Below are 72,089 nucleotides of genomic sequence, written 5' to 3' on the forward strand. Positions count from 1 at the left end.
AGAAGCTTAGCCAATTGTTTAAGTCAATCATTTTGTCCTTCTACTGCGGTATCATTCTGGGCAATGGCAGAATGCTGCTCAGGGCTAGGGCTACAAGATCGGAGAGCTCTTCCATGTCTCTTTTCATGTAGTCCAGGGAGGTACATACCCACATGGACAATGACATAGTCATATTTGTACTTGTTGTGGAGTGACCTGAGTGTGTGGGTTATGTGGCAGATCCTGGCACCTGACAGGCAGCTGACAGTAACCTTCTCCTTGTTTAGCCTGGTGAGTGGGACGTCCGTGTGCCTGACTGTAGAGTCACCTATGACTAGTGTGTTGGATACGTTGTTTTGCTTTATTGGCTGTGGTTGAGTGGCACACTGAGTCTGTGGGCTATGTGTCATTTGGGTTGTGTTGAGGGCTGGAAGTTGCTTGCGTTTCTGCTTTGGAGGTCTCTATTGTTTGGGCAGATTATTATTGAGAGCCTCCGTGAATGTTGTTGTGTTTCTATGTGTGGATTTTGGTGGTGTAGATTTAGTGAGACTATGTGATAAGTGTGGGGTGGTGCAAGTGTTTACCTTCTCCTCTTGAATGTCAAGTTCAGTCTTGGTTGGTGAGAGCTTTAACTCCAGTTTGGCTAGATAAGAGCATCTCTCACAGGTTGTAGTGTTGGGTGGTAGGAGGAGAGGGTTGTCTGTGTACATGAGGCAATTTCTACATTGCCCCAAGAAGTACAGATTCATCAGACAGACAGGAGAAAACACTGGGAAATGACCCTTGGACATGCCTGAATAATAAACTATTTTCCTCTAGATAAGTGAGGAAAGTGAGTACAAGAGCTGTTTTTCTCTACGCAGGTGAGGAAAGTAAGTGCAAAAACTGTTTTCCTCTAGGTAATGAGGAAGGTTTAGTGCTATAGTAATTAGTAGCTTATTTAGTGCTTACAACAAGTTCTGAACAAGTGCTGAGCACGACTAAGCAAATTCAAGTGCTAAAACTAAGAATCTGTATCTGCACTAGAATAGTTACAGGAAAGAAACAAGTGCAAATGCGGGCTTTCAAATCAGGAAGTTGAGAGAGATGGAAAATATTGCTCAGACGGCCAATAAATACAATTTCTGCGCCAGAACCACTCTTTATGTGGTAGACAGGTTACCTAGTGCTTACCACTCTCACTGACAAGCTAAAAGGTTTCCCTTCAACACAGAAAGGCTTGGGGGGGCTCAGAAGCTTACATACAGTCCTGGATACAACAAATCTGTATCTGGACTACACTAGTTACATGTACACTAGTTATCTATGCATAATCAATATTTGTTTCTTGGCCACATGCTGAATTGCCCCTGCTATCATGCATACACACTCACACACACACACACACACACACACACACACACACACACACACACACACACACACACACACACACACACACACACACACACAGTACAACTAGTGCTTAAAGGAATGATTAGTAAGCTTAAAGCTGAGCATGAGCTTAAAATAGCCAATAAAACCAAGATAACTGCAAATCTTTCTTTAACTATATCAGGATGTTATGAACTAACACACAACAATGTTTGGAGCTAATTCAAAATAATGCTGTTGTCAAACATATCAACTGTCACTGATTTTGCAGAACATCTCTGATTTTGCTTCATAGTTTTCTCCTATTCTTCATAACATTTTTGATTTTTTCTTGTAAATCACAGAGAATTACAGTCAGTAATGACAATCATTTAAGTTTCATACTTTGCATTGTTCAGAAATGCATTTTGATGCAAACATATTGTTCTATTAACATTTTAATTGATTTAGAGTAATATTTAAACATTGTCCCTAATTTTAGGCCATTGCCCACATATTATTTTTGGCGTTGTCCCAAATTCTTGAACAAAGATGTTGAAATACATGTTGCACAGTATTACTCAAAGGAAATAGTTAACATCCTGGCTGGCAAATTTAAGGCACGTTTTACTCCACCCACAGTTACAGCAATTCCACAGATTCCACAGTCCAAATCCTCACCTTTTAATTAATATGAAACAAGCCCTTTCAGCTCTCCTAAAAACTAATAGTATTTCATCAATAGCCTAACCATTAGTAGTAAACATGGCCTATTGAACACCTACTTAAACTCTTTAATATAAGTTTTTCCACTGGCTACATTCCTGAAATCTGGAAAACAGCTACCATAATGCCATTACAGAACGGTGGTTCAGCCATGGACCTTGCTAACAACAGATCCCCATTAGTCTCACTAGCCTCATATGTAAAGCTTTGAAACATATTATATCTGACTTCATTATCCTGGATATTTAAAAAGAAATCTCTTAACCCTGGACCCTTAGCAACTTGACGTTGTAAAAGGAAGGTCCTGCCTTTTTAACCTCTTTAATTTCTTTGGAAAAGTCACTGACGCAGTGTATAGTAGTTACAGAGCTCATACAGCATGTCTGGACCTGGCTTGCAAGGCCTTTGACACTATTCCCCATGCAGCCATTATTGACAGACTTATAAATCCATATATAAATCCTTATATTGTGAAGTGGATAGCTAATTGGTTGTCTAACAGAACCCATGTGATCAGAGTTACAGCTGCCACTTTTAAAAGCAAACATTTTTCCAGTATTGTACCACAGGGCTCAGTGTCCTCGTATTTGGAAAGTATTTCTTGGATCTTCAGGCCAACATTCCTGGCCTATGGTTAGTCTAGGTTTGCAGATGACTGTAAATTGGGTCACAATTACTCCAACATGGGTTAGACAATGTTAACAACTGGTGTAAGGGTAATGGTCTCAGATGAAATGTGAAAAAAATTAGTATAGTTCATTTTCATCCTTTTGATGAGATATTAAACCAAAGTCCCATCGGCTTGAACTTGTGGTAGCTCAGGTTGATGTAAAAGATCCTATGGCACCTCTCAAAAGGAGTAGGGGGTTCTTTATTTAAAACATTTACAATACTATTTACAAACTTAAATATTTACATGTTTACAATTTATACAGTGCAGAATTTTCTATTCATTTTATTTACTGTCGTAAAATCATAATTATCTTATTTTTCATAATTATGTAAAACTTGTATTTTCATTGTCTTTATTTGACCCTCATTCCTTTTTTCACAGCCACTATTTAATTTTTCTTAAAATTACTACTTGTTTCCATTTACAATTAATCGTGATTTAATTTATCCTTTCATTCTAAATGGTCCACGCAACATAAAATAATATTCTATGTTTACTAACATGTTCCTTATTTTTATGGCTATAAATATCCATACATAATTATATCCATATTAATTTCAGTTACATTCTTTATATTTTCAAAGAACTTTTCTTCACATAGTTTTTCCCACAATTTTGCAACCCTTATACATTGTAACAACATATATTTTGTAGTTTCTTCTTTACAACAGTATATACAAACTCTTTCATTATTTTTATATGGCATATTTCCTTTTACTGGTAATTTATTAATCACTAATGTCCATAAAAAATCTTGACATTCTACTTGCTTATTACACCATGCTTTTCATATTTTTATACATTTAAGTTTTTCATTTGCTAGTTCAGCCCAAAGATTAACATAATAATATTGGATCATGATATTTTATACCATATATTCCTCTCATTTGATATTTCATTAATTTTTATTTTCCATAAAATATTTTTTTTCTTTATAACATCTCATTTCATTTAAACATTCTTTTCCTCTTTTGCATTTTTTAACATAGCCCAGTGCCTCTCATATTTGTACTTTAGTAATTTTACTACTAACTTTTCATTTTTATCATGTATCCAAAACCAAAGTTTACATATATTAAAGAAGCAGCATAAACTATTGAGTTTATTAATCCTAAACCTCCCTCTTTGTTATCTCTCTCTCTCTCTCTCTCTCTCTATATATATATATATATATATAACTCCTTTCTTCACTGGATTGAATCTTGAGCACCATTTAAAATAAAAAAAAAAATTGTAGCATTTTTTTTATAAATTAATGGTAAAAAATAGACACAAGCTAAATATGAAATTTTCCCAGTATAACTGAATTAATCAAATAAACTTCCGCTCTCTCTTGTTCCTCACATACAGGTTTACCCCAAATCGTATTCCTAACATAGAGATTTCTTTCATCAAAAAAGATACTCCTCCTATCTTTACTATATCATCCAGACCTTTTTTTTTTGTTTATTTAAAGTCATGCTTATATTTAAACATTGCTGTACATAATATATAACTTTTTTCATCCAGACTTTGTTTCTTATAATCGGTATAATGTCATCTGCATAAAGTACAGGTGTGTAAAATCTTACCATAACAGTAGATGTCCTTCTTTTCACTGTTGCAGCATTCATTACATTACGGATCCCTTGCCTAGGGCAGCCTGATATCTGAACAGTATACCAAATAATTATGTTGCTTTAAGGTACACTGTACATCACACATATGCTCCTCATGTAGTAGATGGCATAAAGGTGACGTCTGAACATACCATCCTCAGAATTGAAAGCCCCAGTAGGAACACTAGTCCAAGTAAAAACAAGAGGTAACCAGTACATCCAGAACAGACATGAACCGGGGGAGGAGGGAGGGAGTGAATACTGCAACAGTGAAGAGAAGGACATCTACCATTATGGTAAGATTTTACACAACTGTACTATGTCCTTCCATATCACTGTTACAGTATTCATTACATTAGAGAGCGTGCCAAAGCTCAGGAACATGCAACAGAAGAGGAAGGATCAGCAAAACAAGCTCAGGAGGAAACATGGGAGGAGGAAGGACCAACAGAGCTCTCTTGGAAGCCATGAAAGATGGCCCTAGCAAAACCAGCTCCAGCTCTGGAGATTCCATCCAACTTGTAGTGCTTGGTAAATGTATGCACAAAAGTCCAGGTAGCTGCCTCAAGAAAAGAGTTATTATCCAAACCCTTGAAAAACCACCAGAGAAAGCCACAGCATTAGTAGAATGAGCCTTAACATGAAAAGGAAGGCTCTTACCATGAAAAAAATAACAAAAGGAAATAGCTTTAGAGATCCAAGAAGAAATAGTTTGTTTGGATACAGCTAATACTAGGGACCTAGGATGAAACTAAACAAACAGATGATCAGATTTCCTAATATTCTTAGTCTTATCCATATAATCTGAGTTGTCTATGCACATCCAATGTGTGCAGCACCCTCTCACTGGCAGATTGCAGAGAAGGGAAAATGTAGGCAAATATATAGCCTGATTAAGTGACAACTCATTAACCATCTTGGGCATAAAAGAAGGATTAGTTTGCAAGGGCACCCTGTTCTTATGAAACACCAGAAATAAGGACAAGCCATAAGGCTTGAAGATCAGACAACCATCTGGCTGAGGTAAGGGCCAACAAAAGAACAGTCTTCCAGGAGCAATGCTGCAAGAAGCTTAAGCAACTGGGTCAGAAGGAGGCTGAGACAATTTTTTTCAAAGGAAAATTAAGATCCCAGGGAAGAGGAACAGTTTTCCTGGGAGGCCTAATATGATTGATGTCATTAAGGAATTGTTTAGCTTGAAATCTAGAAGCTAAAGGAGAAGATAAAGGCAGACAAGCAGAAACAGCTGATAAGTGGACCTTAACAGAAAAATAGACCAAACCAGCATTGAACAATTCATACAAATAAGAAAGAACCAAAGGAGCATCCATAGAAAGTGGATCCAGGTTACAAGAGAGACATGAAACAGAAAACCTCTTCCATTTGGATAAATAGTATTTCCTAGTTCTGGGTTTCCTGGCTTTCTTCAAGACCCTAAGCACATCCTCAAAAAAAAGGTGTTTGTGTGGCATCAAAATCATATCATCCACAGAGTCAGTTGAAGAGAGGACAGGTGGGGATGGATGAGAGACCCTTGTTTTGTGTCAGTAGGTCCATCCTGTTAGGAAACTTGTGATGATTGTCCTTGGCTAAATGAAGAAGAACAGAGAACCAATGCTGTCTTGGCCAAAAGGGAGTCACCAGCAAGATTTTGGGAGTGTTCTGTTGAATTTTGAACAGAACTTTCCGATTGAGGGAAAGAGGAGGGAAAGCATAAAGAAACATCCCCTTCCAAGAAAAAGAGAGGGCATCCACCTTCCACACCAGAGATCCTGGGACACCAGCACAAAATACAGGAAGTTGTCTGTTCAGAGGGGAGGCAAATGGATCTATTTGAGGAGTATCCCAGTGGTGGACAATGTCAGAAACACATCCTTCTAAAGCATCCATTTGTGGGCTTGAGTTAAGGACCTGCTCAGAGTGTCTGCCACAATGTTTTGACCTGAGGAAATGTAAACTGCCTGAAGAGTCACTTGACACTGGACAGCAAGATCCCATACCAGCAATGCCAACTAGCAAAGAAGATAAGCTCTTGTTTCCCCCATTTGTTCCAGCAATGCCAACTAGCAAAGAAGATAAGCTCTTGTTTCCCCCATTTGTTTACATACCACATCACTGTGATGTTGTCTGTAAATACCTTGAAAAGTCTGGAGAGAAAAGAGGATTAAAAGCCTGAAGAGCCACCAGAAGGACTCTCATCTCTTTGACACAGATGTGATCCTTCTGTTGAAGAGGAGACCAGAACCCTGCACCTTGAGAGAGTTAAAAGCTGCTCCCCATCCCACATCTGAAACATCTGTGAAAAGCTCCTCAGAGGGAAGAAGGTGATGAAAAGGGAACCCTGGATTTAAGGACAACATCTGGATTCACCAGTGGAGTTCCTTCTTGAGACAAGGTAGAAGATGAACTAGAGATTCTAGGGGCTGTGCATGCATGTTGAAGTCAAACTGACTTCAGGAACCACTGCAACTTCCTCATGTCAAGTTTGGCCACAGGAAGCATAGGGATGGTGGATGCCATGAATCCCAGAGCTCTCAGCAACTCCATGGCTGTAATGGAGGCCAGAGGAAAAAGAGTTTGAAACAAGAAAATGAGAGTCAAAGCCTTGGAAGGAGGTAGGGATGCCAATGTAGGCACCATCTGAATCCTGCAACCCAGAAAAAGCATGGTCCTGAGAAGGAGTCAGAGAAAAATTTTTGAAGTTTATTGTAAACCCAGGCACTGAAGAAGAGAGTTGGCAAAATGGAGATTTTGCAACAGGATCTCTGGAGAGGATTTCTAAAACAGCAGGTCATCCAAGTAAGAAAATCCTTGAAGCCTGCAAAAAGCAATGACAGGAGCGAAGCATTTGGTGAATACCCTTGGGGCAGCAGAAATGCCAAAGGGCAAAGCAAAGAAGTGAAAATGCCAGGAAACAACAGATAATTGCAAAAACTTCCTGAAAAGGGGATGGATCAGAATATGGAGATGAGCATCCTTGAGATCTAGAGGTATCATATAAGCTTGAGGAAGCAAAAGAGGGAACAAAGTTTGAAGGGACAACATCCAGAAAGTGGGCACCTTCAGAAAAGCACAATAATCCTTGGTTTACACCTTCAGAAAAGCATTTAGATGAGAGAAGTCTAGAACTGGTCTCAAAGTAACCTCTTCTGGGTAGTAGAAATATTCTTGAGTAAAATTCCCTCCTGCTTTGGGACACAGACACCTCTTGAATAGTATCCTGAGTCAAAAGTTCCCGAAGCACCTCTGGGAAAAAGGGAAGATGTACCTGAGTAAGCTGAAGAATACCTATAAAAGGGGGAAGGGATTTCCACAATAGTGAATAAAGGACAGAACCCAGTCATCTTGAGTAATCTGTAGCCAAACAGGAGGATAAAATGAAAGGCAAAGAGAAAGAGGAAAGCGGCTGGGAAGAATTGTATAGTCAGGCAGCACCTGGCTTATATGGAAAGGAAGACTTCTGAGTCCCTAACGTCTGACTAGACTTAGCTGGAGGAACCCACTTGCCACCATTTCTGCCCTAAGGAGCAGGTTGAGATTGCCTGTGAACAAAGGCTGGTTTATTGGGGAAGTTTCTCTGAAATTTAGAAACTGGAGAAACAAACACATATTTGAGTTCCTGTAAAGCCTTCCCCTTATCCTGAAGGGACTTAAACAAATCAGCAGCAGCTTCCCTAAACAAATGTTTATTATCAAGAGAGGAATCCATCAACTTAGCCTTGATATCACCAGGCAATGACTGAAGCTGAAGCCAAGAATACCTCCTCATCATTGACCCAAAAGCAGCAGCCCTAGAAGAAGCATCTGCTGCATCATACCTATATTTGATGGAATGATGAGCCAGCTGTGAGGAAATCCCTAACAGGGAAAGGGCAGAAGTTTTACCCTCAGAGTCTGGAAGATCAGATATAACCTGACAAGTTTGAGATAGAAGAGCCAACACGTACCTGAACAAATGTGTCTGATAATTAACAGCCTTAAAAGCCACAGTAGCTGAGGTGTAATCCTTCTTACCTAGCCTTACCATGGTTCTGCTCTCTTTATCAGAGGGCAGGAATTTGGGCAAAGGAGCAATTGAGCAGGCTTGTCAGAGGCTACAGATACCACTGAGAGGTCAGCAGCAAGACACACAAAATTTTACAGTCCTCAAGCACATTATAAAACCTATCAGGTTTCTTTGGAGCAGGGGGCTGAGAAACAGGAGCTTTAAAATCACTGGAAAACGCATCCAACGAAGCAGCCAAAACTGGAGGAACAGCAGAAGGTTTAGGGGATTCCATCTGCAGCAAGTCATAGTACCTCTTATAGATCTTGGAGACCTGAGCACAATCCCTTTTAAAAGAACTCCACCATCCTGGAGACTGTGTCCCCAAAAGAAATCTCTTCAAAGGGAGTATCAGGACTGTTAGATCCCTCTTCCTCTGACCCACAAACCAAAGGAGAAGGTATCTGAGAAAAGTAAGCAAGGGATTCTTCATCCAAGTCCAACTCTTCCTCAGAGGAATCCTATTCCCTGTGTCTTTTAAGGGGAGTAGAGGACCAAGGGAGAGCAGGAACAGAAACACCCTGAGGAGGTTTCAATGTTATCAAAGCACTAAACAAACCCTGAGTGAAGGCCTGCCACTCACTCTGTGAATCCTTAGGGTCAGGTGACACATATTTAGCTTTTTGTTTTTTCTTTAATGGGATGTTTACCTTATAAAACTTGGAAGGCTCTGACCCATGACAACATTCAATAATACTAGTAGGGACTTCTTCTTTGACTAAAATCTGAGGAACACCCCTAGGATCCTCAGAAATAATCAGCCATGGTTCCCTCCAAAAGTCTGAAATTGACATCTGCAAAGCCTACTCAGACATGCTTAAATTCACATCTCTGCTGGCCTCCAACCCGGTCATGGCTGAGGAATCCAACAATAAAGTGGGGTGAACCTCTGGGAAATAATTCACCTCTTGAGAGATATCCACTGGAGGCTGAACAGCAGAAGATTCTGGCCTGGGCGTCTTGGCCTTCTTCTTCACTGACAGTTATCCCTTGGAGTGGGAAGTTCCCTCCATTGTATTGTTCGTGAGAAGCTTAAGACACTGATTTTCAAGATAAAGTGCTAAAGTAGGCAATCTACTAAGCAGGGTTTTAGGTACAAAAGCCTGACAGATGGAACAGGATGCATGGTTGTGCAAGGTGCCAAGGCAAAACAGACACCATTTGTGGTGATCATTATGGGGAATATGTCTCTCACACTGGCATTTACTCTTCTTGGATGACATGATACCCCAAAAGCAACAAAAAAAAAGATAAGTTAAAAGGAGCCCCAATGGGGCACTTATCTGCAACTGTTCATTGAAACTAGCAATGGAACTTAGGCATTCAGACCAACGATCAAGAGATGGTATTCAGACTGGCAGCAAAGAAGTTCTGAGGATGGCACATCCAGATGTTACCTTTATGCCTTGTGCTACACGAGGAGCAAATCTGTGATGTATGGAGTACCTTAAAGCAACCTAAGGCTTTGGTATACTGGCCGGACATTGGGCTGCCCTAGGCAGGGGATCCCTGATAAAATGAATACTGTGACAGTAATATGTAAGGAGAGACATGTAAACATAATTAGAATTTTGTATCCCTTCATTAGTAATATAAGTAGCTCCTTTCATATGCAACGTTACATCTCTAACTAACAAATTCATAACTAATGCAAATAATATGCTACTCATAGGGTATTCCTGATGTATGCTATTCTTTATATCAGTTTTTTTGCTTAATCATCCATTCACTAAAAGTGTTACTTTATTTTTATTATATGCAGAACAACATACATTTCTAATTGTATCACTAATATTATACTCTTCTATAACTGTCTAGAAAAGTTCATGTTTTACTATATCAATTGCTTTATTTAAATCTCCTATCATGATCTTGGTCTCATCAGTCCTGTTTATAATATCATCCATAATTTCTCTTACTAATAATAATAATTCCTGACATCCTTTTCCCTTTAAACTATATATACTATTTTCCATAATACATTTCGTCTTATTTTCCATTCTCTTCTGAATTACTTTCATAAAAATCTTACAATCTGTATTGTTCAACACTATAGGTCTCCAATTTTCAATTTTATTTTTATCTTCCTTTTTCCATACAAATTTAAGCATACCACTGCATACATCTTTTTACATAAAACCTTCATTTAATCAGTTATTCATAACTTTTATGGTGTTTTTTCTTTCTGCCAGTCCACAAAATTCATATAAAATTGGTATCCTATTCCATCTAGTCATGAAATCAACTGTAAATTAACGTATCTAAGTTCCTTATCTAATTCATATAACAACATCTCATTTTCCAATTCTTTATTTTCTTGTTCTGATAATTTTTAAGATGCAATTTGAGTACTTTCTATCTTGAAACATTTTCTTTACACAGCTTATTGTGATATTCATAATTTGTTCCTGAGATCTTCTTGCCTCTCCTCTATCATCTTTCATTTCTCTCATTATACTAGTATTCTGTGTAACTGTGCTACTCACAAAAGCTGATACCTCTTCTGTTTTGACTTGTAAGTAATATATTTGCTTAAATAATAGTTCTTTAATTTTCTTTGGAATCTTGTCATAAATTCTCCATTCTATCACATGATATTCTCTGTCATTCCTTTCCAAATCATTTCAATCACCTATAGATCTATGCACATTGTGTTATAACATGTTTTTTTTCTAATTTTCTTACATCTATTTGCCATTTTAAAAACATTTTTTATATTTTTCTTTAAATGCTAGCCGTGACTCAGACCAGTTTTAATAGCACCCTTTAATGGAGCTGTGATCTTTCCATAATTGCATACTTATTTTCTTTCCATTTTCATCCCATAATTTCTCATTTATTGTTTTTATTCCATTTCCCAATCTGATATACTTCTCATTTTCCTGTATCTCTATCCATATGGCTGAGTCATCCGAAAAATCTGTTAAAAGTGTCTATCCCTTACATATGTTTAAACTTTGTCATATAATAAAATAATCTTTTCCAGTTTTATATAAACTTCAAATATATATCCACAAATTATTATTCCAAATCTTTAAATTGCCACATCTTATAACTTCAAAAAAGTTCCTAACATAATTTCCTCTATTTTTCCTTTCAAATCATAATTAAAATCTCATGTTAAGATTATATTCATATTAATTACTACATAATCCAGAATTTTATAAAATAAATGTTCCCTTTCCTTACTTGTAACATAGGCATACAGTACTATTATATATACCTGATTATGTCATCTGAGGTCTACAATAGTTAATCTCCCCATCATTACCAATGTTGCATTTAATATTTTCACTGACTTCCTACAAAGTACAACTTTTTTCCTGGGTTCCATTTTATCTGTCTTCCCCAAAGTTTCTTTGTTTGTAGTCTCTCTTCTTGTGTTAAAAATCTTATATCTTTCGATATTATTATGTCGACATCACACTTAGTTTAGCATGCCTATTCATCTTCTTCTATTTTTAATACTATTTGCATGTACAGAAATAAATTGTCATTGGGTCTATGTTGTAGCTTCCAGAAATGATGCACATTTGAAGTATTTATTTCATTTGCGTTATCCATTTCCTTTCTCTTTTTTACACTTATCTCTTTAAACTTTCTTTTTCAGTCTCTTACTGTTTTGCCAATGGAATTATTTTTTATATTTCACTGTTTTCTTTCTTTTAACACCTTTATTGAATTATCACTTGTGACAGAGGCAAATTTACATTTATAAAAAAGTAATCTATCTTTATTAACAAGTTAATATTCACTAACATTATACTTCACATATATTGCTATATAGCATACGATCTAAGCAACATTACATAAATTATTCAATTCCTGCCCTTTTTTTTAAACAAGAAAAACCTTTATTAGACCATCACTTATGACATAAGCAATCATACATTTATATAAATTGAAACAAACCACACTGACACAATCCTGGTTGCAAGCATTTTACATCACAAACCATACTGACAAACTCCCAGTTGCAAACATTATACATCACTTATAATCTACCCAATCATTTTCAGTCAAACATGACATAGCTCATTTAAGTCCTGCCTTCTTTTAAACCTCATTCCATCCCTTCATGTATTGTTCCCGCAATTCCCATTTTTTCCTATATAGTTTGCTCCTACCCTTTTCTAAAACTCTCAGTTCCAGTTCTTTTATCTTTGTTGATATATTCACTACTTCTAGTATACTTGGCTTAGATTCTGATTTCCATTTTCTGGTAATTGCTTTTTTGGCAGCCACCATAATTAGTCATAGCAAGCCCTTACCATGTCTAGGCAATTCTGATTCTGTATCATAGCTTAGAAAAATTATCTCATTTATCACATCAATCTGGCCACCCAGCATTTTGAAATCAAATGTGCTTATCACAAGAGTCATGAAACCTTAGAAGGATAATATTTAATAGTCGTGTGTGGCATGGAGCCCCCATATAGAGATCCTGCAGAAGTTCTAAAAAGGCACAGTATGACACATGCTGAAAATGGTTTACTATTATATCACCGAAATTAACAACGGCAAAGCTCTATAATGCCGAACTGGAAACACGAAAATAAAAATGTAGACCACAAAATACTTCAAAAGGAAGGACTGTAAATGTCGAATTCAACATTTATGAACAGTCACCACACTTCCGGGATCAGCATCACTGTCCGTTGTACAGTAAAAACGTGTTCATCGAATTCGATATTTACGAACAGTCACCACACTTCCAAGAACAGCATCACTGTGTGTTGCACAGTAAAGAATGTGTTTGCAGGGGGGCAAGCCCCCCTGCACCCCCTGCTACTTATATATACAAACTCCGGGATTGCACTATAGTGAGGGAAAGGGTACATTTCCCGATCACCACTATAGTGCAATCTGCATCCCAATGTTGAAACTCACAACTGCGAATGCTGTTATGCATTCGCTGTTGTGGGTTTCGACATTGTAACATTCATCTTTTCGTAAATGAAAGTCGCATAATGTGGAATCTACTAAATAATAGCAAACCTCTGAAAACATTACATTTCCTGATCACTAATAACCTGGTTATGTCTGGTTCTCCATGAAATGTCAATCCCGTACAATAAATGTAATCTCATGATTATGCAGTGTTAGCAGTCGCGGTGATGCAGCGGTAGCATTGTCACCTCACAGCAGGAGGTTCTCCCATTCGATTCTCGGCTGGAGCGCCTTCTGTGTGGAGTCTGCATGTCCTCCCCGTGGTCGAGTGGCATTGGAAAGACATGCGTGAATGGGTGTGCCTTTGTTGAAGGTTGGGCATTGGGCTGGCACCTCGGCACCATAAAAATCTACTGCCAATCATTAGCGGACTGGAGTTCCACTGTGACGACCCCTAACCAGGAAAAGAAGAAGAAGAGTTCTCTTCACACTGCCAAATCATGCATCTGCTTACAGTTATGTTTCATAGGTTCATAGGTAGGTATTAGGTTATCGGCCCAAGGGCCTAAGTAAACCTAGCCAACAAGGTTCCCTGGCTTATGCCACCCAAGAAAGTTATTTTCCTGTGCCCCTGTCAAGCAGACCCAGTTTCGGTTTCAGTTCCTATATCCATTTCTTAGCACATTAGCAGGCTTCATATCCTCAGTACTGTCCCCTAGGTCAACTGCAAATATTCCCTTCCAAATATGTCACAGTCATAGTCAAAGCATGTTTTTTTTTTTTTTACAAGAAACATCTTTATTAAAGTATTATGTGTAACATAGACAATCTTACATTTATATGAATGAAAATAAATCATAGCAGCACAATCTCAGTTGCAAACATTATACCTTACAAACCATGCCAACACAACTGTAGCTGCAAACATTATACATCACTTTTAATATATCCAGTCATTGTCAGTCAACCATTACATCGTTCCTCCTCTCCATGTATTGGTCCCACATTTCCCATTCTTTCCTTTGTAATTTACTACTACCCTTTTCTAAAAATCCCAGTTCCAGTTATTTTATCTCTGTTACTATCTTTGTTAATTCTAGTAAAGTTGCTTTAGACTTTGATTTCCATTTTCTAGTTATTGTTTTTTGGCAGCCATCATAATTAGACTCAGCAAGGCCTTATATTGTCTAGGCAATTCCAACTCTGTATCATAGCTCAAACAAATCATTTTTCTAGTCACTCCAATTTGCTCACCCAGCATCTCCAACAGAGCAGTCTGCAGGGAAAAATTAAAGTTAGCCAACTCATTACACTCCCAGAAAATATGTTACCAGTTACCTCTTTCTTCCCCATCACATCTCCAACATTTGCTGTCTTCCTGAGGAAAGATTCTTTGGAACCTGCTTGGGGTATAAAAATATCTATGTAAACAGTTTCAGGCAAAGATCCTAAATCTTCTAGATTTTGTTACATATTTGGGAGACATACATATATCCCCCTATTGCTTCTTTGTGAATTGCTCTTCCAGTCTCTCTTCACAATTCTTCATAGTCTCTTCTGATAGATTCTTATACTTATTATGCAATATTTTATATGCTCTACCAATTATTCCTTTCTTAACAACAACTTCTGTTCTAGATTCTACCAAAATCTATGCCATTACTGGTCTTGTGTTTAGGACCCCCTATTTCTTTCTCTTTGCCTGTACTCTGATATCAATCCTCGATATGGAAAGCAATCTCTAACCTGCAGTTCAAATAAATTCTTGGCATCTTCCTATTTTCTTTCCCTCTCTAGTTATTTGCTCCCAATACCTTGGTTCCTTTGCCAGTTTTCTGCAATATACCCCCACCCTCTTTTGCCTATTGACTGTATCCCTAATTGCAGTCACCCTATCTGCAGAATCTTCTTTTCCATTCCCATATTGGCTTAGTTCTTAGGATATCGTCTGCTAATTTATGAATATAATATTCTGTATGATTATTGTGGTTGTCCAAAATCCCACTCTCTCTCTGTTAATTGAACTTTCCCCCTATTTCCTCATTATCTCTTTCCATTTTAAGTTATAGTTTTCTGATTGTGCTATGTATAGGAGTCTTAACTGTGTTGCTCTGAAATACCATTTCAAATTGGGTAATCCCAATCTGTCCTGTTCTATTGGAAGAATAAGCAATCCCACTTGACTCCTGCACTCTTCCCTTGCCAAATAAAAACCTTCAGCTCTTACCCTTCATTATTTTCATATTAATATATTCCTCTTCACTTATTTCAAAACCTTCTTCTATATTATCTTTGTGAAGACTGGTAGGGAAGGGTGAAGGCTGCCAGCCTAGTCAAATAGAATTTGATACATAATTCTGGCATTTGTAAATATAAATGTAAAATACAAGCTTGTGTCTTAAATGTAAAGAAATGTTGTTTCAACAATGTGGCAACATTGCCATCTGCTGTAAGGAAAACTAAGTCAAGCATTTCTTATTGGTCCTTTGAAATTAAAATTACTTTATGTCTGTTTCACTGAAGTTAGAATTTGGAGTTGCTGAGTCTGGAGTAAGCATCCAGCCTATTGTTTTAAGGCTAAAGTTAATGACCAAAATTCACATGTGGAATATCCTGTATTGCTCTAAGTGTAAAAGAATGTAAATGCAGTTTCTGTGTGGCCTTGGAACCAAGAAAGTGTAAACAAATGATGCAATGTTTTATCAGAACTGCAGTTTTAATTTAAACAGTGAGAACCAGAGATTATTAAGCATTTTAGTCTTGCTATCCAACTTATCAGCAGTCTGCCTGTGTCTTAAGTAAGTTATTTCAGAAGTATGTTTTCTTGTAGTAATAGCTAGAAAATTAGAAGAAAGATTAGACTAAGTGTTTTTCTGTTGTGTCAGAACTGTACTACAGAATTATTTTACATTTCTGTGTGATCTCTGAACTCTTGAATAGAACTGTGATGTAGTATTATTGTCTTGTGTTTTTAGTATTTATTATTAAATATTTTTAAAACCTTTTACATGTGGCTGGTTTGTGTAGAGGTAAGTTAAGCTCTAGAGTACATTGCATATGTATAGAATTTGTTGTACAAGACCACTCTAATAAGCCTTGACTGAATAGTCACACTTACCATTGGATAATAATATTGCACAGTAATAATTGGACACCCTTTTAAGGGCCTTTGGATAGCTGATAAATATTAGCTGATGGTGGCAGTAATTACTACCGTATAGTCTGGGAAAAGGGGCACAGCTGGAGAATCTGTGTCAGCCTTTCCCAGGAGTGTCTGTGAAGTTGTATAAATACTTATCTCAAAGTGTGTGTGTCATCTAATTGAGCAGGGACATGAAGCACTGGTTGGACAGAGACGGTACTGGAGGTTAGCTTGCCAGCTGGGCTGAGATCTGGACCCTATAGCTGTGCTAGTGGGGAGTCTTATTGGGGACCTGGGGAGCAACTAGCCCCAGACTAACTGTGATCTCTGTGTGCACTTAAGGGAAATTGTATTTTACTGTGTGTATTTGTTATCCTTTCCTCTTATATGAGATGCCCTCTCTGGTGGTAGTGGTGAGGATTGAGGCTCCTTGATTGCTGGGCCAGGGTGCAGGCATCACAATCTTCTGTTTTATTTTTCTCTTTATTCTTATCTTTATTTTTACCCTGATCTTGCTGCCCTACTTCCTCTTTATCTTTCAATGAGAATGTTTTGATTCTTCTTATATTGTCCTCACTTTTGTTTTCTTTCGCTTCATCCCTTTTTCTAGATTACAATCCATCCACAAATGTCCAGTTTTGTTACATTTATAACACTTCAATTCACACTTTTTTCATCATGACCTGTTATGCCTCAAATATAACATTCCCTCTTATCACAGTTACTTATCAATGATCATGGTTTCTGCAGGAAAAACAAAACATGTTTTATGCTGTCTGCAATACCTTACAACATTCCTGTTACCTTCTATATTTGTCATACTAGGGATATGCACATTTTTTTCTCTGTGTTCAGTATAATATGGCAGTCCCATCTACCCATCCATAATCCACTGTTATCATACACATTGCTAATGTCCATAACTTCTTTACAAAGTTTACTTAAATGTCTCTTCTTTTTTCAATAACATTTTATTAACTTGTGCATCAAGTACAGACACAAAAAGAGAAACATGAAATAAAATAGAATACTGGTTACACAAACATTGCAAATAGTAGCTGCTATACAACACTATTCTAGTTCCACAACTATATACAATATTTACAACAGTGCTACTAACCAAAGTATGAGGAAATAAAAGAACAGACGTGCATCTCTAACCTACTTTATACTTCTAAGGTGTAGAAATATTAACTTGTTAAGCCATAACAGTATTAGAGAAGGAGCATATTTAAATCAACAGTTTATAGTAATTAAAATACAACAAAACAAGCCTTTATCAGATGTCTAGGATATTTTCGAAGCATAGCTTGCAAAGTTTCTGGTAATAGGCAAATTTCCTAGCATTCATTATAATTAATCTTTGCAAGGATATATATGTTGTGGCCATGCTTCTAAAACCTTTCCATGTAGGTTTGGTGTGATCTAACCAAATTTTAGTTATATAAAGTTTAACAAGAGAACATAGAGTGATTAGAGTATGCAGTTCCAATTTGGGAAGTTTTAAATCCGTAATATGTAGTATTGCTAACTCCCAGCATAGGGTTGATTTATGATATCCCATCTTGTCTAGTTGTACCTTAAGAGAGCCCCACACATTTTGCGAGTATTTGCAGAACCAAAGAACATGTAGGAGATCTGCCTGGGGTAGGAACAACATGTACATGATAGAGAGGATTTAGAATCAAATTTATTTAGAATCATGGGAATGTAATATGTGTTACTGTTAATAATTAGTTGTGTGTAGATTAGTTTTTTGAATGGAGAAAAATTTACAGTGAGGTTGATAGCTTTAAGTTTCTGTTCTTCTGAGAATGTGTTTCTCCTGCTGTCCCAATACTTAGAATATAATAATGAGTTTTCATATAAAATGGAACTAATAAGTTTATAGGTATTGGAGATTGCTTTCTTTTTACTGGATAGGTTTTCCAGAATGTCTAAAAGTCTACTTAAATCATTCTCAATAACAGGTGTGACCTAAGTGTCTCCCTAATCTGTCTTAAGATCATGCTGTACTTTTTATCAACCTTTAAGACTTCACACAGTTCTTGTTAAATGTCTCTTTAAGGTCTCTTTTTCAACTTCAGTTTGAAATTGAGCATGTATTTTCTTTTTTGTTTCTCTGTGAAATGCTTTAACTACATAAGAATTCCATGAATTCCAGTTCTTGTTTTTCATGTTCCCCAAAATTTTTTTTCAGAACAGAAGCAGCCTCAAAAATAATGTCACAAAATGTCTCTTTATGAATAAGAATAAAAGCTCTTACTTCATGGGACCATTAAATTATTACACATGTCATACCAGCCCATTTCTTTTTCTTCTTTGTTATGAATTCTTACCATGAATTTCCTTTGATTGTTGAAATTTCCATTCCTCTGTTCATGTCTTATTGCTTTTCCTGCCGTTTCCTTAACAGTCTTGGCATATGATTTCTTTTTCTGGCAATCCTCTTTTAAAATGGCTTCTGATTCCTCCAGTTAAATTTTGTCCATAATTTTACCCCATGAAGCATTTTTCCACTCTCTGGCTCACTCTAAAATAACAATTCACCCAAAATATCATCCCACAACCCTCTGGACTGGAGAGTTATAATAAAATGTCCATCTCTGTTTTGAAATGTTACTTCTGATGAAACAAACAAATGTTGCTGAAACATTTCCTCAGAATCCTGTAGAGCCTCAAGCAATGTACAAGCATTTGCCACTGTGCCGTCTGCCATCTTCCATTGCCTTGGGTTCTGTTCTTCCACCTGGCACTGTATTAAGATCAGAACAAGCACTCTCCTAATGAGTAGGGTAAGTTCCCTGATGTCTTGGCCAGATTTCCCATAGAAGTATAAATATCACCTCTGGTCTTCCCTGAAAAGAGGCCACAAACCTAATAGGACTAACCTGGTCAACAAAGGATAAATAAATAAAAAGTTGACTATCATGTCTCCATGGTAGTTTGGAAAGCCTTCTGTTTGTCTCATATAATGTCCAAAGGTATCTCCCCAAGATCCAAATACATCTTAATTCCCTTTTATTGATGTTTTAACAAATCCTTTAATGACTATAATGCCCCTTTTGACATGTTTTTGTCTAAACATATCACTCGACTTGACAGATGTCAGATATTTAAAAATCTTAGTTGCCAGGACAGACTGGCAATCTTCTCTCTGTACTCAGTATCTAATAAACTCCTCCATGGGATCAGTGTCCAGCCATTCAAGACACAAAACTTACATCAACAGATAAATTAGACACAATGGAGTGATAGATTCATATCCCAACATAAACCTCCACCTTTGGAACAAATATCCACTACACTTTAAGTAAAGTAGCAGCTTTGTCACATTCAATGTAAACCTAGATAACTGAATAGGCAACCTTAACCCACATGTCTATCTTGTGTTGCTTTCCTTCTGGCAGGTTAATGGCTAAGCTTGTAATAGTCTGCAGAATGATTGCCTAGGGTTACCTATGAACACACACACACACACACACACACACACACACACACACACACACACACACACACACACACACACACACACACACACACACACTTTATTTATATATTGTGAATTATAATATTGGCTATCAGTGGCCTAATGGATGAGCTATTTTACTTCAGATCAGAAAACTACAAGTTTGAGTCCTACCATGGTTGTCAGAAATGACCAAGTGGTCCTCCCCAGTCACTGGAATAAATTTCTAATAAATGTAAAAAATGAATAATGCCCAGCCACTATTAAAATAAATCTTGACAACTGAATGAGTAACCACAAATTCTCCCCAGTCTGTCCTGCTTTATCATCCTGAAAGCAGGAAGAAACTATTTAGTATGTTTTATTGGCTAGGATCAAATGGTCTACAGAGTAATTGCCTAGTATTTTCCTATGACCCTATCTCTCTCTCTCTCACTGTCTCTCTTTATATGCAATTGCTCTACTGCTCCTAGAGTACAAGCTGGACAAGGTTCTAAGCTTTCAAGCACAGCTTGGTAAACTTCAGCTCCACAATCACTGGGTTCCATTGGAAATCAGTTCCGGTACTGTTTCTAAGTTTGTGCCGTTAGTGATTATTTCTTCTCATATAGTTTCTATACCTTCCACACCCACCTGACACTGCAAAGTCACAGCTGTAATGAGCATAATATATTACAAAATATCCAGTAGTGCAGCATAACACATTCCTAACCATAAACATGCTGCATATTCATTATACTACAAATATGTAGCTACACAATAGTTGTTAGTTTGCTGCAAAATTCCATGTTACATTCAGATACTTAAACTTCTATAACTTTGTCCAGCAAACATAAGATGCAAAATGCAGTCTTACAATCTAAAATTTTGTCATGGAAATTTACCTAATTAATTTGAAGAGTAAAGCTTTCAAATAAAGTAGCTGGTAGGAGCTGGAAACGAAGTGAAATAAAAGGGAACTGCTTTCAAACACAGCTAAAAAAACTATAATAATAATAGCACTGATTTATATAACATATTTTTACAATACGATGCATGGCAAGTCATTGACATCAATTATGGCATTCTTCACAGAATCAAAAAACTCAAAAACTGAAAAATGTTTATAAAAATTAGATGCATTTTCATGGGAAAGCCACTGTGCCCCTATCTTGGGGCTATGTTCCTCATAAGCCCTTCATTCGAAATGTATTAACTGCATAGTAGCTCAGCCTTTGTTCAGTCATCTCACACTGAGTAGTCATGAAGAAATTGCAGTCTGTCATCTAAGAATAGTACACATACAACATTGCCATCAATCAGTCACCAAACATTAAACCAATATGTAGCATAATGCATTACTCATAATATATACACTGATAATTAAGTAACAATGCATTGTTACAACCAGTATGTGTTAGCATCTATTCATAGGTTCATAGGTTCATACTAGGCTATCTGCCCTAGGGCATTTATAAGTCTAGCCTGAGTGTGTGTGGCTTTCGCCACCCCTTGGAATGAGAATACTATGCCCATTTAGGGCTTAGTTTACTGTGCCTCTGTCTAGTAGTGACACAGAGATGACCCCCGGGGTAAACCTACGATCTCCCATCCACTCGTCAAGATTTCTCTTGAAGAGAGTCAGTGAGGGGCTCTGCCTAACATGGACTGGGATTCTATTCCAGAGTATAGGGAGCCTCTGGGTTATGAATCTGTCCCTCCAGCACGTCCTATTTATTTCTGTGTTGAGGTTCAAATCTCTCGCTCTCGTGGCTCTGGTGGATTTGGATTTTCTGAGGTGGAGCATGTCCATTAATTCCAGATTGGACATGGCCTTGTACGTCAGGCATAGATCACCTCTGAGTAGGCGATATGCGACTGAATAGAGCTGGGAGTTTCTTCAGCTGGGCAGCATATGACATATGTTTGAGACCCTTGATCCTCTTGGTGAGGTACTTTTGGGGTCTTTCTAACTGCTGCAGGTGTCGGGTAAGGTACATCCCAAATGGGGCATTGTACTCAATTATGGGCCTGATGAGGGAAGAGTATAGGGGCACAATGACCTCTCTTGATCTAGATGTGAATCCTTTCATGATAAGGTGGGTAATATAGAAGGTCTTCCTAACCACCTTGGCAATGTGAGTGTCAAATGAGAGGTTACTGTCAACTTGGGTCCCTAGGTCCCTGATTACTTCTTCCGTACTTAATGGATTACCACCTATGTGGTAATTTGTGGGTACTTTGTTTTTCTCAAAGGGTATGACTATACATTTTTTGGCGTTCAGTTTAAGGCCATGGCTCTGGCACCAGTTATCCGTTTCTATGAGGCCTTTCTGAAGGATGCTTGCGTCTGCTGGAGTATCAATTATGGTGCGAACTTTGTCAGCCACAATCCTCCTATGTTTGCTTGCACCTCAGAAAAATAAATGCCGAACAAGAGGGGTCCCAGGACCGAGCCCTGTGGGACACCGCTTGTGACTGGCTTAGAGTCTGACATGGCTCCAGCAATTCTAACCTTGTGGGTCCTGTCCTTGAGCCAGTTTGCAACCCATATTATGACATATGGGTTTACATTTAAGCTGGTGAGCTTGTCTATGATGCCCGAGTGGGGTATTGTGTCGAAGGCTTTTGCAAGATCAAGGTAGGCTGTGTGAACTGCCTTACCCTCATCAATGGCCTTAGTGACTGTTTCAAAAAAGTCGACCAGGTTCAAAAGGCAGGATCTGCCCTTGACAAAGCCGAATTGGGTAGGATCCAGTGTCTGTAGGTCTCCAATGTCTTTGTTTATAAGTTCCATAATGATCCTCTCCATAGCTTTGCAGACCAGGCTCGTCAAGCTTATGGGGCGGTAATTTCCAGGGTCCATAGAAGCACCTCCTTTGTGGAGTGGGACCACTGTTGCTGTACGCCATTCTTTGGGTACGTATCCTGTAGTAAGGCTAAGATTAAACAGCAGCCTTATGTGCGGGTTTAGTTCCTCTTGGAGTTCATGTAGCACGCAACCCGGGACACTGTCTGGTCCCATTGATGCTGTGTTTTTAGCATTGGAGAGGGTGGCTCTCACCTGGGCATCTGAGATGTCAGGGAGGCTACACTCTGCTGGGATAGATATTTCTCCTTTTGGTGGGGGGGGGGGGATTTGCACTGAACCTGTCTGCCAGTATGTTGGCAATGTCTGTGGGTTCAGTGTATTATTTGTCATTTTGGACTAACTCTGAGCATATCTGGGCGTTTCCACCCAGGTGTCTAACATAACTAAAGAAGGTCTTGTGATTGTCTTTAGTGTCTTTTGTGATTTTTCTCTCAAAGTTGGCCTTGGATGATTTTATGAGTGATCGTAGCTTTTTGCTAGTACTGATCAGAGATGCCTTCCCTTTTGGGGATTTTGCTCTGTCATGTAGTAGCTTCCTCCTCCTGTTGTAAAGCTTGTTAATGGCTAGGGTCCACCAGACAGGACACCTGCCTTTGGGGAAATGGGTCTTGGTTTTATTTGGGATTGCATGATCCATGCATTCTTGAAGGTGTCTGTAGAAAGCGTTTATAAAGGATTCAGCGGTGTGGGCTGTGGTTTCCACTGGCCCAGGGGCCTTGAAGGATACCACTTCAGTCTTAAGAAGTGTGAAGTCAGCTTTTGAGAAATTCTTCACTGTGGTCTTTTGTGCTGGTGGTGGGGGCAGGATGTGGATTTCCAGTGAGATTAATTTATCGTCTGATCTCACCAATGAGGGGTATACTTCCGGTGTGGAGCATTGTGTCCCCATGTTTGTGATGATCAGGTCTAGTATATTATCTCCTCTTGTGGGAGTGTTGACTAGTTGTTCCATCGCATTTGAGTTTATGAATTCTAGGAACCTTTGGGCTAGGGTGTTGGGGCTTGAGTAATGCTCCCAGTCTATGTTTGGGTAGTTGAAGTCTCCCAAAATGATGGTATTTGGAGAGACATTCATACTCTCCAGTGTCTTCAGGAAGGCTGAGTGGGGTTCCTGAGTTTGAGAGGGTGGTCTGTAGCATGCTACAAACTGTAGGGCAGTTTTGCCTACGGTTAGTTGCACCTGGATGGTCTCCGATACTTCGTGCATTGCCACTAACCTGGAGGTGTGGGTATCTTTGATGAATATGGATACTCCCCCTCCTTTTGTGGTTCTGTCCAAGTTTTGAGGCCGAAAAACATGATATGAGGTATAACCTGGTAGTGCTGGGGTGCTCTCAGGAGCCTTGAACCAGGTTTCAGTCACTGCACAGACATCGATGTTCTCCATACTGAGGAGGGCTTCGAGAGTGTGCATCTTGAGGTTTAGACTTCTGGCGTTGAGCAGCATTACCCTTAGTTTTTTTCTACTTGTGTTTTCTAGGGAGGTGGGTTTGTCTTTTGAGCCTTGCCTAAAAAAGGCACTATGGGGGTGGCAAGAGCCTTGGCCAATATCCGGAAGCCCAGGGGTGACAGGTGCAAGCCGTCTCTTTTGAAGCAGCGTGGCTTGTCAAGCATGTCATCCCAAGCAGACAGACATTGGATCCCCTTAGAATGACACCAGTAATTGAGCCAATTGTTAAAGCTGATCATTTTGTGTTTGTACTGTGGCATCATTCTTGGTGAGGGTAAGATGCTGCTCAGGTTCAGGGTCATACCGGCCTGGGCTACATAATCAGAGAGCTCCTCTATGTCTCTTTTCATGTAGTCCAGGGAGGTACGTCTCAGGTTATTCACACCGGCATGGACAATGACTGAGTCATATTTGTACTTGCTTTGGAGTGACCTGAGTGCTTGTGTTATGTGGCGGATTCTAGAGCCCGACAGGCAGCTTACTGTAACCTTTTCCTTGTTCAGTCTGGTGAGCGGGACGTCAGTGTGTCTGACTATAGAGTCAGCTATTACAAGTGTATCAGGCATGTTGTTTGGCCTTAAGGGCTGTGACTGTTTGGCACACTGACTTTGTGAACTATGTGTTGCATGTGCTATGTTTTGAGGTAGTGGTTGCTTAGATGTCTGCTTTGGAGGCCTCTGTTGTTTTGTTAGATTTTTAATTAGAGCCTCCAAGTATGTTTTTGTGTGTTTATGCGTTTGGTTTGTAGTTGTGATAGGTCTATGTGAGACTGGGTTTGTGGTGTGTGTGGTTACCTTCTCCTCCTGACTGGTTTCGCCAGTACTGAGTCGAGGGAGCTCAGCCTCCAGTTTGGCTATATAGTTGCATCTCTCACATATATTTGTATTTGTTGGGAGGAGGAGAGGGTTGTCTGTGTACATGAGGCAGTTGTAACATTGCCTCAAGATTCCCAGATTCACCAGCTGAACTGGAGAGGACGTCAGTAATTGACCCTTCGACATGCTAGAATAGTGTAAGGGATTGCTGTGTAACTTTCACAACTTGAAAATTGTATACGCTGATTTTATAGCTAGAGAAATGTTGCCAAAGGTACTGGAAGATGAGATTTATTAGAGAGCTGAAGCTGGCTATAGTAAACAGCATATATTGAATGAGAGACAAAGGGTGTGCACTTGTCAACATCTGGGAAGAGAATTTTTGCAGCAGATATTCTGAAATATTTTTATTTATTTTTATTTTATTTATTTTACATTTGTTGACCGGGTTAGTCTAACTGGATATATGTCCGTTTTCAGTAGAGGCCCGGGGAGAAAAGCTCCACATAAGCAAAACTTACAACTTCAGATACAGATAAATATATATGTAACAACTTAAGGTACAGTATTATTTTAAGCTGAAGAATACACATGTTATATAGACAAATATTATTATTAAAGTAGCAGAAGATAAGAAGCAGAAAGAGCAACAAACAGTTTTAAAGTGGCACACAATAAGTAAGAGAGGTGAAGAAAAAAATACACAAATAAATGTAACAGCTCAAGGAGTAGTATTTGACAAACACTAGGCAGGATTTTTGACATATCAAAAATTTAACAGTTCACAGATAGCAGCATTTGCTGCATCTCTAATGGATGTTAATTCTAGGAGCATTAATAATAACGTTTTTTATTGGAAAATTTGCTACGGTCCCACAAGATTGTTGTTGTTTGTGAAATGTGGTTAAAGAACAATGACTGAAAACCAGTTCTGCCAGGGTATAAATGTTTTTACTGTAACAGACATTCTAATAAAAAATCAGGTGGAGGCGTTATGATAGTGATTAAAGATAGTTAAGAGACCTGTGATACTTACATGTTCAGTGATAACACTAATACTATAGATAATGTAATTGTGACAGTAAAGACAAACCTGGAGCATATAACAATTGCTGGAGTATATACATCACCAAAGTCAAGTGCTGATGACTTCGAGGAATTCATACATTTCTTGCATGAAACACATGAGGAAAAATAATAGTGGCTAGGGACTTATCAGAAACAGACTGGAATAATATTGATTCAGCATTAGTAAGAAAATTATTCAAAACTTATGTTCAGGAACAACAATTGTTTCAGATTGTAAAAAAACCCACCAGGGGATGGAACATTGTTTGTGTTCCCAAAGAAATTACTGTAACTTCAAGTCAAGTTTTACCACCATTGATGTGCAGTGATCATTGATGTTATAAAGGTTAATTTGTTGCTAGATAATTCTGACAAACTGAAATCTAAACCAATGCACAGAAGGTTAATTACAGATTATATGGAAGCTATGTAAAACTAATTGGAATGATGTGTTCTGTAAGAAATCTGCAAAAAGAATGTGAAAAGTTTTGAAAGAGAAATTGAATACAAAAAATAAAAGAAAATGTTTAACGTCTGGAACTAGGCACACAATGTCAGGAGGGTATATTTCCATATAAGAACAAGTTACTTGATTAAGGTGAATGACAGAAAATATAAGAAATGGAAAAGAGGTTGAACTACAACTTTGAAAACTGAAATAAGCAAACTGGACAAATGAATTAAGCATAGTGTGATACAAGATCAAGATAAATTTGAAGAAAAATGTATATAAAGATATTGAGCATAACAGGAAACCATTTTATAGATACATAAGTTGTGCAAGGAGTAAATACATACAAATTGATAAACTGTCCAAAGATTCTAAAATGTATTCTCAGACATAACAGGTTAGATATATTTACAAAATATTATGCAAAACTGTTTGGCTCCACAAAAGGGGTGATAAGTTGTCCTAGTGACATCCTAGTAACATTAGATACTGAAATCAAATTATATTGAAAAATAACTTTTCAAATTGGATCCAAACAAAACACAGGCAGGAGACAGAATTAATAATAATGACCTGAGAAGACTTCAGCAACAACTTACAGTACCATTATATTTATTATTTACTAGGTCATATAAATATGGGAAAATTCCTCAAGACTGGAGACATGCACTTATTAAATTTGTCTTTAAGGGAAAGGGGAATAGGACAAACCCAAAGTGATACAGACCCTTAAGTCAACTTTTATGTTGTGGAAAAATAATGGAGAAAGTAATACTGGATAAGTTATTGTCAGAATTGGAAAGGCAGGGACTTGAAACCATATATCAGCATGCATATGTTGAAAATAGATCTATTACCACCAGTAACATGATGTTCTATAACAATATAATAATAATAACAATGTAATAGCAGCTATGAATGAAAACTGTGCTGTGATTTAATTTATATAGATTTAACTTCAGAATTTGATAGGATCATACACAAAACACTGATTAATAAATTGGAAAAACTAGGTATTGATGTACTCTTGATAAGATGGATAGCTGCCTGGCTTACAAATAGGACATGGCAAGTATTATACAGCAACTCTCTGATTGGAGAGTCAATAAGTCAGCAAGCTAAGGAGAGTAGTATTGCTGGAACTGAATTAATCCTCAAGTCTTGGTGAGTACCTTCATGAGGTGGACCCTGTTTTGCACAAAATCTCACCAAGATAACACTGATATATGGACTGTATTTTATATAGCATATATCATGGACAGAAGTAGGTTAAAATTAAAAAAGATAGTTGAGTGTACAAGATCCAGGATAAAAATGTGTCCACTCATGGTAGGTGCACTGGTGCCAGAACTGGAAAAAATGACAGTGCAGAATCCTCAAGACATGGAAATATTTCTACAATAGTGCTAGGCCAGGCCCAGGGGGGGGATGGCCCCCTGTTGTAGAAGGAAGCAGCAGTCCACAAAAATCACAAAAACCGATAGGCCAGAAAAGATCCATAAAGAAAATAGAGTGGACTATTAAGGGTAAGAAAGAAATTATGTATTGCTACTAATAATGCAAGAAACCCATAATTTCCAGACAGACGAATTGCAGAAGGAGTCGTTACTGGGCACATTGCGGGTGCTGCAAACAGCACTTCTGGCTAACATCAAAGATTGAAACAATACTAATTTCATGAACTCTAATCATATTTTGACCTAGGAAAGGGGTCCATTCCTGTCATGGTATTAGAAGCCCAAAAGACTTGAATTAAAAAAAAGGAAAAACAAAAGGTGAAATTCTTGGTTACAGTTAGAGTGTATCACAGGGCTCTGTCATAAGCCCAAACTTGTTTAGATAGTATCTTTCAGATCTATATGTTTCATGTGTGGTGTTCTATAGTCTGTGTGCAGATGACTTGAAACTGGTAAACTGATTACATGTGTTATAGATAAGGCATGTCTGTAAAAGAACTTGGCTAAAGTGACCATTTGGGCAAAGGAGAATAATATGTTGATAAATACATCAAAAACTAAGCATGGGAGATTTGGGAGACTTTAGGTGGCACGATGCCAAGGCACTTCTATGGGCTAGGCTTGTAAAGGCTCCAGGACCATTAGCCTAGTACACACCTATGAACCTATGAGATATAAACTGAAAGGCGAATATTTAATACAACACAGTAATTGAAACTGTAGATTCATTTAATGGCTTGGGTATATTGGTAGATCCAGCTTTGAGTTTTTCTAATCATATCAACCAATTGGTTAATGATAGTTATATAACTATAGGTTATATAAAAAGATTTATAAAGTCAAGGAAATCAGAAATGATGAAGTCATTTTTTATTAGTTACATTAGACCCAAACTTGAGTATGGAATAACAATATGGAAACCCTATAAGAAAACAAGCATGAGTAAACTGGAAAGAGTACAGCAGAAATATACTGAGGGCATCTATGGATGTGAGCATTTAAGTTATTATGAAAGACTAGAATATCTGAACTTGTACAGTGTCTCACACAGATATTTAAGAGGAAACCATATTCAGGTATATACATAGGTTATTTAAAGACAACTACCTCTGGGAATGTTTGGGATCATCAAAAAGTACTAGAGAATCATCAGATAACCTATGTAGAAGGTTCTATAGGAATGAGAAGTGTGCTAATTGGTTCTCTGACAGAGTAGCTGATGCATGGAACAGACTACCAAATTACATTAAAGCAAGTACTAGTCTAGATATTTTTAAGAACAGCCAGGACACATTATGGGAACAACTGTTCTGCTATATTGGCAAGCTAAAGGGCATTAATGCCTGTTCTTAAAATATTTGTATATTTGCATGTATGTATGTAAGCCCATCAGTTCTTGCTAACACAACTTACACACATGCACTAGTTGAAATAAAAGAAGAAAGAACTCAGACAGTGTGCAAATAGTATGTAAATAAAGTTTTCTTAAAACAAATAAAAATAATATTGTTGGCTTGTGTGCGTTTGGAACTAAACTGCAAACAGGAATTAGTTTGAAAAATCATGTCCAAAGTCTTTGTTACTATTTCTTCCTGCTATAACTAAACTCACACTATGTAAAGTGTTGCTTTCTGATTCTAAAATACAATACTTTTACTTTAGTTACTTAAATAGAATTATATTTATTACGTTTCTTAAATATATGTTTGTATTTACTCTGTGATAAACAGCTGTCCAATTACTTCCTGATTCCTTGTGCAGCTTTCTGATGATAGTAGTGTGTGTGTGTGTGTGTGTGTGTGTGTGTGTGTGTGTGTGTGTGTGTGGGGGTAGTCTGTAGTTGATAGATGCATTTTTGGTAACCTGCAGCAGATTTCAGCAAGTAAATCAACATAGAATGCAGTACAGCCAATCAAGCAGCCAGACAATAAATCAATAAATATAATATATTCAGCTGAAAGCTAACAAAAGCAAAACAGAACAGAATAAAAGTCCCATTAATGTAATAATGCATATAGTACTTTTCATACAGTGTAATAATGTGTAACACTTACAGATGGTGTAGTACATGGAGTGCTGAGATTACGCTCTGAAATTTGAAAGAAATAACAGAACAACCTTGTTAAGCATCTTTCTGATGTCAGAGGTGCTTTAGTCTTTTGTTAAACACCTTTAAGCACTGTTAATCTCAAATCCCAAGCTAGGTTTTAACAACAGCTAGTGCTGGCTACCGAAGAACAGTGGCAGAAGCTAAGACAGATTTAAAAGTTGTTAGAGACTTTGCTGCCCTACAGTTTACAAATCTGTGGCAGAGCAATGTATTGTAACAGCTTTGAAAGCCGTTAGTTCCTCAAAGGAAAATTTCATTTATGCCCACTGTCTGTGCGCTAGTGCCAAGTGTAGTTTTTTTTTTAATTTTATTTATTTATTGCTGTTTGTTAACCAGATAAGTGAAATGGTCTACTGACCCTTTTCAATCCAAACCTAGGCACAGGGTGCAATGAATATTAAGATCGTTACACACATTTGAACAGAAATCAAGTGTTTGGAAGTCAGGTTGCCTAAATGGCGCACACCCCACAATGGATTCAGGCGCTTAGGCAGCGAGACATTTCCCTATGATACATTTGGCTGGTGACACATGGCTGAAGTGACTGTCAGCTGCAGAGAAATATGGCTGTTTGAAAATTCCCTGTGGGCAAAGAGAAGCACACACTGCCATGCTCACAGCTTTAATAACCAAATGCATGGAAGTAGAAGAAGTAATGAGTGTTGGGCTCAGTAAACAGTACATACTTATGTAGCTACATGTAGAAGTGTGCTACAGCATGCAGGAAATCCTGCAGGCTACTGTAGTCACATTTATGCTCCAGTATGTGTTTTAGGTAATGTTCCCTAGACACTGTGAAGGGGGTAGTGGCCCACACACACTGATTATAAAGGCACTGCTCATTGTGCACTACATTTTTACTGCCACTGACATGCCTTCTGGCCAGCCTGCTGCTGATGCCTGCCATATTGCCTGCTGTCTCATGTTGCCTTGGTGACATGGATAGTGTTTTCCCCCTGTGGATTTGGTTATTGCCCCTGTGCATTTGGGTATTGAAGTTTTGGGCATGGCAACACATTCTTCTCTTTGCCCACAGGGAATTTGCAAATAGCCATATTTCTCTGGAGCTGACTGTCACATCAGCCATGTGTCCCCAGTCAAATGTACCACAGGGAAATGTCTCACTGCCTAGGTGCCTGAACCCGCACACAATGCCCACCTCACATAGTGCACAACACACACACACACACACACACACACACACACACACACACACACACACACACACACACACACACACACACACACACACACACACACACACACAGACTAACATATGTTGAGGCACCTGAAAGCAATCTTCCTAAACAACAAAAATGACCTAGACCACCAGTTGTCAAAGCTATGCATCAGCAAGCACAAGGGCAGTCAGAAAAATAACACCTAATAACACACATACTGACACTCTCAGTAAAGCCCCAAACACTAGGTACCTAAGGCAAGCAAACACACTTCCCAGGACTCTCGTCATAGAGGACTCCATTGTAAGACATACTGATGCCCCACTAACCAGGCTGACCAAGGAGAAGTTAGTTGTTAATCTGGTGCCAGAATCTGCCAAATCACACATGCACTCAACTTATTACACTACAGGTACCAGTATAGGTGTAAATGACCTGAGATATACCTTCCTAGACTATATGAAGAGAGACATTATGGAGCTTTCAGACTATGTAACTGGCTGGTATGAGCCTAACACTGAGCCTAGCATATTACCATCACCAATAATATTTATTTATTTATTTCAGTTTGGTTACCGGGGAAGTCCACTGGGCCAGTGGTGTGCCCATTTTCAGTGGCGGCCCGGGGAGAAAAGCTCCAATAAGCAATATGGTTACAAGGTTACATAATGCAATGGTAAGTACATACATAAATGGATACAAAGGTTACATAATACAGTGGAAAATACATATATGCAATCAGGTATAGGGGATAAATTGGCACTGAAATACAATTTTGACATAGGTAGCACAGTTTGTAGGTATTTACATTCAGGATAGTAGGTTTAGATTGACTGGACAATAAGTATATATGACCTAGTTGATATTTACAATATATACAATACTTGGAGTCAAGAGAGAGGATGCTTAGTCTGAGTATGTTAGCTTGGGTTTAATTAGGATAATAGAAAGAGGTAACAGTGCAGAGAAAAGCAGGAGAATGAAGAGCTCAAAGGGGAAATTCTTAAGATAGTTATGTAGGGTGAAAGCAGGAGCATTTACGTTTAGTGGATAGGTAAGAGAAAAGTAGGGTTTTGAAGGATTCAGAGTTAGGAGTAGTTCTGAGTGAAGGAGGGAGAGAGTTCCATTTTTTGCCAACAGTGAAAGAGAGAAGGTGTTGGCCTGCAGGGCGTTTGGGTTTGTGGACAGAGATTACATTTTTGTGTTCAGATCTCAAAGATCTGGTTGGGATATAAGGGGGAAGGATGTTTGTTAAGGCTGGGCATTTATCTGGATAGAATATTAACTTGTGGGCAGTGGTTAGTTGGAAATAGTCTAGGAGGTTTGGGAGTTCCAGCCAGTTCAGAGATTGTAGGGTTAAGCAGTGGTGAGTAGAGGTTTTGGATTTAGTTGCGAATTTGGAGATTTTATTATAGCAAGTTTCGAGTTTAGAGGTGTTGGAAGAAGATATGTTAGTTAGTAGAGGGGCTCCATATAATAGAGAGGGTAGGAGGTAGGTATTAGCAATAGTTTGCCTTGCGGATTTGGAGAGAAAGCAGTTATTTCTATAGAGCATGCCTAGCTTTTGATGGGTTTTCTTGATGTTTTGTTGGATGTGGATATCAAATTTAAGGTGTTCGTCTATGGTAATGCCGAGGAGTTTTGTGGAAGGGACCACTTCTATGGCAGAGTTGCTTTGGTTAAGGACTTTGAAAGCATTCTTGTCGAAGGAGAATTTTCTGGAGGGAGGAAACAGAAGAATTTTAGATTTGTTAGAGTTGAGTGAGAGATGGTTTTGGTGCATCCAGTTTTCGGTAGTGGAAAAAGCTGTTTGAGTTTTAGTCAATAGTTCAGGAAGGTTGGAGGCGGCACAGACTAAGGTGGAGTTGTCTGCATATTGGATAACTGTTGTATCAGGGATGATTGAGTGAAGGTTGTTAATGAAAATGTTGAAAAGCATGGGTTCGAGGATGGACCCCTGGGGAACACCGGTGGGTGTTGGCAAGAAAGAGGAGGTAGAGTTCTTCCATCTGACTGCTTGAGATCTGTCAGATAGGTAGCTGGAGAACCAGGAAAGGGTATCAGGGGAGAGATGAAGGTTGGAGAGATGAAAGAGAAGGTGCTTGTGGGAGATGGTATCAAAGGCTTTGGAAAGGTCTAGCAGTACTGTGGATACTAGAAATCCAAAATCGTGTGCTCGATTTACTGTGTCTAAGAAGGATAGTAAGGTGGTAGTGGTGCTGTGGCCAGGGCGAAAGTCATGCTGGGTGGGAGTTAAGAGGAGATTCTGAGTTTAAAAAGGCATAAGTTGGTGATGGACACATTTTTCAAGTATTTTTGATAATGGTGAGAGTAAGGCAATTGGGCGGAAATTAGAGATATTGTAGTTTTTGCCTCCTTTGTGTAGAGGTAGAATGAAGGCAGATCGCCAAAGTTTGAGTACATAAGACTCTTTTAAAGATCTGTTAATTAGGATGCTGATAGGGAGAGCAATACCATCTGCAGCAGTTTTGAGGAAGGAGGAGGGTAAGTTGTCTGGGGCATTTGAGCAAGGCTTTAGTTTTGATAGGAGTCTTTTTATGAAAGTAGTTGGTACAGGTTTGAGTTGGAAATTAAGCATACAGTTACTAGGGGTGCTGGGAGTAGAGGACAGAGAGTTGGATGGATTATTGTTGGGAAAAGATTTGGTTAGATTAGCAATGGATTCTGTAAAGAGTGTGTTGAAGTGAGAGCTTAGTTCAGAGTCGGTTAAGCTAGGGTCAGGGCAGGGATTATTCCTAGATCCTGGGTGGAGTAGGGAATTAATAGATTTCCAGAATTGTTTAGGGTTCTTGTTATTATTGGACTGAAGTTTATTGTAGTAATTTTTTTTGTCTGAGGTGATTAGTTTCTTTACTTGGTTGCAGAGTTGGGTGTTTTGAAGCAAGGTACAAGGCATCTTATATTTTTGGTAGAGCTTCCAGGATTTGTCCCTGGAGTGCATGATTTGTTTCGTTTCTTTAGATAGCCAAGGAGCAGAATTAGTCTTGATTTGTTTGTTTCTTGGTGGGGCTTGGGAGTTGAGGGTTTTTAGGAAGATAGAGTTAAAATATTCTACAGCATTGTCAAGGGGAAGAGTATAAAGGATTTACCAGTTTATATATTTAAAAGTGTTTGAGAAATTTGAGGGGTTGAAGTTGCTGAGATTGCGAGTGTGGATATAGTGGTGTTGGTGTTTAGTATTGTTGGTTGAGCGATGTATGAAAGCAGGGAGATGGTCACTGAATGTGTCTGGGATAGTACCAGAGAGAGTTATTTTATTTGGATGGGAGACTAGGACCCAGTCGATGATGGATCCTGGGGGGTGGTGTTTGTTAGGGCGAGTGGTTGTCTGTATTACTTGGAAGAAATTGTAGAGGTTAATGAATAAGGAGGGAGAAGGTGACTTGATTTTATTCCAATCAATATTAACATTGCCTAGAATGTAGGTTTCGAAATTTATTTTAGTAGAGGCCCAGTGAAGAATATTTTCAAGGGTAGAGATGTTGTCACCTGGGGAAATATATAGTGAGATAATGCAGATATTTTTATGTTTATTTAATTGTAGGAGACAAGCGGTTAGTTCAGTATTTTTGAATTTTGGAACTGGAGTTTGTAGGGGAATGAGAGAGAGAAGGTTGGAGTAGATTAGAGCAGAGTCTCCACCTTTTCTATTTAAACGGTCACGTCTATGGATTTGGAATCCAGGTGGTAGGATTTCGGAGTCAGCAATATGGGGTTTTAGCCAGGTTTCTGAAATGGCTAGGATGTCAGGTTGGTTGTGGGAAATCCAAGCTTGTATTTGGTGTATTTTGTTATTAAGGCTTTGGACATTTATGGTGAAGAACTTAAGGGTGTTAGGACAGGAGGAAGAAGAAGAAGAGGGGGGGGGGTGGATGTGTGAAATGGATGAAGTGGGGAAGGGGAGTAGTTTGTTGTGAGGCAAGGGCCAGGGTTAGGATGGATGTCTCCAGATAAGACTAGGTCATTAATGGGAGTAACTTTTATCTTTTTGGGTTTATTGAGAAGGAAGCTGTTTGCGGCTAGTAGTGATTGAAGAGTGAGGGTATTTGTTGTGGTGGAGAGGAGTTTGGGGAGGAATAGGTGTAGTAGGCTAGGAGAAATAAGAGAGAGTGTTATTGTATGGAAGTGGGATGCTAGGAATGGTTTTGGGTGAGTGCATGGGATGGTTTGAGAAGGAGGTAGGCATGGGGGTGTTTTGGAAGAGTAAGAAGTAGCAGAATAAAGAGGAATTAGTAGCACAAGAAGGGAGCATGACACAAGGATAGTATAAATGGTATGGGAAGACATACTAGGAGAATGTGAGGAAAAAAAAAAGAAGGGAGAGATGTATGAGGAAGTTTACAGGTTACTAGAGGAGAAGAGGTAGAGGAAGTAGAGGGGGAAGTAAGTCTTTACAGGGAGAGAGAGAGAGACTGAGTAAGGAGGATAAGGTGGGTTAAGGGGTATAGGGAGGAGTAGGAAAGGGAGGGGTGATAAGGAGAGGAAAGTGATTGGTTAATTGGTTTGGGTGGGAGGGGTTAGTCAGGAATAAATCTAGAGGTGCTGGGGCGGGTGGAAATTGGGGGCAGGGTAGGGGAGCGGAGTCAGCCCGTAGGGCGAATGGAGCGGGAAGAGCCAAAGGACGGAGAAAAGGAAGGGAGGAAAACAATCAATGGAGTGAGAGCCAGAACATGAGTTTGCACAGTTATGTTAAGTAAAAAGACTGACAACAAGTTAGAGTTATGGTTAGAAATGAAAGAGAAATAGCAGTAGAAGAAGGTCAGAGTATGAACAAAAAATGATTAATTTCAACAACTGGCTGTCTTTCTGATGTCATTCTACAAGGAGTCAATATTTGTCAGCTTGGGAGGACATGGTTAACAGACCATGTTGCTTTGCCAAGGATGGTCTCACTTCTCCCTCTAGGCATTTGAAAACCCCATAGTGCCTTTTTTAGACAATGCCAGCTTGACAAACCTACCGACTTAGCAAAATCAACTCAACTGAACCTCAGGGTGTTACTACTCAATGCCAGGTGCTTAAACAAAAAAAATACACTCCCTCCAAGCCCTCCTCACACTCAAGAATATAGACATCTGTGCAGTTACCGGAACATGGTTTAAAGTGGCGGAGAGTACCCCAGCAGAGCAAGGTTTCAGTGGCTTCCAGACTTTTAGACCAGTAGCTGCACAGACAAGGGTTAAAGGAGGAGGTGTCTCAATATGCGTTAATACAAAAATATCTCAATATACATTAATAACAAGCAGGACAACTTGCTGGAGTTCCTCCACATGCAGATTACTATAGACAAAATCTTGTACTGTATCCTAGCCAGCTATAGTTCACTCTTCACGCTCCAAGAAGCTCACAATGCATACATGGACCAGCTGGAGACACTTACCATCCAAACTAGCACACTTATCATGGGAGACTTTATTTACCCCTCTACAGACTGGAAGTCCCTAACAACCTCAAATCTTCAGGCACAGATATTCCTGGACTTTATAAATGCAAACACCCTTGACCAAATAATGAATACATACCCTAGAGGCTCTAACATACTAGACCTCGTGCTTAAAAATATGGGAGAATGCTGCTCCTCCCCAATGTCTCATCCTTCCTGGTAAGGTCCAACCATAAAGCTGTCTCCTTTGAAATCAAAATCAACTTTGTAATTCCATTAAAACCAGTAACAGTTAGGAACTATTCCAAGACAAATTACCTTTTACTAAGAGATGGATTGTCAAAATTCAATGCCTATCCAAACTGAGAAAACACAGCAGCCTATACTGAATTGCTCTTAGAAACTCAGTACCGCTATGTCATTGGCTGCATAGAGGCTGCCATACCTACTAAAGGTAAGCCTAAGACTAGCTTCAGAAACAAATCACCCTGGTGGCATCCCAAATTTAACAGGATATACAATAATGAAAAAACATTATGGCAAAAATCAGGAAGGGTAATTCCCATGAAGACAGACACTCTCTCATCAAAGTAAAAAAGGCAATTAATAGGGCTAATTAGGTCAAGCAAAGTCAACATTGAGGTTAAGATAGCCTCCTAGGTGAAAGATAACCAGGAGACCTTCTACAGCTGTGTCAGAAAGTCCAAGGGCAGCACACAGTGATGTGCTGAACTGGTGGTTAATGGTGCTACATTCACTGAGCCTGATAATACTACAAACCAGTTAGTTGACAAACTCAGTTCCAACTTTACACCTCTCTCAGCCCCAACCATCCCCTCAAAAATACCCTCAAATATAACCCCTCCAGCTGTAACTAGGGAGCATGTACTTGCTGTACTCACTAAAGCCAAGAACACAACCTCAATGGGCCCCAATAATATCCCAGAATCCCTTCTGAGTAGTGTAAAATAATGACTTACCAGGAACCCTGGAGTCATTATTTAACTGTAGTCTTAAAACAGGCTTTGTGTTCCATGAATGGAGGACTGAAATGGTCACCCCCTTCATAAGTTAGGACCTTTAGCAGATCCTGAAAACTACAGACCCATTAGTTTGACTAATCTTATTTGCAAAGCCATGAAAAGAACTATCATGGAAATTATCAACAAGCACATAGGAGAGCCCCAGACACTGGATCCATCCCAGTTTGGCTTTGTCAAAGGAAAGTCATACATACTGAATCTGGTGTACTTCTTTATAAAGATCACTAAGTCAATGGATGAGGGACAATAGTTTTACCTTTAATTTCACTGTTGGTTGTTAGAAAGGGAGAGGTTTTAGACAGGCAAGCTCTAGCCCCACCAAGGGGCCTAGACAGCTATAAATTCACACAGACTGCAGAGAGGAAAATCCTGAGCACATCGAAACAATCCTACCTTGGTTTGTGATTTATTGATCTTTACTGTTAAAATGAAGTGCGACTGTGAGCGATAGTGAGCAGAAGCTACTGTGCACCTTCACTTGAGATGTAAAGGAATTACAGCTTTTGTCTGGCTTGTAGAACTTATATGGTCATAACAACTTTACTGTACTTTAGTATTTAGTTGTATGCTGCTTGTGTGATTTTTTTTTGTCATAGAAGCTGATTAGAAGTTCTCTCTGAATTCTGTGGTTACTGATTTTGATCTTTTCTTTTGTAATATTTTATTCGTTTGAAGCTGAATATGGATTCCTTAAATGAGTATGCAATTAATGATTTGCTAATGCACGCATATCTTCTACAGTGTAATAAATGCTATGCATATTTAAAGGTAACAGCTGATAACACTGGTGATCTGAGTTCCTTGTGTTCTAGACTTAATGATGATGATTGCACTTGTGCAGTTGGCATGGCTTGGAGAACTGTTGTACCATATATTAATGACTGGACTGATGAACTAAATAATGTTAGGCTTAGAACAAATAGAACAGATTCAGGAAATGATGCATCTATTGTCTGCAAAGATCATTCAACTCCTATGAAACAAGACGATGCCCCTGACAACTTTGGAAATCTAGATGCAAGTATTCAGCAGTCTGAAGATCCAGTTTGTTTCGAAGGAAACAAAAAAAGAAAGACAGGAGAAAGTTCACAACAAATAACAAGGAAGAAAAAGAAACTGATTAATGACTGTAAAGGAGAATATGTGGTAAAAAGGATTCTGCTTTGTTATGTATCACACAGGTTACAGAGAATGATGATATTTTTATATCAGAAAACCTTTAGTCTACAGAAAAAGGTATAATTTTTCCAATGGAGAAGGTAGAAAAAAGAGACAAGGGGCAGGTAAAAATGAAGAAATCAAAACTGAATGTGGAAAGACTGAAGAACATTACTGTAAGAAAAAAGAGGAGAAAGACAGATGTTGACTACATGGCTCAAGCTGTGGATTCACAATACCAGCTAGATAAGAATTTAATGCACAATGAAAACAATAGGATTAATATGACTAATGGTGATGAAGATTTAGCCTTCATAACAATTGAAGGAGCAGATATCACTGAATTAGAAGATGAAGATTCTTCTGAGCTGGCCATCAAAAATATTCTTGTAATTGGAGCTTCATTTATTAGAAGACATGATATGTATATTTGCAGAGAAGATAATGAACATCGAATAGTGTTATGCTTGCAAGGATCAAAAACAGAAGATGTGAGACAAGCCTTGGAATGCCCTTAATGTAAGGAAGTATGGATCAGTTTTTTTTCATGTCGGTACAAACGTCGTCAACATGGATTCTCTGACTGTTAGTAGGGAACTGATAGCTGTCTTAGTACAGCTTGTACTGGTGTTAGGATGTATTTTCACAGGTCACCTATAGAAAGGATAGTCTGGTCACTGTGAATGAAAAGATTTTTTTGGGTAAATACCTACATGGAAAAAATATCCTGTTTTAAAAAAAATGGAAATGTGTAAAGCATTCAAGCCTAGTTTTGGGCACACGTGTTCAGACAGGATGGCGTGCATTTGTCAAATCAGGGAAGAGATTTTTTGCAGCACATATTCTGCAATATTTGACAAACACTAGGCAGGATTTTTGCCAGTTTGAAAATTTAACAGTGCACAGATAGCAACATTCGATGCATCTCTGATGGTTGTTAATGCTAGGAGGATTAATAATAAACTTTTTTTATTGGAAAATTTGCTACGGTCCCACAAGATTGATGTTATTGTTTGTGAAACATGGTTAAAGAACAATGACTGGAAACCAGTTCTGTCAGGGTATAAATATTTTTACTGTAACAGACATTCTAACAAAAATCAGGGGGAGATGTTATGATAGGGATTAAAGATAATTATGAGACCTGTGATTATTACATGTTCAGTGATAGCACCAATACTATAGATAATGCAACTGTGACAGTAAAGACAACCTTGGGACATATAACAATTGTTGGAGTCTATAGACCACCAAAGTCAAGTACAGATGACCTAGAATAATTCATTCATTACTTGCATGAAACATAGGAAGGAAGATTAATATTAGCTGGGGACTTAAATTACCAGAAACATACTTGAATAATACTGATTCAACAACATTAATGAGGAAATTATTCACAATGTATAGTCAGGAACAACAATTAGCTCAGATTGTAAAGAAACCTACCAGGAGATGGAATATACTAGACACTGGGCAGAATTCACGAAGGCTTGCACGGAGTGTAAGAGACGTGTAACACTCCATTCAAGCCTCGCGATCCAGGAACAGCCCGAAACTCCATGTAAGAGACCAGCTAAAACGTCTCTTAAACGGACTGGGAGTGGATATGCTAAATACCTCACTTGCATCCGAAAGGCATGGAAATGAGGTAGATTAGCAATCCACGAAACAGAAAGCAGCCTGTGTAAGAGCCGTTTTAGCTGCAGAAATGTACTCAGTTGACAACTGAGTACGTTTCTGCAAAAACCACAATGGAGCCATGTCAGCTCCAAATAAAGGGTGCATATGTGTCACGCAGCATGCCAATGGGCAAATATGTGGCCATTGGCAAGGTACCTCGATGCAAATATGAAAAATAAATATTTTTTTTTTCGGCGATCGCCGATGTTTAAACGCAGCGCAGCCCTGCGCAAATGGGCTGCGCTGTATAAAACATAAAAATGAAGGTTATAAACCCACAAATGTGGGTTTTATGCAATACATGGAATGACAATGGAGGGACCAGCAGACCAAAAACAACATGGCCACCGTGTAGTGGTTGCTAAGGGGGGAAGCTTAGTCTAAGACATGTAACTAAGCATTAGTAGGCAATTTGATGTAAATGAGGGTTAGGATACTGAATCCCACAGTCACATAGCAAATGAGCACATTCTGAGTAGTGTAAGAGATACATAAGGGGGAGGAACAGAGTAGGAGATAGGTGACATCACAGGGGGGAATGGTAGAAAGAAATGCAGTTCATTGGAGGTCAGTGTTACATGACAGATGACAGACACAGATCATGGAAAGAGGAGTGCCACAAGATAAGCATGGGAAAGTCAAGAAATGGAAGGTGTACACTGTTACTTACACCAAAGTTTCTTGCTGGGCGTGCATGCGCACATGTGCGCGCCATAAAGCGTGAGTAGGGCAGTGTGCGCGCGTGTAAGGCAGACTGAGCATGTGGGAGTGTGTTGGTAGATTTGTAACACAGTTTGCGCTGGTTTGCGCGCGTTTTAACCCGAATAGGCAGATCCTGAACCGTGTTAGCATGTGTGCGTGCGTGTAAGCCACTGTGAGCGTGTTTCTGTTGGTATGCACGCTGCTCCCCCCTGAGGAAACAGAAAGGAAAAAGGAAGCAACAGAATTAGTAGGAAGCTAGCAGGGAATACTGCTGGAGCTAGCAGGTGAAAACAATTAGAAGCAGGCAATTACACAGGTAGAATAGCAGCCCAGCCCAGCATTTAAAACTCTGCAAACAGCAGTGCAGGATGTTTCTCTCAAGAGACACTGCAAGACAGGAGTAAGCTATTAGAAGTGAAAACTGAAAAAGCTGAACTCAGAGCAGAAATGCTAGGGGCTGCCATAGCTGTCATAATGAGACATAGGTGACTTGCTGAGGGTGGTGACAATGCAGATGGTGCCAGACAACCCACAGTGAGGAGACGGAGAGGAGTGTACAGGCCCAGGGTCACCTACCATGGGTTACATGAACTGGAGATAGTAGAGTGCTATAGAGTGAACAGAGAGCTCCTGCAGCAAATAGTCGAGCTGTGCAGGCCACGCCTCAGACACAGAACCAACAGAGGGGAACCCATCCCAGTGGAAACCAAGGTATGTGTTGGCCTAAGAATACTAGCAACAGGTACCTTCCAGAGACCAACTGGTGATATGATGGGGATATCACAGGCATCAGCCTCCAGGGTACTGCACCAGTTCCTGGATGCCATGTCAGCACATATCGGTGATCATGTATATTTCCCCAATGCCCGTAAGGTATTGGCCAGCAATATGCGTCTCTTCCAGCAAATAGCGGAATACCCTGAGGTAGTGGGTGCAATAGATTGCACGCACATACACATCAAAGCACCAACCGGTGAGCGGGGTAGGGCCTACATTAACCACAAGGGCTTCCCCTCCATCAACTGCCAGGTCGTGTGTGATGCCCAGGGCATAATAATGAATGTGTGTGCTGGCTGCCCTGGGAGCTACCATGATTCCCACATCTGGCATTTGACGCAGCTGTACCAGACATTTGCCATTGGGGACATCCCACACGGATACCTAGTGGGGGATGCAGGTTATGCACTGGAGCCGTGGCTGATGACACCCATCAGAAACGCACACACACCTGAACAGGAACGCCATAATGAGGCACACGCACAAACATGTAATGTAATAGAGCATGTGTTTGGGCTGCTCAAGTCACGGTTCCGATGTCTGGACACATCTGGTGGAGCCTTGCAGTACTCACCAACTACATGTACCCAAATTATCATGGTATGTGCTATGCTACATAATATGATCTTGCGTAAACAGCTGCAGCAGGACCAGCATAGGGCTGGGCCAAACAGCCCCCCACCATTGCCAAGGCCATCACAGGCAGAGCATGACTCGGAGGAGGAACAACCTGAGCCTGCACCAGTAGGCAGAAGGAGGCGTGCCCAGTATGCCCTGGCCTTGGCAAAGAGGCAATGCATAGCACATACACTGGCTCAGTAGGAACCCTGGGAATGATACCCCTCTCTGACTCACTCAAATAATAACAGGGATGCCTAAAATGACATGACCTGCTCACAAACATGTACAGGGAGTGTAATATGTGCATCCGACAGAGGCAGCCCTGCAGCACCACCTGAGGCATGAATGCTATGTGTTAATTAATGTAACACCATGTACTATATGCACACTTGAGGACCCTGACTAATATCCACCCTCACCAAGCATGAAGCCACAAAATGATGATGGGATGATCAATTGCAATAATTGGCTGAAGTAATGCTGTTAGTCAAAGGGAAGCCAATGTGTTTCAGCCTGGGAAGACATGCTGAGCATGACATGATGCACCACCTGCTAGGGGTGGCGTGCACCTATCAGTCCAGGCCCTATGGATACTGGCAAAGGCTGTCAGTACCCACAGCATGCCCTGAATAGGTAAGTCTCAAAACACAAACCCACCTTCATAGGTACCACAAGGTATAGGAACCTAAATGTAATGCTACCCAATGCCAGAAGTCTAAACAGCAAGATGCGTGCAGTGTAAACGCACACAGTATGGAGAATGATGATATCTGTCCTGTAATAGAAAACTGGGTCAAGGCTCACATCAGCACCATAACACTACCAGGTTACACCTCATACTGTGCTGTACAGCCTCAAAACATGGAACAAGCTACAAAAGGAGGGTGACTAGCAATAATTGTCAAGGATAACCACACCCCCATGTTGGTACCACAACAAGAAGCAGCATGGATTAGCCATGGTCAAGTACCAGTGGCTAAAACCGCCTCCCATTATATAGCCTGCTGCAGACTACTGTCCTAACACCAGGAACTGCACCTGGCCTATGTTGTAATACATGAATATATCAAGCCCCCCAAACCACATTATATTGGTTGACAGAAAATACCCAGACATACACTGGGAGCATTATACTAGCACCAACACAGTAGGAGAAGAGTTCCCAGAATCCATAAACCAAAATGCCCAGGAACAACGTACCACTCCCACAAGAGTGGTAAGCATACTGGATGTGATAATCAGCAACATGCGTACTGGATGGCAAGATGAGAAGTGTATCCCTCACTGGTAAGACCAGACCATAGAGTAATCACACCGGATATACACATCCTGACCACAGTCCCTGGCCAGAAAACCACAGTGACAAACATGTGTAAAGCATAAGTTGCACCCCTCCAAACTGATGTGGAATCCACTAAAGGCCCTGTGCAGGTGCAGAATATGGGACACACCGCAGAACCTGTTATACAGGCATTCCATGAACACAGCCAGGAATGCTTGGATTATGCAATCACAAATAACAACAAGACACAATGCCATACACGCAGACATCTGGCATGCTGGACTCCAGCCATTACCAAACCATGCAAGAGAATGAGGAAGCTACTACATGACAGAGCAAACATAAAAAGGGAAGTAATCACTGATCAGTAGTATGGCAATAAAATATGTCCACACATACAATCCACTAAGGCCAGCTACAACAAGTAGAATCTGTGAATCCTGAGGCAATGTTACACCTGCCCCAAGTACACAGACAACCCTCAACTCCCCACAATAAATGCAAGTATATGTGAGAGATGCAACCATTTATCCAAACTGGAGGCTGAGCTCCCCCAACTCAGTACTGTCAAAACTAGTCAGGAGGAGAAGGTAACCACATACACCACAAACCCAGTCCCACATAGACCTATCACAACTGTAAACCAAACACATAAACACAGAAAAACATTCCCGGAGGCCCTAATTACAAACACACCACACCAACAGAGGCCTCCAAAGCAGACCCCAAGCAACCACAACCTCCAAACATAGCACATGCAATACATAGTACACAAAGCTGATGTGCCAAACAGTCACAGGCCAGAAGGAGAAACAACATGCCTGATATAGTTGTAATAGGTGTCTGTATAGGCAGACACATTGCTGTCCCACTCACCAGACTGAACAAGGGAAAGGGTACAGTAAGCTGCCTGTAGGCTGCTACAATACGCCACATAACACAAGTACGCAGGTCACCCCAAAGCAAGCAGAAATATGATGCACTCATTGTCCATGCTGGTGTGAATGACCCGAGATGTACCTCCCTGGACTACATGAAAAGAGACATGGATGAGCTCTCTGAGTATGTACTCTAGACTGGTATGACACCGGCCGTTTGCAGCATCCAACCCTCACCAAGAATGATGCCACAGTACAAACACAGAATGATCAGCTTTAACAGGTAGCACAATTACAGCTGTCAGTCCAACAGGATCTAATGTCTGTCTGCTTGAGATGTCATGCATGACAAGCCATGCTGCTGTTCCAGGGATGGCTTGCACCTGTTACCCCTGGGCGTCTGGATACTGGATAAGGCCTTTGCCACCTCCATAGAGCCGTACGTAGGCAAGGCCAAAAAGACTGACCCACCACCCTAGAAAACATAAGTGGTAAGAAACATAAGGGTAATGCTGACCAATGCCAGATGTGTAAACTGCAATATGCAAGCTCCTGAGGCACTTCCCAGTATGGAGAATATCGATGTCTGTGCAGTGACAGAAGCCTGCTGCAAGCCTACTGACAGCACACCAGCACTACCAGGTTATACCTCATATCATGCGTTATGGCCCCAACACCTGGACCAAAACATCAAAGGAGGGGGAGTATCCATATGCAGCACAGACACCCATACGGCCAGGTAACTGACAATGCACGAATCAGCGGAGACCACCCATGTGCACCTAACTGTAGTCAAAACTGCTGTACAATCTGTAGCATGCGACAGACCACACTCTCACACACAGGAACCCCACCCAGACATCCTGAAGACACTGGACAGTATGAATGTCCCACCAAATACCAAACAAGGTACTCACAAATTACCACATAGGTGGTAAACCATTATGTATGCAAGGAGTAATCAGGGACCTAGGGACTCAAGTCGACAGTAATCTGTCATGTGACACTCACAATGCCAATGTGGCTAGGAAGACTGTCTATATTGGACACCGTATCATGAAAGGATTCACATCTACATCAACAGAGGTCACTGTGCCCCTGTACTGTTCTCTTATCAGACCCATAATCTAGTACAATGACTCATATGGGATGTACCGTACCTGACACCTGCAGCGGTTAGGAAGACTTCAAAGGTACCTCACCAAGAGGATAAAGGGTGTCAAATATATGTCATATGCTGCCTGGCTGTAGACACCCCAGCTGAATGTAGTCACAGACTGCCTACACAGAGGCATTGTATGTCTGTTGTACAAGGCCATGTCCAACACAGGAGTAATGGGCATGCTCCACCCCAGGAAATCAAAGCCATTGGAGCTGTGAGAGTGACAGATGTCAACCTCAACACATAATGAAATAGGATGTGCTGGAGGGACAGATACATAACCCAGAGGCTCCCCACACCCTGGAGCAGGATCCCACTCCATGTTAGGCAGAGCCTCTCACTGACACCCCTCAACAGGAATATTGCCAAGTGGATGGATGATCGTAGATGTACACTGGGGGTCTTCACTGTGTCACGTCCAGACAGAGGCACAGTAAAGAAAATCATAAATGCCCATAATATTCACATAGCAAGGGGTGGCGAAAGACACACACATTCTGGCTAGGCTTACTAATGCCCTAGGGTGGATAGCCTAGTATGAACCTATGAACTTATGAAGATACAAATTGTACAGGACACTAAGGATAATCACAAGGCTTACTCAACTGATGGTAGGAACCATGTTGGGAATTCACAGATATGCTCCGAATCACACAGATATTACAAACAACATACCAAACACACACACATATTGCCAACATACAACCTGACAGGTGCAGTGCAACCCCCCCCCCCCCAGAATGCAAAATATCTATGCTAGCAGACGGCTGGCCCCCGGCATTGCAGATGCTGAGGTAACAGCCATCATCTACAAAGCAAAACACATAGCAGCAAAGGTATGAGATGGTGTCCTGGGCTGAGGCCAACATGGACTCCAAGAAGAATGGAATGCCAAATCACACTACTGCTCAATGTCAGCCTTACCACAGGATATGTACCCAAAGAGCAGTGTACAACAACAGTGGTCCTTCACAACAAAGGTGTTACCTGAATGGATACTGCAAACTACCACCCCAGGATCCTGACAAGCTTGGTCTGCACAGCTATGGAAAGGATCAGCATGTACCGCAGACATAAAGCTATCGGGGACCTACTGACACCGGACCCTACCCAGTGTGGCTGTCGTAAGTGCAGATCCTGCCCCTAAACATGTTTGACCCATTTGAAACAGTGGACAAGAAAAAATAATCCTGTTGAGTGAAGTACCCTTTTGAAAACAGCTGACAGCTAACGAAATGAATATTCAAAGGGTACACCACGATCTGAACAAAATCACTACAGTTGTAGAAATATAGTTGTTTAATAAAAACGGCACCAAAACAGTAAGAACAGTTAGCGCTTTCACGTTCATATAACGCTTCCTCATACTTCAAAATAAAATCCATGAACTCATACCTTATATACATATTAAATTAATTGCATATTACAAAATCCACTAATTGACTATGTGGCTTTAAAGTGCTAGTGTCTCATTGATTTGTATAAAAGTCAAACATTGCCTTCATACACATAAATATATAACATCAATTTATATATAAAAACATTAATTTGTAAGAAGCCACAACGTACAAATACAAGTTAAAATAAAAATACTGAAAATATAAAAAGTTATGTATTTCATAACAATTTTATTTTCAAGTCTGAGGAAGCGTTATATGAACGTGAAAGCGCTAACTGTTCTTACTGTTTTGGTTCCGTTTTTATTAAACAACTATATTTCTATAACTGTAGTGATTTTGTTCAGCTCGTGGTGTACCCTTTGAATATTCATTCCATTTGAAACAGTCATTAAGGTCATCGATGAGGGCAATGTGGTCCACACAGCGTAGCTGGACCGTGCAAATGCTTCCAGACAATACCCTATGTGTTCAGTATGGATATGTTCACCAGCTTAAATATAAACCCCTATGTCAGTAGAGGGGTTGCAAACCAGACCAAGGACAGAACTGACATGGTCAGACATGCTGCATCCATGTCAGACTACAAACCAGATATAAGTGGCATCCCACAAGGCTTGGTCCTGGGACCTCTCCCGTTCTGTATATATGTCCCATAGGTACAGGCCAACATGGAAGGACTGTGACTGAACATGTATGCAGAGGAGTACAAACTGCCCACCATATCTGACCCCCAGCTGACACAACAAACCCACAAAAGGGCCACATAGAAACAGACAACTGGTGCCATAGCCATGTCAGCAAGCTAATTGCAGAAATGTGTAAGGACAACCACCGTGGATATACAGTAAGTGCCCACCATTTACCACACAGGTATTAACCCATTACGTACCTAACATGTAATGAGAGACCTGGGGACACAAGGTGATAGATATCCTGCATTGGACAAACATGTGGCTGTAGTGTTCACAGAAACATACCATATACCCACCCAATCATGAAGGTTGTCAGATCTAGATAAGGGGAGGTCACTGTGGCTCTGCAGTCATCCTTCATCAGCGTTACAATTGACTACAATAGCCCCTGTGGGATGTACCTCAGCAGACCCCTCCATCAGCTGTAAAGTCCACAACAGTACCTCACCAGGAGTAGCAAAGAGCATGAACAGATGCCATGTGTTGCCTGATTAAACAAACTGCAGCTCCACACACTGCCATACTGCCCACCCAGAGGCAAGCTGTGCCTGATGTATGAAGCCATGTCCAAGCTGGAATCAATGAACATGCTGCACCTTGTACAATCTGAATGGCAGTGAGCTATGCACATGAGAGACCTGAACCCCAGCACTGACATACGTAGGACAAGATGTACTGAATGATCCATAACACAGAAGTCACCCCCACTCTTGAGTAAACTCCCAGTACAGGTTAGCCAGAGAGTCACCCATCGACACCCCTCAAGAGGAATCTTGATGAGTGGATGGGAGATGGTAGGTTTACCCTGGGTATCACTGTTATGTCACAGGTAGACGGAGGCACAGTATACTAACCATGACATATGTCATGGCAAACTCCAGTTACAATGTGTGTCGAAGGACAAACACGCTCTCTGACTAGCATCAGAAATGGCCTAGGGCACATCGCTAGTGTTTGCCAATGTCCACCTATGTTGTGGAATACACTACCAATGTTGGACAAGCCTGGTGTAGGTAGTCCATATCTGAACACAATGCAACATGGTCATATGTGCACAACTGGCCCCTACACAGTCTGTTGTGCTCACTATGAAGATGTCAAGCAGTGATAGGACTAAAGCCCAGGATACTGTCCACCACAGTGAAAGTACTGAACCAGTACACTATACAGTACTACAGTGTTAGGTCATTATGAAAGGATGTTGACAACTGTATGCAAAGTATCCCATGCAATCCCTGCAGGCACAGTATAATCCCTGTTGTGGTCAGACACAAAGCAGTTGGCCAGTAAGTACACAACATGACACCCAACACACAACCATAAATGTGAGATATTGTTGAATTTCACACTCACCCAAATATGTGGTGGACTGCAGAGTTCAACATATGGAAAGCTCACAATGGGCATGCTCGCACACTTTGATAAATGAGGCATATGTCAGACAACATGCCATGGAAAGGCTGAACTGGGCATGCTCACACACTTAGGCCATATCTCCGTTTAGCAGTTGGCCACACATATCTGGTATTTGTACGTGTCATTCCAGGAACCAACCACAACACAGCAATCTGCCCAGTGCACACAGTAAATGACTACAGAGACATAAGTGATACAGTGGATCGCCCTCATATTCAAACATCTTCCACAGATACACAAGTTGTTCAGGAACAGGGAATGCTAAGGCAATAAAGACCTGCAAACAGTCTAACAGCAACAAATATTGTGCATCTGACAATTAAACATATGGGTCTAGAGGTCAATACTAGGCTGTTTGCCCTAGGGAATGACAGCTTAGCCAGAGTGTGCTTGGCATCTGCATCCCCAGTACAGTAGGCTACTGTGCCACTGTAAAGTAGGTCGCATAAGGCAACGTGTGAGGCTAGTGTGCTGTGCCTCTGTCAAGCAGGGACACACTGGAGATCCCAGGGTTTGAATGCGCTAAGCCACATCCATGTTGTTGGTGTGTGCTGGAAGAGAGTTGCTGAGGACCTCTAACAGTAAGTGGGCATCAATAACAGACTGAGGGGAGCCTTATCTGCATTGTCTGGACAATTCCACTGTCAACACTGTGTTGTGATGATTATGTGGGATTGAAGTGTCATGCCGGTACTGTTCAGAGATGTCCTCCCTCTGTGGGCTACAGCTCTGCAATGTATTAGCTCACTCTGTCTGTTGGACGGCTCATATACGGCTGGTGTACACCTGACAGGTGTCCTGTTGTGGAGCAGTCACGGGTATATGTGGGATAGCATGATCAATGCAAACCTTACACATGCTCATAGAATGCAATTGTCAAGGATTATGCAGAGTGCAAGTAATCCATGTCCACCCACAAATTTTCTCATTTAGAATGCAATTGTCAAAGGGGGTCAAAATTAAAATTGAAAAATTAAAGGATTGGGTGCTGGAAAAAGGGACGGGGGGAAATTCCCCCAAAAAAAAACCCAAAAAAGAGGCTCCCCACACCCTGGAGCAGGATCCCACTCCATGTTAGGCAGAGCCTCACTGACACCCCTCAACAGGAATATTGCCAAGTGGATGGATGATCGTAGATGTACACTGGGGTCTTCACTGTGTCACGTCAGACAGAGGCACAGTAAAGAAAATCATAAATGCCCATAATATTCACATAGCAAGGGGTGGCGAAAGACACACACATTCTGGCTAGGCTTACTAATGCCCTAGGGTGGATAGCCTAGTATGAACCTATGAACTTATGAAGATACAAATTGTACAGGACACTAAGGATAATCACAAGGCTTACTCAACTGATGGTAGGAACCATGTTGGGAATTCACAGATATGCTCCGAATCACACAGATATTACAAACAGCATACCAAACACACACACACATATTGCCAACATACAACCTGACAGGTGCAGTGCAAACCCCCCAGAATGCAAAATATCTATGCCAGCAGGCCCCTGGCATTGCAGATGCTGAGGTAACAGCCATCATCTACAAAGCAAAACACATAGCAGCAAAGGTATGAGATGGTGTCCTGGGCTGAGGCCAACATGGACTCCAAGAAGAATGGAATGCCAAATCACACTACTGCTCAATGTCAGCCTTACCACAGGATATGTACCCAAAGAGCAGTGTACAACAACAGTGGTCCTTCACAACAAAGGTGTTACCTGAATGGATACTGCAAACTACCACCCCAGGATCCTGACAAGCTTGGTCTGCACAGCTATGGAAAGGATCAGCATGTACCGCAGACATAAAGCTATCGGGGACCTACTGACACCGGACCCTACCCAGTGTGGCTGTCGTAAGTGCAGATCCTGCCCTAAACATGTTTGACCCATTTGAAACAGTGGACAAGAAAAATAATCCTGTTGAGTGAAGTACCCTTTTGAAAACAGCTGACAGCTACGAAATGAATATTCAAAGGGTACACCACGATCTGAACAAAATCACTACAGTTGTAGAAATATAGTTGTTTAATAAAAACGGCACCAAAACAGTAAGAACAGTTAGCGCTTTCACGCTCATATAACGCTTCCTCATACTTCAAAATAAAATCCATGAACTCATACCTTATATACATATTAAATTAATTGCATATTACAAAATCCACTAATTGACTATGTGGCTTTAAAGTGCTAGTGTCTCATTGATTTGTATAAAAGTCAAACATTGCCTTCATACACATAAATATATAACATCAATTTATATATAAAACATTAATTTGTAAGAAGCCACAACGTACAAATACAAGTTAAAATAAAATACTGAAAATATAAAAGTTATGTATTTCATAACAATTTTATTTTCAAGTCTGAGGAAGCGTTATGAACGTGAAAGCTAACTGTTCTTACTGTTTTGGTTCCGTTTTTATTAAACAACTATATTTCTATAACTGTAGTGATTTTGTTCAGCTCGTGGTGTACCCTTTGAATATTCATTCCATTTGAAACAGTCATTAAGGTCATCGATGAGGGCAATGTGGTCCACACAGCGTAGCTGGACCGTGCAAATGCTTCCAGACAATACCCTATGTGTTCAGTATGGATATGTTCACCAGCTTAAATATAAACCCCTATGTCAGTAGAGGGGTTGCAAACCAGACCAAGGACAGAACTGACATGGTCAGACATGCTGCATCCATGTCAGACTACAAACCAGATATAAGTGGCATCCCACAAGGCTTGGTCCTGGGACCTCTCCCGTTCTGTATATATGTCCCATAGGTACAGGCCAACATGGAAGGACTGTGACTGAACATGTATGCAGAGGAGTACAAACTGCCCACCATATCTGACCCCCAGCTGACACAACAAACCCACAAAAGGGCCACATAGAAACAGACAACTGGTGCCATAGCCATGTCAGCAAGCTAATTGCAGAAATGTGTAAGGACAACCACCGTGGATATACAGTAAGTGCCCACCATTTACCACACAGGTATTAACCCATTACGTACCTAACATGTAATGAGAGACCTGGGGACACAAGGTGATAGATATCCTGCATTGGACAAACATGTGGCTGTAGTGTTCACAGAAACATACCATATACCCACCCAATCATGAAGGTTGTCAGATCTAGATAAGGGGAGGTCACTGTGGCTCTGCAGTCATCCTTCATCAGCGTTACAATTGACTACAATAGCCCCTGTGGGATGTACCTCAGCAGACCCCTCCATCAGCTGTAAAGTCCACAACAGTACCTCACCAGGAGTAGCAAAGAGCATGAACAGATGCCATGTGTTGCCTGATTAAACAAACTGCAGCTCCACACACTGCCATACTGCCCACCCAGAGGCAAGCTGTGCCTGATGTATGAAGCCATGTCCAAGCTGGAATCAATGAACATGCTGCACCTTGTACAATCTGAATGGCAGTGAGCTATGCACATGAGAGACCTGAACCCCAGCACTGACATCGTAGGACAAGATGTACTGAATGATCCATAACACAGAAGTCACCCCACTCTTGAGTAAACTCCCAGTACAGGTTATCCAGAGAGTCATCCATCGACACCCCTCAAGAGGAATCTTGATGAGTGGATGGGAGATGGTAGGTTTACCCTGGGTATCACTGTTATGTCACAGGTAGACGGAGGCACAGTATACTAACCATGACATATGTCATGGCAAACTCCAGTTACAATGTGTGTCGAAGGACAAACACGCTCTCTGACTAGCATCAGAAATGGCCTAGGGCACATCGCTAGTGTTTGCCAATGTCCACCTATGTTGTGGAATACACTACCAATGTTGGACAAGCCTGGTGTAGGTAGTCCATATCTGAACACAATGCAACATGGTCATATGTGCACAACTGGCCCCTACACAGTCTGTTGTGCTCACTATGAAGATGTCAAGCAGTGATAGGACTAAAGCCCAGGATACTGTCCACCACAGTGAAAGTACTGAACCAGTACACTATACAGTACTACAGTGTTAGGTCATTATGAAAGGATGTTGACAACTGTATGCAAAGTATCCCATGCAATCCCTGCAGGCACAGTATAATCCCTGTTGTGGTCAGACACAAAGCAGTTGGCCAGTAAGTACACAACATGACACCCAACACACAACCATAAATGTGAGATATTGTTGAATTTCACACTCACCCAAATATGTGGTGGACTGCAGAGTTCAACATATGGAAAGCTCACAATGGGCATGCTCGCACACTTTGATAAATGAGGCATATGTCAGACAACATGCCATGGAAAGGCTGAACTGGGCATGCTCACACACTTAGGCCATATCTCCGTTTAGCAGTTGGCCACACATATCTGGTATTTGTACGTGTCATTCCAGGAACCAACCACAACACAGCAATCTGCCCAGTGCACACAGTAAATGACTACAGAGACATAAGTGATACAGTGGATCGCCCTCATATTCAAACATCTTCCACAGATACACAAGTTGTTCAGGAACAGGGAATGCTAAGGCAATAAAGACCTGCAAACAGTCTAACAGCAACAAATATTGTGCATCTGACAATTAAACATATGGGTCTAGAGGTCAATACTAGGCTGTTTGCCCTAGGGAATGACAGCTTAGCCAGAGTGTGCTTGGCATCTGCATCCCCAGTACAGTAGGCTACTGTGCCACTGTAAAGTAGGTGCATAAGGCAACGTGTGAGGCTAGTGTGCTGTGCCTCTGTCAAGCAGGGACACACTGGAGATCCCAGGGTTTGAATGCGCTAAGCCACATCCATGTTGTTGGTGTGTGCTGGAAGAGAGTTGCTGAGGACCTCTAACAGTAAGTGGGCATCAATAACAGACTGAGGGGAGCCTTATCTGCATTGTCTGGACAATTCCACTGTCAACACTGTGTTGTGATGATTATGTGGGATTGAAGTGTCATGCCGGTACTGTTCAGAGATGTCCTCCCTCTGTGGGCTACAGCTCTGCAATGTATTAGCTCACTCTGTCTGTTGGACGGCTCATATACGGCTGGTGTACACCTGACAGGTGTCCTGTTGTGGAGCAGTCACGGGTATATGTGGGATAGCATGATCAATGCAAACCTTACACATGCTCATAGAATGCAATTGTCAAGGATTATGCAGAGTGGCCAGTATAGTCCCCCAGCATGGGTCCTTTGAAGTTGTCCACCCCAGTCTTCAGAAGTGTAGAGTCTGCTTGTGCTAAATACAGTTTGTTTGCAGTGACAACCTTGCCTGGGGGTGGGGATGGGATATGGATGTCCAGGGAAAGGTGGGTATAGTCAAATATCAACAATGGTGGTCTACCTCTGGTGTGGAACAGTGATTACCCATGTTGCAGATGGACAGGTGCAATATGTATTCCCCCATGTGGCTGTGGTGAGTGGTTCTGCCATAGCACATGGACCCACAAATTGTAGTGGCTGTAGGGTAATGTTGTAGAGGCCTGAGTAGTTCCCACACACAATATGCCTGTACCTGATGTTAACAACTGGAATGGTGTATGTGAACACCTGCATATCCTGGCACTGTTCCCAGGGAAGCAAAGTGTGTGTCCTGGATGTGGGAGTGGTGTTCTGGACTGGTTGTGTTGTGTGTTACAGGTCCTGTGGTCACGAAGCGTGGTATAGAACATAACCTTCCAGTGCGATGTGAATATCTGACCCTGAAGCAGGTGGCTGCAAATGCATATATATGCTATCCCTCACCTGACAGGTAGTACTAGATGTACATACCTCTGTAGAAATAAAGATGTCAGCACCCTATAAATACTGCAGGTGCAGAACAGATGCCCAGTAATTCAGATAGCGCGCTCTGCTAATGCGTCTCCCTCAAGTGCCATAATATAGTTAGGTAGGAGTTTGAACCATGCAAATGCTCAGTGTGTGTGTGTGCGTGTGTGTGGGTGAGCGTGGTTGTTGTGTGTGCAAGTCTGTGTGAGGGAAGTGTCCCTTTTGGCAACTGGGAAAACACTCTACAGGATGCACATTCCCCTTTCTAAGCACTGATGATGTCAGCACCCTATAAGTACAGCAGGAGAAGAGAAACCTCCCAGTAATGCGAATAGCATGCTCTGTTAATGCATCTGTCACGAGTGTCATAACATAGTTAGGTAGGGGTTTGAATCCTGCAACTGCCCAGTGTGTGTGGAGGGGGGTTAGTGTGTGTGCAAGTCTGTATGAGGGAAATGTCCCTTTTGGCAACTGGGAAAGCACTCTACAGGATGCACATTCCCCTTTCTAAGCACTGATGATGTCAGCACCCTATAAGTACAGCAGGAGAAGGGAAACCTCCCAGTAATGTGAACCGCTAATGCGTCTGTCACGTGTGTCATAACATAGTTAGGTAGGGGTTTGAATCCTGCAATTGCCCAGTGTGTGTGTGAGGGAAATGTCCCTTTTGGCAACTGGGAAAACACTCTACAGGATGCACATTCCCCTATCTAAGCAATGATGATGTCAGCACCCTATAAGTACAGCTGGAGAAGGGAAACCTCCCAGTAATCCGAATAGCGCACTCTGCTAATGCGTCTCTTTCAAGTGTCATAACATAGTTAGGTAGGGGTTTGAAACCTGCAAATAACAAGTGTGCATGTTTGGATGAGAGGAGTTTGTGTGTGTGCATTTCTGTATAAAAGACATGTGCTTTTTGGCAATCAGGAGAACACACTACATGATGCACATTACCCTTTCCAAACACTGATGATGTCAGCACCCTATAAGTACAGCTGGAGAAGGGAAACCTCCCAGTAATCTGAATAGTGTACTCTGCTAATGTGTCTCTCTCAAGTGTCATAACATAGTTAGGTAGGGGGTTGAAACCTACAAATGGCAAGTGTGTGTGTTTGTATGAGGGGAGTTTGTGTGTGTGCATTTCTGTATGAAAGACATGTGTTTTATGGCAATCAGGAGATCACACTACATGATGCACATTACCCTTTCCAAACACTGATGATGTCAACACCCTATAAGTACAGCTGGAGAAGAGAAACCTTCCACTAATCTGAATAGTGTACTCTGCTAATGTGTCTCTCTCAAGTGTCATAACATAGTTAGGTAGGGGGTTGAAACCTACAAATGGCAAGTGTGTGTGTTTGTATGAGGGGAGTTTGTGTGTGTGCATTTCTGTATGAAAGACATGTGTTTTATGGCAATCAGGAGATCACACTACATGATGCACAGTACCCTTTCCAAACACTGATGATGTCAACACCCTATAAGTACAGCCGGAGAAGAGGAACTTCCTAGTAATCCAAATAGTGCGCTTCGCTAATGTGTCTCTCTCACGTGTCGTGACATAGTTAGGTAGTGGTATGAATCCGGCAAGTGTGTGTGTGTGTGTGTGTGTGTGTGTGTGTGTGTGTGTGTGTGGGGGGGCAGTAGGGTGTGTGTAATTGCAAGTGTGAGAGAACAGATCCTTTTGGCAAATACTACAATTGTGGGGGGGGGGTAGTAGGGTGTGTGTAATTGCAAGTGTGAGAGAACAGATCCTTTTGGCAAATACTACAATACACCAGATGCTGCATATTCCCCCAGTAAACACAGGGGATGTCACCACACTATCAGTACAGCCAAACAGGGCTACTTGCCCAGTAATGCCAATAGTGCGGTCCGCTACTGGGTCTATTACCACTGTCAGAGCACAGATAGGTATGTTTTGGAAACCCACAACTGCCACGTGTGGTTGTGTCACACAATATGACCATATGTAGGTTGTTGTTCATAACAATGCATGCCATTGCCTAAACCAGCAATGGCAATGCACACATGATGTGTGTGTGTGTGACACATACACATATATACCTGAGACCTTCAGTAGTTACCATGTCTGACACGTGCGTCAAGTGGATAAATAGTATTCGCAATGCATAACATTATAACTGTGTCTTACTGTGCAGGGGCCGCACACGGTATGTGTCTATACAGTGTGGGTTGTATATGGTATAATACCAACAGCAGGGGATACACATCTGGTCTGGGCCATATAGTCTACATGTAGTTGATGAACAGGTGCTGCATGTTCCCACCAGTTGTGGGAGTGGTAACATGTTGTTCCACTGCAATTCAGTGACTACATGCTGGGAACCTTTCAGCTAGTGTGCTGTAGCTACAGTAATGCTCACGCACAATGTTTGGCTGGATGCAGTCCAGCCATATAAAGACATTTCTAGAGACTGTCATATTGCCAGTGTTGTTAGGGAGGACAGGTGGGTTTCCTGTGTATGGGAGGGTTGCGTGTGCCAGGCTATGAACCAGAAGGCAGTCCAACACACTGTTAGCTGCTCATGGATAGGCCCTGATGCTTTGTGCTGTGCCAACAACTTGGAGGTGTGTGTATCTGTGGTGCCTTGAGATACCACCCCCCTGTCCATGTGTGTTACATGTGTAGGGGACGACAGGCATGGTATGAGGTATAACCTGGCAGTGATGGGTTGCACCTGTGAGCCGTGAATCAGGAATCTGGTACTGCACAGATATTGCAGTTCACCGTGCTGAGGACAGTGTCCAGTGCATGCATCTTGCGGTGTACACTATGCCGGTGTTGTGCAGCATCACTGTTAGTGTCCTATCCTGTGTGATACCTGCGAAGGTGGCTATGTAGTCCGTGTCCTGCAGCAAAAGGCACCAAGTGTGTATCAAGGGGCTTCGCCAATATTCAATGGCCCATGGGTGTCACGTGCAAGCTGCCCTTCGCAAATCATTGTGGCTTCACTAGCATGTAAGCACACATTGACAGCCATTGGATACCTTATGAATGACATTGGAAACTGAGCAGAATGTAGACATAGAACACCCTTCCTACATATTGTGGTAACATACCTGGTGTGGGTATGATGGCAACCAAGATCAGGCTCATACTGGCCCGTGCAACATGCTGAGAGATCCCTTCTATGTTCCCTATCATGTAGTCCAGGGAGGTATGTCTCAGGTCATCCATAGTGGCATGGACAATGACTGAGTCATATGTGTCCATGCCTCTGACTGACCTGTATGCATGTGTTTTGTGGTGGACCATAGTGCCCCACGGGCATATCACTGTGACCTTCACCATGTACAGCCTGTTGAGCAGGACCCCACTGCAGCAGCCAAGAGAGGTACCTGGCACATCTGTAGCAGGTGTGTTGTGTAGCCCTACAGGCTGTGAGTGTGTGGCACATGGGATGTGTGTGCCATGTGTGGCATGTGCTCTGTTCTGACATAACGTATGCCTGTGTGCCAGCTGCGGAGGTGTGTGATGCTCAGGCAGGATGCTATTCTGAGTCTCCAAGTATGCCCCAGTGTGTTCAGATTGCTGTCAGTGCGGGTCTATGTCAGACTGGTATTGTAGTCACTGTAGTATGTCATGCCACATGACAGGGTATGGCAGTACTGGGTTCAGAGTGCTCAGTCCCCAGATTGGCTATGTGGTGGCATCCCACACATGTGTTGTACGTTCCTGGCCAGGGAGAGGGTTGACTGCATACATGTGGCAGCTGTGACATTGCCACATGACTCACATAAACCACAACTGGACCATAGAGGTGATTCTCAGGTTACCTTTGCACATGCTACCATAGTAGTGTGATTGCCATGGTGATTACCAACACATAGGGCCAATGGGGAACAACATACTGAAGGTGAGTATGTGTGGGTGTACTGCTACTGATTTCATAGCACTGGCATATATGACTGCACACGTGGGTAAATGCCAGGTAAGTCATGTGCAATGTGTCACAGGCAATGTACATGCGAACAGGACAGACAGTGACATTCTGTCGTGGAAACTAGACATACGTATAATACGCTATGCAGATGTCACTAGGAGTCCACAGAAGCTCTGTAACTCTGCATTGCAGGTGGAAGCAGTGTTCCAGGGAACCCCAAGCAAACATGCATGCAAACAAAGCTACAGTAAGCAGGGCTGGAAGTAGTCCATTGTACAACAAAGAAGGGGTAACACTTACAGTAGGTAACAGTGCAAATATGTAGGCACTATCAACATGTACCCAGGAATGCACAGCTCCAGATGTCCATGGTAGAACTGATATTATGTCAAAGTTAATTGTGATTTGTATTACATTGGTACTGCACACATATCAACATGCGCAAACATCTACATTGCATAGTCATTGTGGGTAACATGCCACCATTACTGTACATGTCCATCATTGCATATCACTGTTTGCATTAGCTTCTCCTCTGTGCTACATATGTATGTGGCTATCTGTTGGCATCCTTACCACCGGTATGCAATAATGTGCAGCTGTTACACTATGGTACTTACTATGGGTGTAGATAACAATTCAGGACAGTCATACAGTTACTGCATCAGGCATGCTGGGATATACACACAGTCATATCAGCACACTGTACTGCTACCAACATGATACTAGTAATACACTTCTATATAGTCACCCTGTGCATCAGCAATGTGTTTACCTGTTCCTGCACTGATGTTGGAGATTGCAGGAGGTGGCACAGTTTCATCATATGCACAGGGTGTAAATTAGGTATGCCTGAGTCTGCCACTGATACCACCAATTGACATGTGTGTGTATGTGTGTTGGTGAGGGACAGCAGTACAGGGTGGGGCACTGTTGGTGCAGTGTGTGCATGTATGTGGTCGCCCTAGGTGTTAACATTTCGCATGTGTGTATGCATGCACACAGTTCCACCTCATGGTTGCCATATACTGGAGTTTGTGGACAGCCACAGACTGCACCTGATAGGTCATACAGATCAGTGTCTGTGGGCATGGACATGGTACCTGTGCCTGGCAGGGGTGCTACGGACCGTATCTGGTATTAAGCCAGACTGGGTACTGTCATCAGAAGTGGGAGTGTGTTGACTGGACACAGGTCCCTGTTAGGACTGTCCAGAGCCACGTGCACGTGGTCTCCTGGGGCATTCCGATGACAGCACAGACCCAGCATTGCTGGGGCTGCTGCTGGCACTATGGGGGCATCCACGGGCCTGTTGTCATCCGCGCCGACTGCCAGCTGCTGCTGTTGCTGGCATACGGCCACATCGACGCCGCAACTGTCCACCATTGCCCTGGCTCATGGACATGTGGTTGTGGAACTGCTGTAATATGTCCCCACAACATCTATGACATTGGTAAAATTACGGATAGCATTCAGCTATGTCACGCATACTGTCAGTCATGGCTGTGCGACATGCTCTCAGCTCCCTCAGACCCTGTCTGGTGTACCTTTCCATACGCGACTGTGCCTGCATGACAGCCCGAAACATAGCTGAGGTTGACAGACCTCTTTGGGCACGTCTGCCAGAGGCAGTATGCCCATGGATGCTCCCACAAGAACCCATGAGCAACTGTCTGTGTGGTACCATCGCAGGACCCTGCCCATGGCTGCTGTGTGGGGAAGCATGTGCCACAGAAACCACATTACCCTGGACAATGCCCACTGTATCCTGTCCATCACCTAGGGACAATGGTGACATAGGATGTACTGGCAGGATGACTGTGGGCAATGATGGGGTTGACAGCTGTGTACTGTCAATTGGCTGACCAATGACGGATGCTGACACACCTTCCTGTGCCATTACACAGATATCATCATTATCAGTACCTGTGGCACCAGATTCAGGTTCCCTGCTGCAGGACACCAGAGCAGCACCAGAACCTGTGGGAGGAAGACAGGAAACACAGTTTACAATGCCTACACAATGTTACCAGTGATGCACTAATGCACACATGCACACATGCACACATGGACACACGCACACATGCACACATGCACACGTGGACACAGGCACACATGCACACATGCACACGTGGACACAGGCACACATGCACACATGCACACATGGACACAGGCACACATGCACACATGCACACATGCGCACGTGGACATGTGCACACGTGGACACGTGTACACATGGACACATGCACACATGCACACATGGACACAGGCACACATGAACACATGCACACATGGACACAGGCACACATGCACACATGCACATGTGGACACAGGCACACATGCACACATGCACACGTGGACACATGCACACATGCACACGTGGACACAGGCACACATGCACACATGCACACATGCACACCCTGCAGTATACACACAGAGCAATACTGAGTTACACTAGTATTACTAGCACTATCAGGACTATTATAGGTATTGTTAAAACACACTCACCAGCATGGATGGGCTGCCTTGCTGTAACACCGGAGGGACCTGCAGAAATGAGGGGATTAATGTCAGTGGGCACAACTGTGCCATTGATACTGCATATGATACAGTGCAGTAGTACACCACTTGCCTTTCACATGTCAGCTGCTGATATTGGCAATATCACACTTGCACAATTACATACTATGTTGACAGCTACATACCACGGACACACCTTACACATGCATAAACTAACAGTGTACAGAACAGTCAAGTGTACATATGGCATATTACCTGCATGTTCCATGTCGTGTTGCTGTGTGGATCCAGCCTCCATCATAATGCAGGTGTGTTGCTGTGGATGTTCCTGGGCTGGAGCCACAACACTTAGGAGTAGCCCCTCCAGTCTGGTGAGGGGGGGATGTGTGGCCACCCCACCTCCTGTGGCGACCTGTTGCCTGTGGATATCCGATGCACGCTGATGGACATTTCTGATTAAATCACTGCAGTGATGTCGAAACTGCTCATATGTCCTATTATGCGTGCCGATGTCATTTACCCTACGGACAAGGTCTTGCCACAGTGCAGCCCTCTCCTGCTGATTCTGGCTGGTGCAGGAAAACAGTATGTCATAATCCCGCACCAGGCTCTGGTGTATCTCTTCATCTTCTGCAGCAGAGTAGGCAGGATTTCGCTGAAGCACCATGTCCCTTGAAGAGAACACAAACAGGATATCAGCAGACTATGTCAGCAATATATGGCACACATACTATACATGATACTCAACTGTAGTGATATACTACTACTCCCATATGTAGCAAGTGTGTGTCTCTTGGTGGATACACAAGTACATGGCCAGATATCAGTGCTCAGCCAACACCTGTGCAACAATACCTGCCACATTCCATACAACATAGTAGCATGCCCCATCAGTCAGCACACTAAGACAGGTCCAATGCACAACCTCACTCTGGGGGTTCATACCAAGGTACTGTATGTGGAACGCCATCCACTAGTGTGATCTGGACACAAATTACTTGGCCTGGATATACATATCCCACCACCACCACCAGCACAGTAGACTACTTTGATATATATGTGATTAGACAGATATTCACTTGTTAGGACTGACATGGTATCCATGCAGCCCACTGGGCCAGTGGAAGCCACAACCCACACTGCTGACCCCTTTGCGAATGCTTCCCACGGACATCCCAAAGAATGCATGGAACATGCACACACATTTCTAACCCAGACCCTATGCACAAAGGTTAGGCATCCTGTCTGGTGGACCCCAGCCAAAGGCAGATTGTATAACGATAGAAGGAGGCTACTGAAGGACAGAGCAGATTCACATAACGGGAAGGCATCTTTGGTCAGCACTGGTAATAAGCTATGGTCTCTCATAACAACATCCACGGCCTACTCTGGGAGGGAAATGGCCACGAACACTATAGATAACCACAAGGCCTTCTTCAGTTATGTTAGACATATGGACCAAACACCTCAGATATGCTCTGTGTTACTACACACCTACTTAACATTCACTGAACACACAGATATTGGCAACATTCTGGCAGACAGGTTCAGTGCATGTATCCCACCTCCTTCTCACCCACACTTAGAAATACTTATCACAGCTGAATGTAACCTCCCTATCATCTCAGATGTCCAGGTGAGGCCCGCCCTCAGCAAAGCAGAACACACAGCATCAATGTGACCTGATGGTATCCCTGGATGTGTGCTACGTGAACTCCAAGAGGAGATACAACCACATATAAGACTGATATTTAACCTTGGCCGTACTACGGGATATGTACCTGAACACTGGCATACAGCAACAGTGGTCCCACTCCACTAAGGAGCACCTCTAGTGACCCTAGGAACTACCGCCCCATAAGCTTAACCAGCCTGGTCTGCAAAGCTATGGAATGATTCATTATGGGACGCATATACAGCAATATTGGGTACCTGCAGACACTTGATCCCACCCAGTTTGCCTTTGTGATGGGCTGATCCTGCCTTTTGAACCTGGTTGACCTTTCAAAACAGTCACTACAGCCATTGATGAGGGCAACGCAGTCCATACAGCCTACCTGGACTTGCCTAAGGCCTTCAACACAGTACTCCACTCAGGCATCATAGACAAGCTCATTAGCTTACATGTTACTACATATGTTACATGATGGGTTGCACACTGGTTGACATACAAAATCCATAATATCGATATTGCAGGAGCCATGTCAGACTCAATGCCAGTCACATGTGGTATCCCACAGGCTCTGTCCTAGGACCCCTCTTGTTTGGCATTTACTTCTCAGATGTGAAAGCAAACATGTGTGGGTTGTGGATGACACAGTTCCCAGATGACTGCGAACTAAGCGCCATAGTCATTACACCAGCTGACACACACATCCTACAGACAGGCCTCACTGAAATGGACAACTGGTGCCAGGATCATGGCCTAACACTGAATGACATGTAATGTATAGTCGTCCCCTTTGGGTGAAACTACGTGCACACAACTTATCACATGGACATACCTATAGATACAGACCAATGACACATATGGAGGGTTCACAGTATGTAGACTATTAACTTGTTACTTGACATTAGCTGTGTTTGTCGCAGCTGGTTGCGTTACCGTTACTATAGCTTCTTGCTGCTGCTAGCCCAGCTTGGTACTGACACTGCTGACAGCTTCAACTTAGTTTGTGTAATGTGTGTTTTTGTTTGTGTTCTTATTTTCTTTTTTTTTTTTTTCTTTCTCTCTCTCTCTCTCTCTCTGTCTGCCTCCAGACGGTGCAATGAAAGTATTGCATGTGTGGAGTGGGAGTACAGGATGCTTTTGTAGGTATCTGCATAAGTCCATGTGATGGCCTCTGCACCAATTTTAAGCCAGCATTTGCTAATTGCATGCAGCCAGTTGTGTACTGATTTCAGTTCTCACTGTGATTTCAGGACAGTGCTATAAAAGGGTATGTGAGATAGGCATTGCCCTTTCAGATTGTAAGGGCGGGGACCATGCTGGTATGCTGTGGACACTGTTCTGTGAGTGTAAAGGTTAGTATCTCTCTCATGATTCAGGCTGTGTTGTAGATTCACATTTCTCCATTCCTCTCTCCTGTTTCCTGTACTAAGTGTGTATGCATACTGACACCTACAACTATATCTATATATATATATATATATATATATATATATATATATATATATATATGTAAATATACATACATTTATATATGTACATTAACTGACATTATTACCTACTAGCTACCAACTAGCATGGCTGTTTCTTTTCACACACTACTATTATAGAAATCCACTAGATTTGACAGTAAGTATACATGACATGCTTTGTGTAATACACATCCTATATTCCCTTTACATTCATTCCTACTATTACATGATATATTTATTTTAGCACAATGTTCTTGTATAACAGTCATGGCTTAGTGGTAGGTCATGCAGACTACTGTTTCCAAGGTCCTGGGTTTGGGACTGACAGTGGGATTTTATTTTGCTTTTGAACTGACTACAGGACCTGTCAATCAGAGTCACTAAGGCACTTTTAAGCAGTTGTAACCAGGTTAGCGCTGGTTTGCGCGGAGCTCCCGCATGCGCACTAGCGTTCAGCTGCGCACACACCCGCTTACAACCACTTAACAGTGCTTACTCTGGCGCACACCCACGCTATTTTCTTTGAAAGAAATGAAAATGGGGAGACAGGAAAGTAGTGACATTTGAAACCTTCCACCCCTGAGAGAGGTGTCAGGTCAACAATAATACTTGTTGTACAGCCAATTGTAATTGATAGTTTCCATGTCCAGCAGACATGTGTGCAGAATGGGCAGCTATGTATGGGGCATAATTTTTTTGTGGGTACAGAGTGCCCCCTTTTTTTTTTTTTTTTTAGGTGAGAGTGGTATGTCAGGTAAAGAAAGTTGGTATAGCTGGGGAGGTAGGTTGGGTAGGTCAACAGACAAGACAAACAAGATGCATACAGGGGTGGTGTATGACACATGTGGGGGGGTTACACAATTGACGAGGACGGATGTTTGGATATCCAGAGCCCATGAGCCCACAGATGGCAACAGTGGAACTGATATCCCCACCCATGGGCAGTTGCCACTGTTCCTTCACTGCCCAGGATGGGGCTGTGCTGGGGGCTGTGTAGGCCAGGCAACAAATTACCACATAGGCGGAAACCCATTAAGTACAGAAAAAGTTATTAGGGACCTGGGGACCCAAGTTGATAGCAATCTTTCCTTTGAAAACCACATTGCCAAAATGGTTAGAAAGACCTTCTACATAGCCCACCTCATCATGAAGGGTTTCACATCTAGATCAAGAGAGGTGATCGTGCCCCTTTATTCATCCCTCATCAGGCCCATCATAGAATACAATGGCCCTTTTGGGATGTACCTTACCCGACACCTGCAGCAATTAGAAAGACCCCAAAAGTATCTCACCAAGAGGATCAAGGGTCTCAAACAGATGCCATATGCTGCTCGGTTAAAAAAACTCCAGCTCTACTCAGTTGCATACCGCCTACTTTGAGGCGATCTATGCCTGACATACAAAGCTATGTCAAATCCAGAATTAATGGACATGCTCCACCTCAGTAAATCTAAATCCCTTAGAGCCACACGCTTGAGGGACATGAACCTCAGCAAAGAAATAAATAGAACTTGCTGGAGGGACAGGTTCATAACCCAGAGGCTCCCTTCGCTCTGGAATAGAATTCCAGTTCATGTGAGGCAAAGCACCTCACTGAATGTCTTCAAGAAGAATCTCGATAAGTGGATGAGGGATCATAGGTTTGTCCCAGGGATTACTCCCGTGTCACTATTAGACAGAGGCACAGTAAACTAAACCTTAAAAAGGGCACAGTATACTCATATCAAGGGGTGGCGTAAGCCATACAGAATCGGGCTAGGCTTATAATTGCCCCAGGGCAGATAGCCTAGTATGAACCTATGAACCTATGAACCTATGAACCTATGAACAGGCATGCCCATAAGTTGTGCCACCTGTGCCTCAAGCTGGCGTAGGGGCCCAAGAACAGAGTCCCAGATCTCCCTACGCACCACAGTCTGGATGCTATGGAGGGTGAGTGGTGGTTCTCCTCCGGCCACACTTGCAGAGGGGGGATGGGCCCCATCCCCTGCAGTGCTTCCACCCACAGGTGGCACAGGGCCACCGGAGGAGGATCCAGACTGGGCACTAGTGTCAGGTGCACTCGCCAGCTGAGGTGGGAGAGGTGGGTCCACTGGAACCCGCCTTCCCTGTCGTCCTATGTTTTGCATTATGTCATGACAGTTTGGGTTAGTAACATACAATACCATTTGCAATTAGTTGTAACAGCATGCATTAGTATTCCCATTAACCATACACCCAGATATTCACACCATTAAACAGCGAGCATAACACATGCATAATTTGAACAGCAATACACAGTCCAACAACATGCAGGGTTGATTGATGGCAACAGGCCATCAGGTTTGGATGTATGAACAGGGCAGACGCATCAACGTATATGCAAATATTTATGACCCAACAGGACAAATGTCCAGGGGTGTTAATTGTGATTGCACATACCAATTTCATGTGGAATGGATTATATGTGGTTATAAGGTGGGGTGAAGAAAATATTATTAACACCTTCGAATACCAATACATATGCTGTACATTTCTAATAGCTGCAGATATATACACACTACTGTTCTAACTACAGTTTCCTATATGATAACTACTTCAATTTGGTGATAGGACTGTTACTGCTACATCAATATACATTTTATTGTTATTCATACACGTTCATATCTGGCTTTGTTCAGCTACATCATCCTGCTACATTTGCTTTATATAGCTATAGACAACTGTGGATGTTTGGTATTTCAGACAATCATACTATCTGCATACTGCAGACTGAGAGCAACATATCCAGATTTTGGGATACACATTCCAGCTGCAGCAATACTTTGAACACATTTCGCAGTTTGGTTCTGCTTGTCACATTCATTTCATTCTGTACTGACTGCAGTATACTTTATTCAGGGTTATTACTACTTTACTGGTGGATTCATAACTCTTTCTCACACTCTCTCACTTGTTTTCATTTTACTATTTAGGATGGTACTTACTTCTAGGCTTTATTGACATGTTTTACCTGTAGTTATTACAATCCTTTCCACCAGTCGCACTTCTGTCATGTTTCAGTATTTCAACAGGGATATATTTCACACATGTGATTTGCTCATCTTCTGCAGCTGTACTTTTCAGCCTGCTGCAGGTTGTGTACTATTATATTACAGGTGGGGCATCTTTATTTCAGACATTTTCATTTTTCTGTTTGGATTACAGACTGCAACACACTTTTGTAATCAAGCAATACTTGCAAACACTCTTACACTGTTACTTGCACATTTTATTACTTAGTGACTACACTGCACTCTTTTGCTAACTGTCATACTTTTATATTTCTTTACACTTACTGGGAGAGGATTACTGACCTGCTTGGTGGTGCAACCGCACCAGCCTATCGCCATAGGCTCTGTGGTTTGCAGAACGGACACCTGCAGCTGTAATATAAATGAAGTATTACTGGAATACACATCTCCATAATATCAGCTAGTTTAATTTCTTACATACATAATTAAATGTAGCTTACTCAGTAGTGGGGTGTTGGGCATTTGCCGGGCCTCCTGGATCCAAAGGTTCAATTGGTCCTGCTTACGTCTCTTCAGGTCCGCATGGTGGTGACGGACCTGCTCACCAGTCCTTGGAATCCCTGTGGCACTGGTGAGATCATGAGCCAACCGGTCCCACGCCTCAGCCCTATATGCTCCCCACAGGACCTGGCCCTGCATGAGTTGGGCCTCAAGATTGTGGACTAGGAGCCAGACCATATATCTGGACTCCTCAACGCCCCACCTCTGTGCTTGAAAGCAACTACCCTCACCTACTCCTGACATTCTGACTGCAAGTTAGTTCTACAATCGTTTATGCTGTGTATTCCTGCCTATGGGGCTTATATATGAAGTTTTTCCCGCACTTATCTGTGATTGGCCATTTTGGAATTGTATCAACTTCACAAAACCTGCTTTGTCATGCTCCACTTTCTATTCATTCCTATATATTTGCTATTACTGCATTTCTAAGTACAGCTGTCATGGCTTAGTGGTTCAGTACCTTGACTATGGTGCATGGTATCCTAGGTTCGAACATGGCTACTGCTTTTTATATTTTATTTCTGTCTAGACAGGCTAGGGGGTGTGTCTGTGTAAAGGCAGTTTTGTTACAGCTTGCTCAACGTTGCCCATCAGTTAGTTTGTTGGCGCGGTGCGCAGCTCCGCGCAAATGGGTTACGCTGGTTTACGCTTCATTTGGCTGTCAGCACGCATATTACGCTCAGCTCAGCTAGGGGCACACAGTTTCAGCGTGTTAAAACACGGATCACCTACGGGCACTCATTTTACACCTGTTAAACCACTGCTCACCTACGGGCAGATGCACTCACCTTGTTAAACTGTAGCTCAGCTATAGGCACATCTGGCATTTTTTATTATTTTATCTCACATTTCTTCAAAATAAATGGCCTATTTCATTACATTTTACATAAAATATAATTTTATATGTGTACATATATGTCAGGGACTTGTTTCATGCTTATTTTACTAAAAATAAAAATTGATGTTGTGGGGGCTCGAACCATGACTGCCTGCTCTTCAGCCAACGTCTCTACCGCTACGCTACTGCTTTTTGGCTTGCTTTTCATAGTTAGTTCTTATATGCTTTTCCACTTACTGCTGACTGTGGCTGAGCTACGGGCACACCCGCGCAAAGGAGCGCACTCATGGGCAAACATCTTTACAATTTAAAAAAAATATATAACATGTTCATTTATATATTTTATGTTCATAGTCTGTGGGGGCATGTGTTGTGTTGTGTTTATTCACATTTCCATGGACTCTGTCGTGGGTGTTTACTTTGGGCACTTTTACTCTTCTGGGGGCGTGTCCGCTTGCAGGGCTCGGCCTACGGACACGCCCCCTACTGTCTTCCACGGACCATGTTAGCCTTAGGTGTGATTCAGCATGCCCTCATGCATATGCATGAAATGCTGACATCACACCGTTTAACTGCAGCCTTCGTGTAAGCCTTGTATCTCTTACACGGAGGCTTCGTGAATCCTGCCCACTGTGTTCCTAAAGAAATTACTGTTACTTCAAGTCAAGTTTTACCACCATTGATGTGCTGTGATCATGGGGTTATAAAGGTTAATTTGTTACTAGATAATTCTGCCAAACTGAATTCTAAACCAATGCAGAGAAAGTTATTTACAGATTATATGGAAGCAAAACATTCACTATGTAAAGCTAACTGGAGTTAGGTCTAGTTCAGTGGAAAAAACGGAGATGGAATGTGGAAAGTTTTGAAAGAGAATTTGTGCAAAAAATCAAAATAAATATGTTTGACATCAGGATCTAGGCATATAACATCAAAGCATATATTTCCATAACAACAAGATATCTGATTAAAGTGAGAGACAAAAATATAAGAAATGGAAGAGAGGTTGAACTACAACTTTGAAAACTGAAATAAACAAGCTGGACTAACAGATTAAGAATAGTGTGAGACAAGATCAAGACAAATTTGAAGGAAATGTATATAAAGATATTAAGCATAATAGGAAACCTTTTTTATAGATGCATACAATGTTGAAGGAGTAAAGACACAAATTGATAAATGGGGTGCAGATTCTAAAATTCATTCTCAGATACAACAGATTATAGATATATTTACAAAATCTTATGCAAAACAGTTTGGCTCCACAAAAGAGGTGATAAATTGTCCTGGTGACATCCAGGTACCACCAGATACTGGAATCAGATTAGATTATATCAAAAAAAGAACTGCACAAACTGGATCCAAATAAAGCACAGGGAGGAGAGGGAATTACTGACAATGAGCTGAAAACACTTCAGCAAGAATGTACAGTAGTACCATTATATCTGTTATTCACTAGGTCATATAAATATGGGGAGATTCCTCAAGACTGGAGACATGCGCTTATTAAACCTGTCTTTAAGGGAAAGGGAAGTAGGACATATCCAGAGTCATATGACCCTTAAGTCTACTTTCATGTTGCGGAAAAATAATGGCGAGGGTAATATTGGATAAATTATTGTCAGAACTGGATAGTTTGGGACATGAAACCATATATCAGCATGTATATGATAAAAATAGATCTATTACCAGCTGTAACTTGATGTTCTATAACAATACAAGAACAGCTATGAATGAACAATTGTACTGTGATGTAAGTTATATAGATTTAAATTCAGCATTTGACAGCGTCATACACAAAACACTGATAGTTAAATTGGTACAACTAAGTATTGATGTACTCTTGATAATATGGATAGCTGTATGGCTTACAAATAGGACATGGCAAGTATCATAGGTTCATAGGTAGGTTCATAGGTAGGTACTAGGCTATCGGCCCTGGGGCCTATACAAGCCCAACCAAAAAGGTACCCTGGCTTTTGCCACCCAAGAAAATTATTTTCCTGTGCCACTGTCAAGCAGCGCCACAGAGGTGATCCCCAGGATGAATTTCCTATTTCCCATCCAATCATCAAGATTTTTCTTGAAGAGTGCTAATGAGGAGCTTTGTTTGATATAGATAGGTAGTTTATTCCAGAGTTTGGGAAGTCTCTGGGACAGGAATCTATCCCTCCGGTTTGTTCTGTTTATTGTGGTGACAAGGTTTAGGTCCCTAGAGCATGTAGCTCAGAGGGACTGGGATTTCTTTAAGTGGAGCATGTCCAACAGCTCTGGGTTTGACATAGCTTTGTATGTTAGGCAGAGATCACCTCTGAGTAGGCGATATGCGACGGTGTAAAGCTGGAGCTTTTTGAGACGGTCTGCGTAGAGCATCTGTTTAAGGCTGGTAATCCTCCTTGTGAGGTATTTCTTTTTTTTTTTCAAAACAAGTTTATTGTTTTAACATATAAGAGAAATATCATAACAATTTTATACATCCACTACAATCAGATCAATTAATTAAACTAAAATACTGTGCTATTGAAATTAGAATTTTTTTAACAAATTTTGTAAATTATCCCATACAATAAAATGTGATGTTTTTCTAGTTGTTCTCATTCTAATTGTGCTTTATATTCATAACATTTTTAAATTCATTGAACGAAGGAGGTGTATCTGAAATCCAATTTCTAGTTATTATTTTCCTAGCCACTGCTAGGATAGACCATAACAAGGGAAGCTTAATCTTTTTAACACATTGAGGTACAGGTGTGTTGAATAATATAAGAAACTTAGAAATAATGAAATTATCTGTAAAATGAGCCTGCAAAAATTCATTAATTGACTTCCAGTATTCTTTCAACTTCATACAGTCATAAAACATATGAGCCCAGTCAGCATTAATTTCTACATTACATCTCTTACATAGATTATCTTTATTAT

Source organism: Protopterus annectens, chromosome 1.part1 (assembly GCF_019279795.1).
Source record: "Protopterus annectens isolate FY-2018-M chromosome 1.part1, PAN1.0, whole genome shotgun sequence".
In the NCBI taxonomy this organism is placed as follows: Eukaryota; Metazoa; Chordata; order Ceratodontiformes; family Protopteridae; genus Protopterus; species Protopterus annectens.